At 46.7% G+C, this 72,089-nt stretch overlaps 1 protein-coding gene, 1 long non-coding RNA gene and 1 pseudogene across 2 annotated transcripts; 1 reads left to right on the top strand and 2 right to left on the bottom strand.

The window, feature by feature from the left end:
* Nucleotides 1–10,709: 10,709 nt before the first annotated feature.
* Nucleotides 10,710–11,495, bottom strand: LOC119391561 (tigger transposable element-derived protein 6). Its single transcript, XM_037659240.1, has one exon. The coding sequence runs from the start codon at nucleotides 11,493–11,495 to the stop codon at nucleotides 10,710–10,712; it is 786 nt and encodes a 261-aa protein (XP_037515168.1).
* A 12,945-nt stretch (nucleotides 11,496–24,440) lies between these two features.
* LOC119390627 (uncharacterized) lies at nucleotides 24,441–46,456 on the top strand. Its single transcript, XR_005183421.1, has 3 exons — nucleotides 24,441–25,057; nucleotides 42,088–42,302; nucleotides 46,340–46,456. It is a non-coding gene; the product is annotated as an uncharacterized LOC119390627 (long non-coding RNA).
* A 2,119-nt stretch (nucleotides 46,457–48,575) lies between these two features.
* LOC119390626 (uncharacterized) lies at nucleotides 48,576–50,553 on the bottom strand (annotated as a pseudogene).
* Nucleotides 50,554–72,089: the final 21,536 nt, after the last annotated feature.

The following is a 72,089-nucleotide window of genomic DNA, read 5'->3' as shown; positions in this document are numbered from 1 at the left end:
ATGTAATCCTACAGTCTACTTAGCAGGCCAAGCTCTAGAAGTATACCCACAAACAATGTTGTCGATGCGGTTGTGGTTTGCCTAGTCTAGGAATGGCTACAATTTATGCCTTTTGATGCCATTTCCACTGGGCAGCAAGTTTGCCAGTTTCCCAGCATTACATCATGAATGTAGTGATCACCTGGTTTTCATGAACTGCTTGAAGTGTCATGTGGGGACACCATTTCCACTGGGCAGCAAGTTTGCCGGTTTCCCAGCATTACATCATGAATGTAGTGATCACCTGGTTTCCATGAACTGCTTGAAGTGTCATGTGAAGACCAAGAAGGGCTCCAACGACAGTAAAATCATCTTTTTTAAAATAAAAACCAGGCAAGTAGCAATATTGCTCATGAATTTGAGCTAAGCACAATAATTCTTATATAGAGTCATTCCACGCCAAACGTCCCAGGCGACCATCTCAAATGTTCTCGAAAAAAATCGTGCTGATTTGTTGCATTCAAAACAGTGAATCGCTGGAATATTTCGGAGAGAAGAAATTTTTTGGTCACGTGGGAGCCTTCCGAATTTCACAGAGGGTCGTCGGAGTGTGGTTTGTCAGAAAAATTATACTGAGAGTTATCGTTGCTTGCTTCAATACCCAAATTTGGTTTACTTACTAACCAAAGATGTTTGTGTAAGGTGTTCGAAGCTCAATAATATTACTGCAATTTTTCTGCCACAAACGCCTCCGGAAAATTTGCCAAATGTCCTTTGTTTGCATTTTGTTGCTCCGTAATATTGCGCTATGTATGAATATCTGAATAATGAATACTTACTCTACAAAAAGGTATATTTTGCGTTAAAAATATATTCAGACCACTGCTGTTTTTCAATTTTGCGAGAAAAAATCGCAAACTTGAGAAAATCATCATTTTGGTCCACACTGAGAAGCAATTTACACCACGTGGTGCTCTAATTAAAAATCAACTTTATACCTCAATCGAAAGAAATAGTTCTTCTTATATGGCAAGTTTTATCATTAAAATTTTAGTTTTGAGGAGTCCCCTGCTAGACAAACCTTTCTTATGACGTAAAGTGCAACAGATCGCAGCATCATCATGCTCGCGTAGAATTACGAGGTGACAAAAGCAAAGTGTGAGGGGAACACGTTAAGATAATGCAGTCACGAATTTAACATAATATATGGGAACAAGCGCAGAGGGGATATAAGACTGATGGGAAATAAGACCGCTACTTTGCGCAGCAACCGAACACGGGAACAAAACAAAAATATTGGGCCTCCGTAACAGCGCGAGCAGGAAATGTAGGCTTATTGTCGCTTAATTACGAAACACTTTCACATACCTTTGGCACCACGCTTCGTACTGTTGGGCTGAGTCCGCGATCGATGGTTCACATTCTTCGCCGCCCCGTCTGCCACAGGCTTCTTCTTTTTTTCACGGCCACAAAGAACTTGTCTTTCACTTGATCCGGCATCCCACGTAGGCGATATGTGCGAGCGAGGCGGTGGGCCGTGCAGGCTCGCGCGCGATTACCTACATATGCAGCCACTTTGGCGTAATGTTTACACCGATATTCACACAGTGCGCACCCATCACACAACACCTGAGAAGACGACACAGCAGCACAGCCAGACAGCGTCCAGAAAATTGGCGTATGCAACAGCGGCGCGGTCGGTTGCCGCTGTCGTCCACCGCCATTCCGCCATTCTATGGCATGACATCAAAGCATCCTATGGCGAAGCAGCCAATCCGCGTGCAGGCCTGGTTTCTAGCTCTGCATTCACTAGATCCTCGATATACGCCAGCTCAGAAAATGACATGTGGGCTGGATCCGGAAAAGTCGAAGGGCGGGAATTGCAAACTGAGCGAAAATGTCCTCGCTTCCCATACATCAAGCAAGTGCGATTTCGGGCTGGACAACGAGCGAAGTTCGCTAAGAGATTGCATTCAGAAAACACAATGATGATGGCTGAAATGATTGAAAAGCTCGGTCCTGACCCTGGGAAGCCGAATTCTCTGAGACAGGTTCGCCAGCTCCACGAGGTCGCGGCGCTGGAGTGCCGAAGAAAAATGTCTGTACACTTCAAGTGCTCGTCACCAACTCTCGTCAACTTGATTTACATAGCGCCTCGAAGCGCCTGTAGTGGTGTCGAGTGAGGTGCCACCCGGCATCATAATGAAACTGAAACTTGAAAGAAGGCAAAACCACAACACAACAGGTTGCGTACCTCATTTCAAAGATGGGCTGCAGTTGGATCGATCAACTTTACAAGAGGGGTTTATCGGTTGCTCACTTGGTTTCAGAACCTCCCCTATGTATTAGCTTGTGCCTTTAAGAGACTTTGTAGGCCCTAGATGCTTAACATAGGGAATTGGGGGACAATGCTTCTCACCTGTCAGGCCATAAGCGTGATGGGTCACTGCGCTGCTGGAGTGTCCACAACATAGGTCGGCCAAAAAATTGGAGCTCACTCAGACTCGCTCAAGAAATATATTTTGCTCTGAAAGCTCACTCGGACTCAGACTCGCCAATATTTTCCTCAACGAGACTCATTTGGGCTCAGATTCACGAAACTTTTTCTGAACCGGACTCACTCGGACTCGAGCTCACCAACATATTTACTCAGCCGGACTCACTCAGACCCAGACTCACGGCTGGACCTGAGCCTGAGTGAGTTGACTCATGAGTCAGCGTAAAATGAGCTATTTCGGTCATGGTGTCAATGATTATGCGACACCAATATGTCGCATAATCGGTGCTCTACGATGTGCCTTTTGATCTTGTACATTCAAGTACGAGTTTTCAGTGGTTTATATCCAGTAATAACATTTTTATGAAATATGCAACTCACACGTAATATTTTTATCAAGAACTTCCTGTGAAAGAGTTTGCTGGGGCGGGTAATGGCACCCCCCCCCCCCCCGTAACTCACGCTTCTGATCAATAAATATCGAAGTGGTGCATGAAGGCTAGTGCGTTGAGATATATGTGAATAGACATAAGCCAATATAAGGCTGATAGTAATGCTGAAGTAGAGTAGATAGTACCATAAGTCTGCAACAAAAGGTGCAGCTCACTCGGCACTCACTCAAGAAATATGTTCTGTTCCTAGGGCTCACTCGGACTCAGACTCACCAATATTTTTCTCGACCGGACTCACTTGGACTCAAAATTATCAAAACATTACTCACCCAGACTCATTCGGGCTCACAGCCCGATCTGAGTCTGAGTAAGTCTGAGTTAGTAGACTCATGAGTGAATTTGCCGACCTATGGTGTCCCTGCACTCACTTCTCAAGGTCATAATTTTTCACTAGTGAGCTTACAGTGTTATTTAATTACACAAGTTTTTCTGTGCACTCGGTTCTCAAGGTCATCATTATCCACCAATTACCTTACCATGGTAATTAATTACAGGATTAAACCCCTGGGAACATTAAGGCAGTTAAGTGTGCAAGGTGAGACAGATTAGTAAATCAGTGCGTGCATGCAGCAGCCTGCAGGCATTGATTTTAGCGGTAAATGTGAGCAATCACGCCTCATATCAAAGCTGAATTGAGTAAAAATTAACATGTGTAAAATAAATTAAAATCTTTTCCGACACTACCTTCAAGCAGCCAATCGCGGCCTGGCAGTGGTCTATGTAAGCAGAAGGGATGCAGCGGGTTCGCATGGTCGTGGACATTAACAAGGTGACGAAGGATGAAAAGCCGCCTTGCCAGCAACAGGTTTTCGTCCCCATCGCTGTTCACAGCACACCAATACAAGTGCCGGATGATTGTCTTCCTCCATCCCAGCACGATCTCATGTTGCTTTGCATGGCCAAGAGCTGAAATCTTCTTCCTCAAGGTGATTAGAATAAGGCCCACAGTTCATTGTAAACCGATAGAAGGCTGATGGCAATGCTGAAGATGAGTAGATAATACCATAGGTCGGCAATAAAAGCTGGAGCTCACTCAGACTCACTCAAGAAATATATTTTGTGCTTAGGGATCACTCAGACTCAGGCTCACCAATAATTTCCTCAACCAAACTCACTAAAATTTTCTTCAACCCGACTCACTCGGACTCAAACTTGCCAAAATATTACTCACCCGGGCTTACTCAGATCCAGACTCATGGCCCGATCTGAGAGTGAGCGAGTCCGAGTGAGTCGACTCGTGAGCGAGTTTGCCAACCTATGGTCCACAAGCAGAAGCTGAGCACAAGAATTACTTGTTTTAACATCATGTCTTTTTACGTAGAGCCATTGAACAAAGATATTCGATGTCCTAATGATATCTTGTGTCTAATGAAACGAACACGCCGGGGCCGTGGCTGGGCCAAGACAAAACTTTATTGCGATAGCGCGGTTTAATGTAGCGTTGTGCGAGAGGGGTTAAGGGGAAGGGAAGGAGAAGAAGCAGTGGTGATAACGGCGGCTTCAGCTGGCGTGACGTCACGGATACTTCATTCCGCTTCCCCTACGGTGAGTAACGGTCTGGGGGTTTGCGTTGCCGGCCCGAGTGACGCAACACCAGAGTTGAGGGGCTCCCGGCGATCTCGCTCCTTGTTGGCGCTCGCCTCGGTGTTCCTCCTGCTAGGGCCCCGCCGGCAGTTTCGAGGCACCGAGAGTCACCGGCTTCTCCCTGGTCATGCTCCAACTCCCGTGGCTTCACCTGCTCGCTGTGGCGCCGAATGGTTTCCCCCTCCGGACCATCGGCATTCACCAGGCGGGCTCCGTCTGTCGATGTAATGCTGGCTGGAGTCCACGGCTCGCCTCGCCCAAAGTTCGTCACCCAGACTGGCTCCCTGGGCTGCCACCCATCGAGGGGGGGACGATCAACTGGTGAGGGCGGAATGGACACTGCGTTGTCCAGCCTGGAGCGAAGATCGTAGCCCATTAGGAGTTGCGCTGGTGTCCGGCCCCCGGCTGCGGCGTCCTGCGGTACCTGTGCAAAATCCTAGCCAGGCAGGTTTTCAGTGACCCTTGTACATTCTTCTTCAATGAATACTTCACAGTCCGAACCGCCCGCTCCGCGAGCCCATTGGACTGGGGGTGATACGGTGCTGTTCGGAGGTGTACTATGTTATTCAGCTTCGTGAAGGTGTTAAATTCCCAACTCGCAAACTGTGGGCCATTATCGGATACCAGCGTCCGGGGCAACCCGAATGTACTGAACAAGGTGCGCAGAGCCTCTATGGTGGCGTGTGTGGTGGAACTCTTCATGGGTATCGCTTCTATCCACTTACTATGTGAATCCACCACAATCAGTAGCATGTGACCATCGATCGGCCCCGAAAAATCGATATGCAGCCTCGACCAACGCTTGTCCGTTTCCGGCCACACAACAGGGGGTTTCTTTGGGGGCATAGGGGCAGCTTGGATGCAACTGGTGCAGGACTTAACCATGTGCTCAATGTCATTATCGATCCGGGGGTACCACATCAAGGAGCGCCCTAGCCGCTTCATTGAGCAAATCCCTTGATGAGTATCATGCAGCAGACGTAACATTACTGCTCGGGCACTCTTAGGGACGATCACTCGATAGCCCCAGTAGAGAAGCTCATAACTCCCCGTTATCTCAGCTTTCCGGTTGAAGTATGGCATCAAGTGCTGGTCCTTAGGCCCCAAATTTCTTGGCCATCCCTCCTGCACCCATTTTTGCACCTTTGCTAAATTGTTATCAAGCTCCGTGAGAGTGCCCAGTTGCTTCGCAGACATGACACCATCATTGAGGGTCTCCGTGAGCAGCACACTCACCGTCCACAGTTTCTTCCTGCGTCTCTGGCTGGGAAGTTGCTGACGTGGGGAGTCGGCTGAGGGCATCGGCTGGAATGTTGCTTTTCCCGGGCTGGTGTTTGATGACGTAATCGTATGCGCTCAGCAGCAGGGCCCATCGCTGGATTCGCGCCGCGGCCATCACGGGCACTGGCCTGTCTGGGTGAAAAAGTCCAACAAGTGGCTTATGGTCCGTCATCAATGTGAAAGTATTGCCGAGCAAGTTTTGTCGGAATTTCGACGCACCAAACACAAGTGCCAAGGCTTCACGCTCCAGCTGCGAGTAATTTTTCTCAGCTCCAGTCAATAACCGAGAGCGGAACCCTATGGGCCGAAGTACCCCGCCCCCGACATCGTGTGAAAGCACTGCGCTGATTCCGTCCGGGGAGGCATCGCATTCCAGGACTAGCAGCTTGTGTGGGTCAAAATGCTCCAGAAAGTCTGCGGATTTCAGAAGGTCTTTCACACTGCTGAATGCTGTTGAGCGGTACCCCACTTCCACTTAGCTTCCTTCCGGAGTAGTTGATATAGGGGTGCCATGGCGGTCAATGCATTGGGAAGAAACTTGCGGTAGTACGTTACCATGCCGAGGTAGGACCTTAATTCTGCGCAATTCCGTGGTGCCTGAACCTTAAGGATGGCGTCTATGTTTTCCGTCTTTGGTTGAATACCTTGAGCACTGATTCGATGCCCCAAAAAATCCACCTCTGGTTGGCGGAACTTGCACTTGTCTGCGTTCAGGCGCACGCCGTATTCCCGGAAACGCTTGAAAACTTCGTGCAGGGTGGTGCAGTCATTGCGTTTCTCTGCCACGATGACGTCGTCTAGGTAGACCTGAACACCCGGAAGTCCCTGCAAAATGGTCTCCATACGCCGTTGGAACAAGGCCGGCGCGGACGCTACTCCAAAAGGCAGGCGAGTAAAGCTGAACAGTCCCTTATGCGTGTTTATGGTCGTGAGTCGCATGGCTTCCTCATCCAACGGAAGCTGGTTGTATGCCTCCCGCAAGTCTATCGTGGTAAAAACTTCACCGCCATTTAATGTAGCCAGGATATCCTCCACCCGTGGCAACGGATATTGCTCAGTGCGACAGGCTTTGTTGACCGTTAGCTTAAAATCGCCGCAAAGGCGGATGCAGCCATTCCATTTCACTACCGGTACCACTGGCGCCGCCCACTCCGCATGAGGCACCAGTACAATAATACCCGCGCCCGAAAGGCGGTCCAGTTCCGCGTCGACCTTTGGCTGAAAAGCATACGGAACTTCGCGTGCTTTTCCAAAATTTCGGCACCACGTTTTCTCGCGTCTCGAAGTGTACCGGTGGCCCTTTTATGAGCCCTAAACCTGGTGCGAACACATCAGCGAATTCTGCTAGCAACCGGTCCACGTTAACGTCGTCAGCACCAAGTAACGGCAGTTGCTCACCTGACGTGTTCACGTTCATGACCGGTGCCTCGAGCATGTGGAACGCTTGAATCAGGTCGCGTCCGCAGAGGTTTGGGCCGGAGCAACCAAGGACTTGCAAAGATCCAGCCGTCGACCTGTTTCCGCACGAAACCTTGAGCTGAAGTTGTCCCCGCACTGGAAGCCGTCCCAGGAAGCAGGTGAGTTTCAATGGCGAACCACGCAGCTTCGGCCACACTGTTTTGTTCCGCTCATATGTGGGCCACATGATGACCGAAACTGGCGAGCCTGTGCGACCTGCATGTTCACTGGAACCCCACCACAATCCAAGGTGCGCACGATGGGTTGCGTAATGCCGACGTGGCCGATGTGACTCTCCGCTGCCTCCAGCGCGAACATGCCGTCCGTGCCAGTGTCTTCCTCCCGCGACAAGGCGTGTACTTGGCGTTCTGGTGGTACCACCCCGAACCCACTCTCACGGCGGCAACAGGCTCGAGCGATATGACCTCGTTGTTTACACTTGAAGCATGACGCCGAGCGGAAGCGGCAATCCTTGGGTCCGTGCCCTTTTTCTCCGCAGCGGTAGCACGCAACAATCTGTGGCCGGCTTCGTGGGCGATAGGACTGGCCTCCCAGCGCATGCACACTTGCCTCAGCGGTGGGGCTTACTATCTCTTGCGCGTTGGCCTTGGCCATTTTGGTAGATATCGCAATTTCTTCCGCTTCACTCCTCGTCAGCTGTGGTTTCGCGAGTAGCTGCCGACGCACTCCGACGTTGTGCAGACTACACACGATGCGATCTCTTAGCATTCTGTCCAACGAAGCACCAAAATTGCAGGTGTCTGCTATCTGTCGAATCGCCACGATAAAATCCTTGACCGGTTCGCTGGGCAGCTGATTGCGGGTGAAGAACTTGTAAGACTGTGCTATCTCGTTCGGTTGCGGCGAGAAGTGCTGCTTAAGCAAGGCTATCACTTGTGGGTACGACAGTTCATTCACCTTATCCGGAGCACAACGTCCGCTCAGTACGTCGACGGTGTGGGTGGACAGTGCAGTCACCAGCAGGGCCCGCTTCTTGTTGTCTTCCGTGATGCCATTTCCCTCAAAGAAGGCTTCCAGCCAAACCTGGTACGCGGGCCACTTGTCGCTCGTCTCGTCGAACTGCGGCGGGCTGGCGTATGCTCCCGTGGGTGCGGCGGCCATGACGGACGGAGTTGACGCCCCGCTTTCATCCCATCTTCGTCGCCATTGAAACGAACACGCCGGGGCCGTGGCTGGGCCAAGAGAAAACTTTATTGCGATAGCGCGGTTTAATGCAGCGTTGTGCGAGAGGGGTTAAGGGGAAGGGAAGGAGAAAAAGCAGTGGTGATAACGGCGGCTTCGGCTGGCGTGACGTCACGGATACATCATCTAATTTGCCCAGAAAGCTTCCAGCACATCCTTTAGTTACAGAAATTGATCCTGCAACACTGGTGCTTAGTAGAGCACATGATTTATGAGCTTATGGTGCAGATATACTTGTCTGACCATGATGTTTGTTTCACTCATGAACATTGAAATGTGACCACATATGTCCATTCTAGGATGGGTCTTCCCATGGCATTGTTTCATGCTCATGAGCATCTCATTTTTTTCTTGTGCATACTTAGTTATTGAAGTTTGAAATCTGCAAAAGAACCACACCTATGCACTGTATTGCGAAGCGTTTCATGTGAGGTAAATGGGTCGCTTAGCATCATAATGGTTGAGGACTTGAGGCTGGCCCATTGCTGTCTTGATTTGTTTGAATTCAGAGTGGCAAAACTGTAGAGTGGGTGCGCCAATGTCAAGTTTTAAGCGAATGTGCCACAGTACCATATTTTCCGGTTATAACTTGCGCCTCTGTATAAGTTGCTCATTGACACCCTCATCGAGGTTTGAGATGTCTCTCAAGAGGACCTCAATTTCGGGTCGTGAATACTTATAATGATTACATGGCAAATACTCCAGGTCTTGGCGTAAACTGGGAACTCCATATCGGCGGTGTATGGTGCAAGAAAAATTAAATTGGCACATGATACCTGACATGCCCCTAAGTTGCACTGAAAACAGTCCTTTTTAAAAGTTCCCGCATGCGGGATTGGGCGTGTATAAAGACTTATCAATGTGGATCACACTTGCAGCCACTTGCACTGTCTGTGGTGAGAATTACAGTCACATCGGCAAAAAAACTGCTATGCGCTGCAGGTACGCTTGCGCAGGGAGCATCACACATTGCCCCGTGTGCTCCGTGTGCGACATTCGCTCAACGTTGTCTCGTCTCTCTCCTTCTGTAAGAGCGTCTCGAGTCGTGTCGGTGGAAGCGCGGAACTAATGGCATGTAAGTGCCAGAAAGGGGCAGGCGCTTGCTGAGGGGACGCGGGTGTGGATGTTGGCTGCACTTCATTGGGCTCTCGTCGCTTGTGTCCTGCACTGCCGAAATGCCTCGAGGAACCAAGTCCTAGCATACGTTACGTTGTAGGCTGCACAAACAGCTATGCAAGCATGGATGAAGCTGGGGAGTGCATCCGATTCTATCGGTTCCCGTCGCGGCCTCACCAGCTCGAATGCCGGAATGCCTAGATATGCACGGTCTGCTGACAACGGTGCGTACAGCGTACATAGGTTCACTACTCAAATTTTTCCTAGCATCTCCAACATCAATGAAGGCGGCGTTTTTTTGCAAGAACTTGATGTTTCGCCTTCTTTCGTCCTCGCTTCCACAGGTGCGAAGGCTCTGAACCTTGGGCACCGAAGGCGAACACGCGGTTTTGTAGCCGTAGTTTTGTTGGAAATCGGAAGATCCAAGGAGCCCGAGCTATAACCCTTCCATTTTGTATACAAAATAGCACATTAGAAAAATATAAACAGAAAAGGTGCTACTTACATCTAGCTCCACATCGTAGCTTATCGCATTGAGCTTCGTCTGCGGGGTGCACTTGCAACACAATTTACACTCGTTGTCACCTTTGTAATCGGTAATGTCATGCACGTGACCTGCTTCGTGCAAGCGGCGACACTTCTCTAGAGCAGACGCACAAAAACATGTATGCCAGCTGGTCAAGCCTCGAAAGCCGCAGTGCAAAATAGCTGGCAGCGCCTTGGGTGCACTTGCACTGTCAGGACTCGCCATCCTGCCAAGCTTCACTTTCTTTCTCCTTAAATTACCAATTTCGTCCTCCACAAGGTGCCTTTTTGAATCATTTGCTTCTTGTTGCTTCTTCTGCCCTTCCAAATCTTCAGTTCCTTTGTTGTAGGGATGTTAAGGACGCCACCTGCCTGATCAGTGGCGTCACATATACAGTAAAAGCTCATTAATTCGAATTTCACGGGGACGCTCAACGAGTTCGAATTAAACCGAATTCGAACTAACAAAATTAATTGAAAGAAACAGCGTGAATTGAGGTCTGGTTGCTAGAAATCAACCGAAATATTTATTGGCGAAAATAATCCGTTATAACTTTCTGTTTCTTTTCTTTAAATGCGATGGCCATGGCTTTGTTTTCCAAAGCGTGAATGTGTCAGAAAGCATCCTCTTCACCCTCCTCGAAGCTAAAAAAGAGGCGCGCGACACCGATTGCCTCCAATAGTTGTGAAGCTGAGGGCCGCGTCGGCACCTCTTCCTGTTCATCGCTCTTATCTGCTTCGACGACGGGCTCTTCTCCGCCAGTCACCTGCGCGATAATGTCATCGTCGGTGATAGTGCCGCAGACCACTGCACTGTTATCTACGTCAACGTAGTCGTCGAAGCTGACATTGTCCAGCGCATCACGCAGTCCGGCAGGGATGACCTCGGCCTCGCATTCTGTGCCTGGGCTTTCGTCGGGTGCGCAAAAGCCACTGTGGCGGAAGCAGTTGGCGACTGTTGTTGCCGTCACCAGATCCCAGGCACGCACCAACATATGCATGGCCGTGAGCAGCGTCACATTGTAGTCTTTCATACTGGCGCACAACACCAAACGCTCGAGCATGTGACGCCTGTAGAAGCACTTCAGGTTATTAATGACGCCCTGGTCCATTGGTTGCAGGGCCGCTGTTGTGTTCGGCGGCAGAAACGCGAGCTTGATCGCCTTTAGTTCCACATCAACCGCGTGCGCCGAGCAATTGTCCACAATCAGAAGCACCCGTCTGTTGGCCAATTCAAACCTGCGGTCGAGCTTGATTAGCCACTGTTTGAATATCTCCCGCGTCATCCACGCCTTGCTGTTGGCTGTGTATTCCGCCGGCAGTGTACGGATATTTTTGAAGCAACGAGGCTTCAGGGCCTTCCCTATGATGAGGAGGGGAAGTTTTTCCGTCCCGGTCATATTTGCTGCAACCAAGACGGTAACGCGCTCTTTGCTTCTCGTCCCGCCAGCACAGTTGTCACCTCTGTAAGTCAGGGTTTTGCTCGGCAGCAACTTATAAAATAGTGCGGTTTCGTCCGCATTGAAAATATCACGCGGCGAATAGGCGTTAAGGTACCCTTTCAAAGCATTGCTTCGCCAATTCGCGCATGTGTCACCATCCACCTCTTTGCCTTCGCCAGACACGGTGCGGAACACGATCTCGTGCCTCTCCCGGAAACGATGGAGCCAGCCCTCTGAAGCTTTGAAATCATCGATGTTCAGGCGAAGCGCGAAGTCCGCTGCCTTCGCCATAACGATCGGGCCGCTCAGCGGGATGTTCTCGCTTCTCATTTCTTTGATCCACATAAGCACCGCGCGCTCCAATTCCAGGTGCTTCGCCAAGCGAAGTCTCTTGCGACTGCTGGTGAAGGCATCAGTCGCGTAAGCCTCCTCAATTGTTCTCTTATTCTTGATGTAAGTTGAGAGAGTGCTTTTAGGGATCCCATGTTTTCTTGCGATCTCTAGTTTGCTTGTCCTGCCAGTATCTACTTCACGAAGGATTTCCACTTCCTCCTTAAGTGTTTTGGCACTGTGTCCTCTGCCGCGAGAAGTCATGGCGAACTGCGGTGACGCTAGGCCGGCTAGTCCCAACAGCCGAAGACGACACACACCCACGCTGACCACCACTTCCAAAATCCACGACACGACACGGCACAGAACGACTTCGCAGCTCTGACGAACCCAAGGCCTAGCGACCGAGTGTGCCGGCAGCGGAACGAAGTTGAACGAACAAACGTCTGCAGCACTAACTCGACAGGGAGGCTGCAGGGTACGTCCGACACGGAGCACCACACGATGCGAAGAAAGAGCGCGAATCACGCGGGGACGCCACGCCGGCCACACCACACATCCGGGCACTACGCTGAGCGCTCGCGCCATCTATTGTTACACCAAGAAAGCTTGCAGCGCCAGTACGAAATACCACCACACGGCGACGCGCAGTTCGAATTATCATTAGAGAAGCCGATGCGCGCATGAACTAATGAGTTGGTTTACCCATAGACGCCTATGTATCGCGACCGGACCATGACTGTCAGTTCGAATTAACCCGAAAGTTCGAACTAATGAGGTGCGAATTAACGAGCTTTCACTGTAGCACGTTGCATGATGTATAACAGGCTTTTGAGGTTTTCTACAGAAACTTGCTGGTTTATGCTAAACCCTCTTTCGACGGTTGCCTGGTCGTGGCTCAACGCAAGCAAAAGTTCCACTACTTTCCACAGCTCACTGTACGACGAGTTGAATTTGAAGAGTTCTAAAAAAATGTATATAGCCTATCCGTACTCTTTTCGAACAAACATAGCTTGTGCTTCTCCATATATAGAATTTCGGTATACTCAGCAAGTACAGTGTCTCAGCGGGAGAACCCCATAAGAACGAAATTTTGGGACAGCTCAAGATCGTTTTTCTTCTTTCTATCACTAAATAATCAATGTACACATAACACAAGCATTTACAAGACTGCCGACGCTATATCGATTACTGGATCAGGCTTTTTTTCTCTGAAAACTCTACTCTTAAGCGGATTTTACTATGCTGCGGCTGCATCGCATTAACAGCGATCCTTTCTTCTCCTTGTGATAACTGAAGGCGGGGAATACGAATGCTTTCAGCTTCATAAGTAACAACAGACGCAACTCACGGGTTTTCGTGAACTGCTCTTGCACATAGAGCTTTCGACACTGATGTTTACGTACATTCAATGCCGAGGTCCATGTTGTGACAAAACGTTTGTTTCTTTGCTTCTTAGCTGTATTCAGGGTGTTCGGTCCAAAATTGTCAAGTTTTTAATCCTCGGTTTCATTGAAACGCAGGGGATCGACAATTGACTACTAAAGCTTGCCTCGGGTATCATAATTGGATGACGTATTTTGAGTCGGTCGGATAAAAATCACTAGAGACGGTTATCTAGTGACAGTTCGTGAATATTTGCTTCTAATGATACATTGTGGAGTTCTAGGAATGTTTTGAAAATGGTCGCTTTACTATTAGAAAAATATTCGATTCGTATTCGATTCGGTTCTAAAATTCACTATTCGCACACCCCTAGTTGCTTGGTAAGCAACTCGGATCAGCCAAACCCTATTTGGCTAGGTAGTGGAATAGTTTGTGACGACATGGCCAAAACGACAGTTTTTGTGTTTTTGACAGTAATCCATTCCTTGCTGCATGCTGTATTTGCAAATATAGGCCTGACACAACGGCCCTCATGATCTCCAATGCATGTTAGGTCGAAGATGGCATCAGGTATTCATCAAGCGATGGAGGGCCAACACCGAAATAGTCACACATTAGACTGCCATAGAGACAAGTGTGGCAGTTTGAAGGAAGTGTTGCCATACGGTACATCCTACCAATTCTCTGGCGTGGCATCCTTTGGTTTTTGTGGAAATGCACAAAGGCAAACTCTGACGCTACTTTCCCAAATCCCCACTCCACAGCCTGCCGAGCCCTGCTCATGCTCTTGTTAAAATACACTTCATGAGGTTGCAGCGCAGTGCCCTCGAATGGTTTAAAAAGCAGTGGCAGTAAGGGCTATGCATGGTACCCTTAAATAATAAACTTCCTGCCCGCTGTCATCATTTCAAGGTTGTGGTGCAGGTTCGTAGACTGGAGGATACCTGAAATGAAGTAGCTTTTATTTAAATGGTACATCAAAAGTGGCAGTAACATTTGAAATCAAACAGAGTCATTATTAGAGAATTATAGCTTGGTACTTATAACTGAACACATGCTACAAGTGATTTAAAAGTACAGGTTCTTGCTTTTGCAGCTACATGTGCAGTTCCTCGAGTTATCTTAATATAGATGCACTTACCAGCATGGTGACGTCGCCCCGAGAAAGGGCCATCCAGTTGGCAAATTATGTCATTTGGGCACATCACTGCCTGGTACTTTTGCACATGGTGTCTCTTGTGCCCTGAATAGTTCTCCTGTTGATCCACCGACGGCCGACAAATTTGATGTGCTGTGCCGTCGATGAAACCCCAGCAATTCTTGAGCATGGCACCCTTTGCATGGATGGCCTGAGAATATGCCAAAAAAAAAAGCTGGCAATTGAATGCTCAAGGAGATCCGTAAAGATATAAAGATCTACATTGCAATCGTAGAGCTTGCATGTGCACTAATCGCCTAAAGGAGGCAAACGGCCAGCAAGATGCATGCACTGACCCTTCATTTTAGAGCCCACACAGTGGTACATTTACAAGGCCTTTGCAGCCATGCACCTGTTGTTGCTATTTAGAGCTACTTCCTATGGAGGTAGGTGTATGTACACAAGCCTACGTCTATTCGCAAACTTTACTTCGACCACAGTGGGGACTTTTGGCAGCCTGATTCTTTATGGGCAAGCAACCGATGGGCAAACAACCGATAAAAAAACCTGGCTGTCCAGCATCTCCAAATCCAAGAACTAGCGCTCGCATAAGTTGCGTCGTAACGCGGGCGCATTCCACTGCACATAGGGTGCAGTGGAATTTGTGTCACAGCTGAATTGTTATTTTGAAACTTCTTTCTCAGTGTGTCTGTCACCCTGTCTTTGAGCTTACATTGTATTCAAATATGTCAATAAATATTGCTAAAAGTCCACTGATGAAACTATTAGCAATTTGGGAAAGGCTCCAACATTGGCACACAATTCCTTGATTTTGTGTGCAATGAAACAATGTGAGGAATGGATTCCAGTAAAGGTGACATGTGAAGCCACAAAAGGAACACTGGTATTCCACTTTGTTGCTCAAGGACGCCCATATGAAGGGACACACGGAATTCAGAACGAGAGTGAGTCAGCTAAGGAATAAATGCTTCAAATAAAGATTGGCTTGGACCTATGAACTTGGTTGCCACCTACTCAAATACACAAACTATCTCAAGCAGCCAAAATCGATACATTATTATACAGCTTATGTGCACCTCTTACAGTGTTGCAAAGGTTCCACAGACGTCCTGCGCGCAAATTGGAAGTACGGTGTAGAGCAGTGTAAAATATGTCGACTTCATAGGCTCTAGATGCATTAGTAAGCTTTCACATTTCTGATCTACTTAAGCTGTCAACCTCACAATTTCGTTTCTAGAAAGTTAGCGACTTTGAATCAATATTTTTACTTGAAATATTCACTCGCAAACCTCATCCAGTTCAGTGCAGTTGTTTGCCGAAGAAATTCTACTTACGCTTTCTCACAAATTCAGTAAGCGCGCAGCTACAGCTTTCTGGGGTGACGTAGTGCTTGCTGGTGTATTCACATCAGGGGCGGGAGCTCGAAGCCCTGGTACGTCAGCGATGGAAAACATTCGCGGATGCACCGGACTGCGCAGGATGGCACCACTCGCCTGTTCCGGCGCCCAAGGTATCCCCACACCCACCTAGTAAATTGGCGGTACGCTGTGTACCTATATTTCCTGAAACAAGACAAATAATAAGTAGTCTGGAATAAGTTCTTCACAGAAAAGACTCACTTGTGGATGCTTCCAATACCGGCATCCTCGCCATTGACGTTCACATCGATGTCGGCCACCCTTAGGACGACGGTGTCGAGACAAAGTTTACTGAAGTCGTCCTACAACGTGACGCAGAGCTTGTCACTACGTATAACGGGGACGTCCCAACAGCATACGCACTCTATTGCTGTGGGCATTGCAGTGCAGCGTTTGCAACGACACCTGCGTGACAGGTTTGCATGAATTAAAACCCAGTCGTTCAGTGCCTACTTACCAGACGACATTTTCAAGGCGCCCAACTTGCGGTGACGGAGGCCTGTCAAAATCTGGGTCATCGCTTGTGCTGGCGCTACTCGAAGAATCATCGCGTTCCGGTGTGTCGACGTAGGGGTCTAAGCTTTGTTCCCTCATGCGTTCCAAAATTCTCTTCTTTAATTCGCTTAGGTTTCCCAACGGCATGTCTCGTCTCTTAATACGGTCTGCTACAGCGCCGACAGCGCCAAAAGTGCTGTTCTGTTTTTTCAGGGTCGACTTGGCTTGGATTGCGGCAGCAGTGCTAAAATAAACGCATAAGCTACAATCATAGCAAAACGAGTGTTCTTTAATCGTATAATAAGGCTTCATTTAACCGATGGCGCGCTCAAAACGACTGTTACAATCATTGCATTAGTGTTCAGTGAAAATAAAGAAATCCTATAGAAATGACATTTGCTTTCGGTTTTAAGTTTTACCAGCACTACAATCGTCATCGTGTCCACCAACCAGTGTTGCGGGGCGTATCCACACCAGTGGAAGAGGACCGAACGCAGATAGAAAAATCCTGTTTAAAATTTTCTACTCACTTTCCAGAGAAACCGCTGCAAGGTTGGACACTTCAGACGGTATGCTTTCGATTGCGGTACAAAAACAGAAAAGCGATGAAGGACGGTAGACAGTCCCTTTAAATGATGCTTCTAAAATGCACGAGCTTGTCACTGACAAATTTACATTGTGATATTTGGTAAACATATCTTTATTTATTTTTTAGTGTGTGCAATACAAGCAGATTTGTATTGTGGCATGTATTTTTCTTTGTACAATAAATGTCAGACCTTTTGAGAGCACTATTTCAAGATCTTCGACATGGGGCAGAAAAATTACCTCTCGAAGGGAGCCTTGAAAATCCTCCTGTAGGGCCTTGAAAGTTCTTGAATATCCTTGAATTTTCTCCTTTGAAACCTGTACAAACCCTGGATGAAACACATGCTGACAAACGGTCGTGTGTTTGGAAAGGCGATCAGCATTGAACGCTTGGGCGCACAAGAAGACACGGTAACGAGTGCAAAGAGGGAGAAGATAAATTTTACGCTATGTGCGCATGTAAGCCGGCCATAGGACAAAAAGGAAACTATTATCTGGTCACTACGTGCGCTCGTGTACCAAGTGATAGCCAGACGTGAGGCTAGCCAAGGTGAAATCATTGTCAGGAATCGGCACTACTCACTGGTGTCTTGGGGAGGTAAAGCGTCGGCAGAGCTGTGTGCGTCAGCCTCGGATTGAGGTCGCATTTCATCGACGTCACCAGCCATGGGTGAAAGGTGTAATCGTCAGGAGTGAAATGCCGACCACAACCATTCAGGTCCCCGGTGTGCGTCGCTGGGTGGGCGATCCGCTTCAGCCATGCAGTGCGTAGGGCCCCATCGCGAGGCAGCCAGTGCTGACGCTTCTCGGCTGTCCGGTCACTCGATTTCCAGCCGACAAGTGAAGAACGCTTCCTCCACATGTTGAGACCTGGTTTAGACCGATCGACAAGCTCAGTGGTACGTCAAGTTGCCCGTGGGCAAATTTGCATCACTGTGCGTACGAAGGGGATTGGTCAGGCGAAGGAAAGAGGCGCGGGAATTGTTTTTCAATTCACAATTCAATTCACACAGCGCTGTAATATTTGGAAAATGTGATCGCCGCGGTCTACTGCACAAGCTTGTTTGGGGGGTGTAAAAAAAAGTCTGAGCCTGTTTGCTGGCCCTTTAAAGAAAGAAAAAAGAAGGTTCTCTTAAAAAGCTAAGCAAAACCAGAACTCTGCATCTAAAAGAATGTGGAGATCTGATATGCTGACTGTAACTTGTGTTAAGCTAATCTTTCATGGAGCAGCTATTTAATGCCACAAAACTAATAACTACTGGGGTTTTACGTACCAAAGCCATATATGATTATCAGGTACGCTGTAATGGAAGGCTCTGGGACTTTTGTCCACTTGGGGCTTTTTAACATGCACCGAAAAATGCACAGTACACGGGCCCCTACCATTTTTACCTCCAAATGCGATAAGACTACATTCAATTCATGCAGTCTTATTTATCACCACATTGACGCAAGTTTGTACAGTGTTTCTGCGTGGAACCGGTCAAAATGTTTTAGTGTTATAGTGCTTATATGCACAAAGTTAATTATATAAGCTCAGTGATTCCACTCCTGCGCCAACTGCGCCAAAGTGCGCCAAATTGTATTTACTGCGCCATCCTGATAATATCGACGAAAATTGCGCCAAACTGCGCCAAAGTCTCGGGTTTGGGGGCGTCTATCACCGGCAATCGCACGGCCGGTGCGTCAGAACATGTGCAGCTTGATCTTGGGGCTGCCAAAGTCGCAACCATGGACCAAGAATTATTCCGCTGAATAAATAGCGCTCGCGCGTGCGTCCCGAATAAGTCACGATGCACGGTGCCGACGCAGTTTCTGTTCTGCAAGTCGGCTTGAGAGCAAAACGCGCTCTCCGCAGAGGCTCGTGGCGTCTAGGCCTCTCGGTAGCGAGAAAGTGCGACGGCGATTCATCGGCGGACGTCGTCTGTTCTAGAAACGCTGCTGATAGCTCGTTTCAAGCGTCGCACGGCACGTAAGGAAAGCAATGTTCAGTAATAACTACATGTGTGCTGCTAAAATGTCTGTCACTTCTGTTTCCGGACATCGCGGAATGAAATCTGGGATCGCTAGCAGTATATATATGGAACAATATTGAATTTTTCTTGCTTCGCGTTTATGGAAGAGCACGCGAACGGTGGAAACGCGTTCACACTTTTCCTCGATATACTTTATCCACGGATCTTCATTCGGAAGAGCTTTTTCGTAATTGCTTATACCAGCACGTCCGAGTTTAATCACTCTGCGGTAAATACCCCCTAAAAGGCCCTTCCCTTTCGAGCTCACGTGCTAGGGTTCCAATTCAAATTTTTTGCTTGCTTTTTAAAAATATCATCTCATTAATAAAAGCATATATCCTGGTCGGAGCAGCCGCAAATACGCAGCTGTCAGTAGCGGGCCCGTCGCTGATGGCCCACAGTGAAGCGGCTACCCCATGTTACACGTCCGCCCCTCGCTTTCGGTGGTCAATAGCTGACGGGTAAAAAAACTCGGTTTCGCTTAAGGGCGAAGCAATGAATGCGATACCAACAAATTGTATTGTTAAACGAAGTAAGGCTAGCAGCTAACTCTTTTGGATTCGATCTCGCGTAACTCAACAAAACACTGGTTTAAGGGAACATGGCCGCTCCAGGAACCGAAGCGTTTTCTTGCTCTGAGTTCTCTAAACACGAAGTAAGCGTTGAGAGCACAGCAAGTTTACGAGCCGTCTCCTGATGCCTCGAGATGGCGTGCGCAAGCGACTGCGCCCTTCGAACGATGCGGTCGGTCCGCCCCCCCCCCCCCCCCCCCCCCCCGCTCCTCTGGCGTCCTTTCATGCTCCTTACGAAAGACGGGCGGGGCGTTTCCTCTCTGTTTGATGAGCAATCGACGGCAGGCCCGCACGCGGGAAGATGTTATCTCATGCGCTGTCCGTGCGACGGAGACAGACGGCCGGCTTGCTTAATCTCCGCTTCAGCCGCGTTCGTCGCCAGCGCTCGCGAGCTTTTACCCGCGGCTAGAATGCGCATGGTGATGTTATTAATTTCGTCTTTATACAGAAAATTACGGCAATGGCGACGGCAAAAATCCGCGGAGAGCGTCCATATAATTGTTATCACAATAAACATTTAAAAAAAGTTGAGGAGCCATTTCACTCTGTGAAGTGGATGATAAGCGAAGCTGTTTCGCGCATGGCAAGGAGATGACATGGTGGAGGACAGTTTGGTATGTAAGGCCAGGTTGTTAACGTTCAATACGCAATATTAATGCGAAAGCATGAGATGCTTTATAAACATGAAAATTGACCTTCGGTGGCGTCAGTCGATTGATGCAAAAATAATCATGTGATGGCGTCATCATCACGTCATAGATCGTCAAAACTTGTGACGTCATCATGGCGTCATATATAGTGATGTCACGTGATGACGCCATCACGACATCGTCGCTTTACACTGCTTCCGTAATCGGTGCGCCTATCATGGAGCTAGCGCAAAACCAGGTGAAGTGCAGAAAGCTTGCAGAGAAGGAGGGGGAGGATCAACCCGTCGATCGAGAAGAAAAAGAACCTGGCTTTCGCCTTGGGGTTTTCTTAGGGGAATGCATCAGGGACAGTGTGGCTCTTTGGCATTGAGGCACTGCTGTACATCACGGCGTTTGTCTACAATGTCTGCTGATTACCACATAGATGTATTTAGAGTGTTATTTCATAAAGTGCAATTTTATTGATCTGGTATTCTGTTTATTTGCTAGTGTCGAAAATAATCGCCGAAGAGGTTAATCCAGAACACTCAACTGCATGAGCGTTTATTTTTTCATTAGCGAGTGAAGTATGGAGTTCTCCCGAGATGATTTTTTCCATGAGATTTGCAATGAATCGAAATATTTCTAGCCTTCATAAGAGCCCCATAGTAATATTCCGGTTCTTGAATGTTGTTGCAATATGCTTCTGTAGTGCACTCCAGGATGTAAAATTCGCTGCTCCAGAGTGCTCCCAGATGCAAAATTCGCTGCTCCAGAGTGCTCCCAGATGCAAAATTATCTGCTCCAAAGTGCTCCAAGATGAAAATTTTGCTGCTCCAAAGTGCTCCAAAACGGAAATTTTGCTGCTCCAAAAATTGCTCCAAATCAGAAGTCCTCGGTAGCATCACTGTAAGCTGAAACACATGTAGTACTCCACTGCGAGACGTTAAGGCAGTCATAACACTAAGGTCCACATGTGTTTGCCATAGTATGCGGGTCGAAGTAAGACATTAAAGACGAGTTCATTTGTTTCTTTTTTTTTCTAACTGTTCCTACGTTCATGGCTAATGGATACTGACACACACGCACATCACACGTGACGTGAAGCGTGCACTTCACTAGACAGCACCAGAAGTTGTACAAGGAGGACGGTGTGGCACTTCATACTTGAAATTGAGGCAGGAGGTAGCGCTTACCTGTGGTGAGGAAGTGAAAAGTAATTTGGAGCTTTGCCTTTGCTGGCACGGAAGGCCTCATTATAGTTTCTTGTCGCTTGATTCTACGTTTAACGCGCTCCAAAAGTTCGAAAAACTGCATGCTGCTGATGCGTAGCAGGCGTTTGTATTCCTCCGGATCGCACTCGAGTAGCTCTTAATAAAGTAAGCTCTGAAGAAGTGTCTTTTTGGATATCCATGGCTTCATCCACCACAGTCGTTTCCTTTTTTCAAACTGCACCTCGTCATCATCACTCACTTCAAGTAGAACAGCCAACACACACTCATTTTGAACAATCATCCATTTTGGAATGCACTCTTGTACCCGACAAGCGTTGCGCAAGTGTTGGAGTAGACAGTACGCATGGGGATTCCGCGAGCTGCGCTCCGGCTGTGTGGATGCGACGTCTCCATGGCTGCGTCGGATCCAACTGATCACGTGACTGTTCGGTCCGTGGAGAAGCGGGATTTTGCCCTCCCGTGTGGATCCACCTTAAAGGGTAGTAGCAGGATCCTCCACCTTTGCGTCAGAATTCCAAAGGCATTTTCGATGATGCGCCACGCCCTGGTCAATCTGTAGTTGAAGACCTGGCACTCGTGGGCCTTGCTGACGTCTTCATATGATGTTGAAAGGATGACACTGAGCGCTGTAACAAAACGAAACTGCAGAAGTTTGATTTCAAGTAGCGCTATCACTACTCACAACAATTGAAACATGTACTGTGGCATGCCATGCCCTGTGCCAAGGAATGATGTTACTCTAGGGCGCTTTGAAAGACACCGGTAAAGCTTTACAACTCTTATTGGCAACTATCCGCGGATTTCTAGTGCTGGTACAGAAGGCCATCTGTGATGTCAGTGTAAGCACCTACCACATATCTTAACTGCATTTTAATTATGCCAAACGAAGCAGTACAAGCAAGCAATACATCATATTTCGTTGCTGCAATACTGCTGGCAAAAGAAGCATGCGATACCCTGATCCACTCATCCGCCGTTTTAGTATGCTGAAGGTACAGCCGCTTCAATGAGTTGAAAGGTACAACTGCTTCAAGGGCTTCAATGAGTTCTGACACTATGGAGGACACTGTTGATCTTCCTGCCAAGAAATCGAAAGCCACATCCTTCTTTGACGCATCTGTGGCCAGGAACCCTCCTTGCTCCAAGTACCACCTGCATCCCAAATTGCTGTTGAATTGTTTCCTGTTGAGGACAACTGCTCTTGCTGGAAAGTACACACAGCACAAAATGGCATGCAATGCCGAATGAATAAGGCTCCCCAAATCGGGCCACACCAGCTTCCTGTCATTTTGTTCAACAAACCTCATCATTAAGATGTGCACGAGGCGTATGAACACTTGAATACACGAAACCCGAAATCATAACATGCAAACGAGTGCAAGCTGGAAGTTTGTTAATCATCACTTGAACTGGCCATATATTGACCTTGCTTGAATGAAACCAGGTGCTCTGTCAATGTTGTACTTGAAGGTGATGTCGCTTCTCGTAATCTTTTGCAGCTTTCTAGCACCTACCACATGCGGAACTGACGGTATCTTCCCCAGGTTAGAAACCATGGCACCTCTGACCTGTTTCAGTAGCCACAGCGGCTGCTCCTTGACATGAAACATTCTAAATAAACTTCTAATGCTCATCATTTGTGGCAGCTTTCGCATTTCCATATTTAATAGAAATGTTATCTTTGCCTCTGGTATCTTTGTGTTTCCCAAGATAATCGTGATAAGACGGCCAGTACAGGTGCACCCTGCCTCTTTTTTGTTCGTCCATTGCTTCCTTAGAGAATGTGTAGACATGACATTTTCGCTGAGCAGGGCATTTATCAAAGTCAATGGGTGTTGTACTCGTGTCAGTGTCAGCCCTGATGTCATTGCAAACGTAAGCAGAAGCGGCACAGCCTGCACTTTTGTTGTTGCCTGATGTGGTAGGTACTCCTCTGTTAGATTCACAAAATATTCTTGGAAGTTGTAATCTTCTAGAGGGCCATCAGGAATTAGTTCAGCACCGTTATCTGCTTCAATACTTTAATCAGTGCTACAATCTTCTATCCAAACTATCGCTACGCAACTCAAGGGCAGCGGTAGTTTCATCACAGGTTGAGTTCAGCGCTTTATATTCATATTGGTCTTGTTCTTCACCATTTTCATAAACATTTGTGCTTGCGCCAGCATTCATTTCTGAAGTAAGGCTGGTGTTTCCACACTGACCGGAATTTTGCGCTTCGCCATCTGAGGATGAGCTGTTGGCGTTCATAGGGCTTATCTGAGGGATTAAGCGTAATAACAACTTTCACCCTCTACACATGCCACCATAAACACAGGTATCACATTCACTAGAAACCGACATAAGAAATAAATGAACAGTGACATTCCCACTGTTGTGCAAACACTGCCGTGCGACAAAGGAAACCTGGTATGCGTTCTTATATACGGTATATCAGGGCCACAGCAACGTCATACACAGCTGTGAATGATTGCCAGTAAAGTTTTTTGGCGTCAGCTATCATACTGGCATTAGTAATTATATGGCGCATGCACGCGTATATATTATTCCCACTCTTCACTTTTTCGCATGACATCAGCTCAGTGAAAGTGCTTATTTAAAAGTGCAGCGAGAAGAAAACAGGACCATAAGATCAAACACACAACGAAATCACAAGTGCTGTGTCATCTGTGTTTTATTATTCTCCTGTTTTATTCACACTGTGCAGAAGAACTACGAACCAACTCGCGCAAATGAGTCTCACCGAAAGTGACTTAAGTGGACACTAAAGACAAATATTAGGTCTGCTTGTATTTTGGAAATAGCATTCCAGAAACCTCGTAGTGTGTGTTTCGTGCTAAGTTAATTCACAGTTCGAAAGAAGACTACATTTTTGTGGTTTTCATACCGTTAGCGCTACTCCAACCATCCGCTTGCGAGAACGGCCTTCTGATGTGGCATTGGCCATGGCCGCCCTTTGAGAGATGCGATGCGGACTTGCTGGTAACATATCTTCAGTTTGCGCTATAAGGAAAGTGTCCTTCTTGTATAACAGAAGCGCAAAAAGGACATAACACAAGCGTTGTACCAGAATGATTCAGTACCAACTAGCTCGCCTTTCTGTTTTCCTTCGAAGCGTTCTTGACTGCGCGACAGTTGGTGAAGTGGAGCATAGCCCAGCGGAAACGAAAGTTGCGTCGTTCTCAAGGATTACCGTCAAGAAGTTTATTTGCATGAATCGGAGTGAAATGCACACGTTGCATTTTATTCTGTCTTGTAATGCCCTGCAATGTACTTTTTTGTCATGGGTAGTTTGAGTACTTACGATTAATTGTACTGAGGCCTTAACACGCCATCGGGCTTGCGTTCCAAAGTGCACCACTGGTAAACTGTGTCCTACGTTCACCTTAATTTTTCCATTGCCAAGGCACTGCTCTGTATAATATTGACGTTTTAGACTTTCTCAGTGTTTCACTCGGATATAAAGTATTTGCCCGTAGTGTCCCTTTAAGTGCTCCACAGGCAATAGTACATCGCTAGAATATTTACGAATTAGTCCTTTGTCATTACTGTTTTTTTTTCTCAGTGTGTTTAGGGCTGTTTTTCAGATTTGCGGCTGTGACCGTGCAATCTGTAGGATTGCTCAACATTTTTGGGAGTTTCCAGCATAAATCGAGAGAGTTGGTATGTCACTACATCATGTAATTTTTCAAGGTAAGAAATCCATTATACAAATCATTTAGCACATGAGGCATCAAACCTTGCATTTCTTTTTTCACGAGCATTGCAATAGTCCTTCTTCATTTAACAACGAAGACATGGATGGGAATACTACCAACCTTGAATGCGTAACTCTACTAACTTATAGAGTGGTAATGTAAAATTCTGTTAGTTTTAAATGCCCAAGTGCAATTCATCACCGCTGTGGATGTTGTTGTGCGGAGGAAAGCACTTCTGGGTACTGAGAGGGGAGAAGGTAGTCTGCTCCTTCGGGATGAAAAAATCGGCAGCCGATCCACGAAGTGAATGCCGATGATGGAGCGAAGCTCCTTGGACGTTTACGAAATGCTTATTAAATTATTACAAGACTGTTTATGCGTTTGAAACTTTATTTATAGACATGTAATTGTGGTTTTCATTTTGCTTTAAAGGGGAACTCCGGGGATTCTTTCTATATTCACCGATTTCGATTAAACTTTCAGCATATGTTCTCTTCGGTACCCTGATGATCTGTGCCAAATTATACAACCGTAAGACATTTAGTTTTTTAGAAAATGAATTTTAAAATTGCTAGCCGATTCTGGAATCACGCCTTTAAGTGCGGGCCACCCTGTGTACGCTGACGCATCGTTTCTACGCTCTTTGTACCCTGCCTAGCCCAGCAGATGGACGCTGCACGTGCTTTCTTCTTCGAGACGACGACGACGCTAGCACAGTTGTTGCTTTTTGCTAGCTGCATATAGCATGTGATAAAAGCAACTATGGGTGGAGGCAGGTGTTGTGCTGAAGTTTGCAAGAACAAAGCGAAGAACACCACGGGCGTGTTATCACTCGTCTCCCTCCGACGGCGCTCTTCGGGAGAAGTGGCTTGGTGCGGTTCGGCACGTCAACTGGTCCCCCGGTAAAAACTTGTGTGTGCTCCGATCACTTCACTCAGGAGAGTTATAAATGCTGCGTGCTCTTGATGGAAGAATTCGGGCTCGCCAAACCGAACTATCGCAAAAGATTGAAGATGCTGTGCCGACGGTGTTCGTGTACACAGAGCAAGGCCAGCCACAGTGCCTACCAGGGGAGGCAGGCAAGTGGCAAGAAAGTGAGGCAAGTTATACTGCTACATGTCCAAGCTGCCTATTGTCTTGAGTGAACAGCGATCTCGTCACTTTGCATGTAGAGTAAGGCGAGTAACATGATTCGGGGCCCTATAATCGTTTCGGTGGCCAATGTGGAAGATAGCGAACATTTTCGAGACTTTCTTTTCTTTTTTCTTTTTATAGACGTTTTGGCATTCAAATGTTACATTGCCACTTTCGATCTAGAGCGAGCCCAATTTGGCTCGAATTTTATATCGCAATTGACTTGCACAATTTGTGAAAGGGAGCCAACTTTGGTAGGATGATTCGACCTCGGTCGTGCGCTTGACAGAGATCATACAGCAGCTTTGTGTCTTGGTCGCATTGAATCTGCAACGCCACACGAGACTGTTCGTAATTTGTCCCCCGCAACACGTTTCTTGCTCGAGTGCATAACAAGCAAACACGTGCTGCACCAACCTGTTGCGATCAATGCCTTCCAAATAAGTAGGTTTGTAAAAAATGTAGCTGCCTCCTGCTGACCTCCAGTAGTTCATCATCTAAACAGGGAAACGGGAACATTAGGTGCTCGCAAATACAATGTGCCCCCAGCATTGCCGCGATAATGGGGATGCTCCGGCAGCACAGCATCTCGTCTCTGCAGCCTGGCTGACATTCGCCGCACGAACATCTGTGTGAGTTGTGGCGACAGCAATCAGTTGCGTAACTGAGGTGTAAAATAAAAACGTGATGACCCTTGCTCACACTTCGTTTTGCTGCTCACACTTCGTTTTGCTGCAGCTCCATGCCCTCGATGTGGGGCACTTCAGCTGCTTCACGCGCCGGTGGGTTGAAAGCAAACGGCAATGCTTCCGCACTCAGGTAGCAGCACTCTTCGCTGAAGTCATCACTGGTAAGTTTGGACGAGCTGGCACAGCGTGCCTCCGCGTCGGAAGACATTGCCAGCTTGCTTTCCGTGCGGTAGAAGAATCACGTGTGCTACGTCAGCGTGAATGCACCTGATGACGTCATCGTCTACTCAGCTGAAGCAGCTCCCTATTTCGGTTTCGGTTTTGACACATCGTTTATTGCTTATTTAAAATGATTGACGGGTCTCAGCAAAATGAACCACCCTAGCCGTTACAAGACTGTTAATACTATTTGAAAACAGCATTATCTGAATATGGTCGAAAATGCACACGGCTTTGTAGTCGTGGAACGGTAGTGTGAGTGGCATCTCAATCATATCCATCTGGAAGTTGGCGAATACCAGATCTGTGCACTTGCCTTCAGTAGGGTGCAGCTTCAATCGAGTCCTCTTCTTTGGGGACATGGTCTTCGTTGTCGTGCTTGTCCAGAAGACTCCAGTCGATTGTTATACCAAGTGTTTGTACAGGGATGATGACTCGACATATTTCAGCCACGTGAAGACATTGCTCTTCTTTACGAGATCCTGCCAGTGGACCGTTTTGTAGATCATGCGCCGCTTAAGTTTTACGTAGACTGAAACGTCATCAATGTCACGAGGCAAGCATTCGTACGCCTTTTGCACACAAGCGGGCACGTTCACTACTGCCCCTGGATCCCAAACTGCGAATTCTCTTTGTGCATTAGGCACTTGATTGTCATGAACGGGATGCGAGGTGCAGTGAGTCCTTCTTCGACCAGTTTGAGTCGGGGCACGGGGTAGATGTTCTGAGTTGGGCGGGTAGTAGAACCCATACGCGACACTGAACGGGGGTATGCTCCCTGCAGTCAACGACGTTTTGCACGTATTGCACACTGCAAAGTCGCCGTGGTTTGTAGCTGCAGGGAATGTTTCTTCCAGCACGCCAATGGCTCTGGCTCTCGAGGCTTCGTTACGAATGTTGTCTATCTTACTGAGGTTGTTGTCAAACCACAGTCGGTCGCACACTCTGCAACTGTGGCCAAACAACCTGTCTAGGAAGTCGCGCTTGAAGTGCGTATCGGCGCCGCCCGTAGGCGGGGGGTCCCGCTGCTCCCGCTTGGCAGCGGCTTCGCGCGCCTTCCTTTCAGCGTCGGCTCATTCACGGCTTCACTGTTGAGGTTCGCTCTCTCCGACTCGAATTTCTGGGTTTGCCTGGCGTTGCTGTTGTCGTGCTGCTGCTTCTTGTGCTCGTGCTTGTGGGTCTCATCGCGTCACTCTCAACGTGCTGCTTTTTCTCGATCTCCTACAGTAGCATCAGTCGCGCCGCTCACGATGTGCTGCTGGTCCACGGGCTCGCCGTTCTGGTTCTGCACCGTGTTGCTCTCGTTGTGCTGCTGGACGGGCTCGCAGTTCTGGGTCGCCTTGACGTCGTTGTCGTCGTGCTTCTGCTTTGCGAGCTCGAACCTCTGGGTTTTGCCGGCCTAGCCGTTGTGCTGCAGCGTGTCTTGCCTTGACTTCGGGGTCTTGCTGCCGTTTCCGGCGTGCTGCTGCTTCTCGAGCTCCAGGGCGTAAGTCACCAGTACTTCCTGCAGTAATTCACACTAAGCGGGTGCCGTGAAGGACCCATCGATTCGGACAAGTGGATCGAGTCCATCCTTGCTGATGGCTTCGCATGCGCTGACGGCGCAGTGGCCGCTGTACAAGATGTTGTGGCAGTATTCTGGAAGGTATCTGAGGAAATTTAATTAGAAAAACTCAGTGCTTCGTTGGAGTAGGGTGTGCATAAATTACTCATAATAATCTATCTGGGGTTTCACGTGCCAAAACAACAATATGATTATAAGGCATGCCGTAGTGGAGGGCTCCGGAAATTTCGACGATCAGGTCTTTTTTGACGTGCACTGACACCGCACAATACACAGGCATTTAGCATTTCGACTCCACCAAAATGCGATCGCAACTGCCGGGATTGAACCCACGACTTTCAAGTAAGCTGCCGTGCGCCCTGTATATAGTTTAGGTGTAACAGAATAATCGTGACAGATAACCTAGCGAAGCTTCAAGGCCATGCGTGATACTATGTAGAAATAATTTTTTCAATGGGAGGAAAGGATAACTGTGGCCTCGGAAGGAGACAAGCAATGACATTTGTTATAGAAGTAGTGTTAGGGTTTGATACAAAGTGTGATGAGCTCACAAATGGCATTACTGAAGTAAGGGTCAATTTGTTAACTGCTACTAATTCAAAACTGCAGGTAATTCTCACCTGCAATTCATAGGGCGCCAAGCATGATGCTGCTGGGCCCATCGCGAAGAAAAGGTGGATTCATCGGTGAAAATTACTTCGTGCCATTCTTCCACCATCCACTCCTCCACAGAAGGCGCGAACTCGAGCCTTAGCTGCCTCTGACGCTCCATCAACTGAGGTTTCTAAACAGCCCCGCAGCCCTGCCTCTCACATTCGCCGCCGAATTGTGCTGTGGGAGACGTCCAGCTGAAGGTCACGGCGGATTTCATTGGCACCAACGAATGGGTCGACCACTACACAGGCCACGATGAGCGAATCAGTTAGATTATCCGTTGCGCTTGGACGTCCACTGCGCTCTCCGTCAGCAAGAGTACCACCACTGTCGTGGTAGGTCCTGATAATTCTGCTAACTGCGGCCCTCGACCTGTTCATCAAGCGGCAGATCGCGCGTTGCGACCATCCCTGAAGCGACAGCTCCGCAATACGTCTTCGCTCCTCCAGTGAGTGGTAAGTATGGCAACGTTGCAAAGACAAAATGAAGCTTTGCTACGTCAAGGAAATTGTTTTCATGCCTCCACATATGCTTTAACGTGTTTCAAAGCTCTAAAGCAGCTAAACTAATGCCCAAAAATTAACAGCTAAAATCAGACTACAGGTAGAAATTACACGTAGCTTGACCTGTTGCAGATTCAGCGAAAGTTTTGGCACAACACTAGGCACATGGGAGATCAGTAGAACAAAGTTTGCATTGTACAACACATGTGGGTAAATTCCCACAGACAGCTAACTTCGAAATAACACAATTTAGCTTGAGCACAACTCCGAAATGACCACAAGCCGGTTCTTTCATGGAAGCCCAACTATTTTTCGGACATTATGTAGAAGCCACACTTTCAGTTCTAAAAGATCAGAAACGGTGCATATGCCCAATCTTGAAGGCTGAACAGGCACAGTGTAAAGGTCTTCCTTTCAAAGCAACTCTTGGCCAACGATACATCGTTCCTGAGTGGACTTCAAGTAGACAGTGATTCTCATAACGTGCCCATCCAGCATACATCATTTGTCTTGCCTGTCCAAGCTCAGCATGAAGTCTAAGCATTTCAGATGCATGGCATGCAGCGCATGGACCGAAGTGGACCATTTTAATGAGGGGAACTGGGTGTGACAGCACTACCTTACTCACGGGGCTCTTCAACCGTGCTCAACCACTCTTCAGATGGTCACCACTCTTCAGTGCTTGCAAAGTGGTTCTTTTAGTTTCATGTTGTTTTCAAAACCGAGCGCACTGAAGCTGTATAATACACCATGGTATTTTACATCATCAGGCCAGTGCAACTGGCAGTGCACATTGAAAGACGCATGACTTTTTCCACAGCAATAAGTAAAAGTGTTTATAATATGCTTGAGAAGAGCTCTTGTATAGTCCACATAACAACATGAGTGGTTGTTCGCTGAAAGTGAAAGTGCTGCATGAAGGAACAAAAAAATTTCATAGAGGTTATCAGAAGAATGAATTTGAGTAGAAATGGCCCTGTGCAAAACAAAAGAAACCTGAATTCTGCTGCCTTCCAATGGTCTACCTCATCAAGTCTTCAAGGTTTCCGTGAAAACTCGCGTGGAATATGTGGACACAAGGTGCTGCTTTGTTCAGTGAACTTGAGAGGAGAAAGTGGACCTCGTATAACATTCAAAGAAGTGCAATAAATCCTTGAACTTGTCGAAATGGCACTTCATACATATAGTGGAATGGTTACTCAACTGCAACAGTGGTACAATAAATACAAAAGAATGAGCATCACAGCTTACCACGTAAGAGAGCTTTGTGCGGGAAAAAGAATGTTTTTATGAACGCTCAATGAATAAATGTCCCATAAGACCGACGCTTGGACGCAACTCGTTTCAGCAGTTGCAATTTGTTTGTGTAGGAGCTTTTTGTTTTCCTCACGGGCAGCTTTTTTCTGTAAGTATTTGAAGGTGCATTTCTTCGAATAAAAGCTTGATTTTCTGTGCCCGTACACTTGATTATCGTGAAGCCTTCATAGTTGGCGCCTTCTCGGCAGTTTCCGCAGAGCCTCCTAACGTGCTTGCTTGCGAGTCTTCCGGTGCTGGAGGTGCTGCGATTGGTGCTCTGGGCAACCACACCGCTTGCGTTGCTTGCTTCGGCAGCTGTGCCAGTTGCAGCAGGAATTCAGGCCTCCGCAGTGCTGCTGGAAGCCAACAGGGTGTTTCGACCCCCTCCCGTGTCTTCTTCTCAGTTACACTTCCAATATCCCTGGCAGCACGGGTTAACCTTGGGTAGTTATATTTGGTTATAGCGGCGATGTATGGCTGGCGACTTCAAGTGTTCTACCTTGCAGCGTCCCCTCATTGGGCTCGGTGGTGAGCGGCCACCGTCGCTGCCAAACTTTACATGCTTCATATGGCAAGCTCTTGCCATGTTGCCAAATATGTTGTGAATTTGCGGCACAAGGTCAAGATCAAAACGGTTTTTCAAAATGCACTACAGTTTCATCCTTTCAATGGCCCTTTCAACATGTACTCGGGTACTTGCTATGGATTGAGTTCTTACAGCTTCCTCTACAGTGAGCTGTTTCTCCATTAGCATAGGAGACCTGATCATTTTGATGTTGTTTTCTTTGCAAAGTTTCCTTATAAGAAAACCTTTGTCCGCCGTCACGCTCTCAACATGTGGAATAAACTTTCCAAGCAGTTTGGACTGCTTCGTGATCTGTGTGTCCGAGGCTTTCCCGCCGTATGCAGGGCTTATGCAGCTTATTAAGCCACCTGGTATTTGACTCACCAGGACTTTGGCAGAGTCTGTACACTTATAACCACTGTACGTGAGGACCTTGGGCACAATGTCTTTTGGTTGCTTAATTTCTATTTTGTTGTAGTCAAACACCATCCTTCTGCCCTGTATTGCTTGAACTACAGTGTGAGACAGTTGACAATCGCATTCTTGTTTGGTCAAAAAAACTGCATGCTCAGGAATTGCTAGTGTTACAATCGAGTCCTTGAAAATGTTGGAAACTGCTGTTCCACGAGCCCCAAACAGCACTGCCAACGTTGAACTGAAAGGTTAAACCATGATACACCTTCATGTCTGTGAGAAGCACAGCATCGTCATCGCTTAAGCAACAGCTTCGTGTTCCTTGACACAGCCGTGCTTCCGTATAAAGTCCTGCTAAGTTGTAAAACAACTCAGAAGGTCAAATGCTTGTGAGGACAAGCAGACTGTGCTCATCAGTAACTTTTGCGATAGTGACAAGCTGCCCTCTGGCAAATGGGGTGCTTGCGATGTCCACCTGAATGCCGATTTGTTTAGATAGCTTCTCAGCTTCTGCAGCAATCTTCGAAGAAAAAACAAGATACTGAGCTTATGTTGAGCGTAAATTAGAACACTTAGCATAATAAAAAACACACAGGGTTCCTTGTGCAATCGCATAAGACGACTCGAAGGCGAAAGCCATGTTCTTCATTTTCGTATTGATCCTCCCCTGCCCCCTTCGAAAGCTTTCTGAACCTAACGTGGTTTTGCACAGCCTCCAGGATTGGAGGCAATGCGAGCTTTCTGCAATGCCTCCGATCTGCACAATATGTCGTCAAGGTATGAACCAGCTTAGAACATTTCGTGTTCAAGGAGAAGGAAGAAAAAGGCAGGGGAGCAACAAGGAACAAACCAGTTTTTCCAGGACAGATTTTATTGAATCGCATGTTATTGAATCGTATTTGCCGATGATGTTGTAGTTTGTCCTCTTAATTTTTCTATTGCATTTTGCTTGGTTACTTCCAATGCAATGCTCATGCCTTTATTTTTTCCCAGCTTTTATTGTTACTGTAATCCCCCTTGTTTACCCGCTGTTGCTTTCATCTTTGGTGGGATGTTAACCCTTGGTATCCCAGCTTCCACATTTGTGGACAAAAGATATAAGTGAAGTGTAATCAGGCAACCAACGCATTGCCTTAAAAATCGATTTTAATTGTTGGCATTACTTCGGAATTTCATAAAAACGTGTCCACTTCTGTGAACAAACAGCGGTAATTGCGCACAAAACAATGGCCGTCTTCTCAAGACCCTATAGAGGTGTCTGCCTGCATTTTTTTATAGGTTCACTCTAAATTCATAAGCGTTTTTAAATTATTTGGCTTTATTAGAGAAAAGGAAGTGTTTATCTTGTTTTTGTGCGAGTTTTGTAGCACTTTGAGCGACCAAAGTTTCGTAAGTTGAGTTGCGCTGCGGTGTCCACGTTTGTCGACGCCAGGCATACCGAGTTCATGTATAGAACGCCGTATGGTAATAAGACCCGCTTCGTTGCCGTGTGGATCTACGCAAAACATCTGAAATATCGCTAAGCACGCCTTTTAGGAGTTACGTTTAGAATTTATTTGCTTTATTCGGGACGCGGATTATGTGATGAACATATAGATGCCATAATGTTCGAGCTGTCTAGCGGAAGCGAATGTTCCGATTTGGTGAGCATCAATAATTAACACGTTGAAGCAGAACCATCAACAAGCAAAGGCATCTTGAACAGTGCTTATGATGATGAAAACATTCAGTTTGCCTTTCCTTTCGCCTTAAGACATTCACCCCATCCTTAGAGGATATGTTCAACGGCGGGAAGGATCATCTCCTTTCCGAGCTATTGCACGGGAGTACAGAAGCTGAGGTCACAGTCTTGGCCGTGCATTTTTGGGGGTCACGCATATTAAAAACAGCCCAGGTGAGATTATCGTGGTGCGCAGGAGCCTCCATTGACAACGTGCACGCTCCTACTCCCCACGCTATCCCGCAAAGCATAGCGAAGCCGTCGAAGTGACGCAGAGGGGGGGGCAAAAAGGAAAGACTTGCAGATGGTGGTGCGTGGTTTGAAGTTATAAAAAACACTTTCCCCTGAGGATGGATGGATGGATGGATGCATGCTATGAGCGTCTCCTTTATAACGGGGCGGTGACAAGTGGGCCACCAGGCTCGAATAAAAAGAAAGTGTTTCCCTTTTCTCTTCTTTTTCTTAATGTTGGCCTAATGTCTCTACTTCCATTAAATCTGTCTTACTACAGGAAAAGAAAAACGTAAATTCTCAGCCCACGTCTCTGCCCTTTACGGCAGCATGGCCTTATTTTTTCCAATATTTATTTTTGTCCTTTCTCTGTAATTATCTGCCACCAATACTCTAACCGTCTCTTACTTGTTTCAATCGCGGGTCTGTTCAGCTTTCCATTGTCCCGAAAACCCAAGGCTTCATGCAGGCTCGTGCCCAAACGTACACCTCGGTGGATATCTCCACATTCAATCAGAACATGCTCCGCCGTTTCCTTATCTTCCCCGCAGCATGATGTGCATTGTTCTTTACTGAATCTTGCTTTATAACTACGCGTTCTAAGGCAACCCGATCTGCCTTCAAACAGTAAAGCGCTTCCCTTTGAATTATCCTAAAATGCCTCCCTCCTTATTTCATTTTTGCCCTTGCGGTAATTACTCAAAGCCGGTTTTTTCGCCATGGCTGCCATCCAGTAAATCCTCTCCGCCTCTCTGACTTTTCGCTTAACGCTCTTTGTTGACATTGTTTACACTACCAGCCGCATATTTACTAGTGAGCCTCCTAGTTCTCCTCCACTGTGTGTCCACGCTCTTCCTATACAAATAACGGAACACCTTCTCTGCCCATCTACTCTCCTTCATATTCCTTAGCCTTTCTTCGAACCTTATTTTGCTCTCAGCATCCCTCGCCTCAAAACCTGCCCATCCCACATTGCCCTTTACAGCCTCATTTGTCGTCTTCCCGTGAGCACCCAGCGCGATGCGTCCCACAGTCATTTGATTTATATCCATTCCCGATTGCACCTCTGCCCTCATGCACACCACTGAGTTCCCAAAAGTAAGCCCCGGAACCATTACACCTTTCCACATACCTCGAAGCACCTCGTACCTATTTTATGCCCACAACGCTCTGTGCTTCATTATTGCAGCATTCCTCTTTCCTTTTGCTGCCGAGGCTTTTTCCTGTACCTCCATGTACAGTACGGTCCACTCTTAGAGGGAACACGCGAGCGTGTGGCCGGCTGTCCGCGGAGCGCGAGCTGCTGGCGAGATTTGTAAATGCAGCGCATGCGTATAGATTCATTAAGGCGGTGTGTGCCCCGCGTCGTCTGCTGCTTCCGTGCGCCAGCGCTCGGCGTGCGCTCATCATTACAGCTTTTGTTTTCGAAGTTAGAAGCAAGTGATAGCAAATCGCCTTCCGCTTGTTGAATAGACAGTTATTTTATTGTCGGAAAGGCAAACTTAGTATACATGTTCGCTGCATCATGCTTCAATTGCCTAGTCTGTTATCGAAAGTGGCCAGTTGCTGTAGCAGTCTGTGAAAAATGTATAACTGGCTTGAGCAAGCTCTTGGTGCTGTTTTTCTTGCACAGGTTCAATTTGTTTTTCATTTACGTGCACCAACACACCAGCTTTGCATCCTTCAAAAGTGTTGTGGCTAGTTCTTGCCCCATATATCCTCTGTCGCAAAAGTATAATCAACGAGATGTCTCCTTCAAGTTTACCTTCAGGTATCGTTCCGTGCATGCCTTATTTCATTGTGTGCATGTGTTGTTGTAACAGAATAATCTTGTAAAAAATAGTCGACCTTAGGAGCTTCTGCGCATGGTGCTTCAGCGAGCATAGAAACCAGTCCCGGTAAACCTTGCGAAAGTGTGCAGCTATAGACCATTTTACGGACGGGTTTCGGTGCCGCCATGCGGGGCTGTTGACCTTGCCGTGTTTTATCTTGAACAACTAAGCGAACAGCGCTACGCTGGGCGTATACACTTGAAAACTGTTGGGTTAGCGCATTCGGCGTTTCCTGACTTTATCGGTTCGCGTGAGATATGCAAAAATAAGAAAACATTCGTTTAATAGCCCGTGATGGCGGCGCCCATATGCCTTACGTAACATATTGTATAAACAAGTGCGGATATTTGTTTTTCTTACTGTTGAATGCAGGGTGAAGGCTAGATAAATCGCACTGAGAAAAAACAGAACCGCTTTCTAGCGCTTTCCAGGGATTGCTTGGCGCGTGGGCGGAGAAGTAGCAGACGACGCCGGGCGCGCGCCGCCCTTACAAGTGTACGCGCATGCGCCACATTTACAAATCTCGCCGCTAGTCAGCGCCGCGCGGGCTGTCAGCCACGCGCTCGCGTGTTCCCTCTAAGGGTGGACCGTACTGTACCTGTCACCCTCATTTATCCATACTCCGAGGTACTTGTATTCGCTCACCCTCGGTATATCTTGGCCCTCTATTGACACCGCCTGATCACAGGGATCGTTGAATACCATCAATCCACATTTTGTTACACTAAATCCTGGTGCTAGAGCTTCACCTCCCCTTCCGCATATATCCGCCAGCTGCTGTATATCATCTCGACTGTCAGCAAATAAGACAATATCGGCAGCATAAAATAACCCTGGAAGCTTCTGCTCAATCATCACGCCGCCCTGTTTGTGTGACTGATTAAAGCCAATGTTGCTACCTTCTAGCGCTTTTTCCATATTCACCATGTACAGCATGAATAACAGCGGGGACAAAGGACATCCCTGTCTCAGCCCCTTGCCGATATCAACGTTCTCTTTGCTGCAAACTCCTTCCCTTCCTCCTGAGGTAAAATGTTTTCGCACGCCACACTCGGAGAGATGGGAAGCTTTAAGTTCAGCGCTTTCGTTTTGTCCGTGTAGGTGGCGCTAGAGGAAGATTTTGGTTAGAGTTACTGTATGTGCTACCTTTAAGTTAGCATATACAGTAACTCTAATTTCGGTTGTAGTTATAGGAATAATGTAGATTTCGCGGCATTACTGCAGTATTTTTGTGTGATTCGTGTGTATACTTATATAAGGAGACCGTAACTGCTGTATTTTGAGCTACGGATGCTCTGACTTCAGCGCTGTTTGAAGATTACACTGTTGACGTTTGCGGCATGATAAATTAAGACTATTTACGAGCTTCGTGTCGCATTTCTGCTTGCTTCAATGAAAAACGCTAAGTTTTGGAAATAGATTGGGGGCTCTAGTTTCTTTATGTGCAAATTCGGCCATAGACCTTTGGTAGCTTTCCACGAAAATGGGCCAAGGTAGGTCCCTATATGGAGAATATTGCCCAATTTAGATGAATATAATTTAAAAAAGTGTCACGTGTACATTGATGAAATTTAGCATTGAGACGGACAGTCTTATCCTCTACGTACGCCCCGAAGATGAACGTTCTCTTGCGAATAGTTACTGGACAGTCTGCTGCGAAAATTACTAAATTTGGCTGTTTGCAAAAGCTAAGCGACGAGGATGTAGAAGTCCAACATCAATTTGCTACGTTGAGAAAATAGGTAAATATGTCTTGAAAGTGGTGCGCAAAGGACAGTGCTGTAACTGTGGCATATATTTCAAAGAATGGTCACTGCCGAGGCACCATCAGCCAAAACCGCGTAACTTGCGCTTATTCTTGGCTATTCATCCCCAAATGCTAAATGTTGACTTTTTTTAATAAATATACCTAAAATGTACAAAAATCAAGCCTTTCAATGATATATAAGTCAACTATGTAAGACAAGGATAACAGCCACCGCGTCAGCTGGAAAAGCGGCAAAAACGACGCATTCGTGCCGTCGGAGTGAGACCGCCACCTTACTGCGTTGAAACAGAGCCGTCGGCAAGCAAAGTTCCCATCTCCGATGGAGAAGGATGATGGACGTAGTGTAACTGATGTTCCCGGCGTCTACATATGTGGACACTTGTTTTCTGCTAGAACTAAACCAAAATTTTCCAGGTTTTCGGTTTATTCCCACTTTCCGACTTTCGGATATATTGTTATTGCATATACGCAAAACAAAAAAAAAATATTTACTTGCGCAACTAGATTGGCAGTGGGAGACAAAGGGTTAAGCTTAATGTGCACTTTTTCATTGTCGAGGGCACGCTTTTACCACTCCTTGAGATTCATGTCCGCGTTATTGTGTATATATATTGTCACGTGGTCGTGACGTCGATGAAGGCAGCAGTCAGCACGTGGGAGTAAACTCTTTATTGGCCGAACTTGTGGCCGGGAAACTGAAAGTCAAACTACAGCAATACACTGATAGCGGCGAGCAGAGCGTCGACCATTGATCAACTGACAAGCGGTCAAGCGCGTCGGCTTTTATACAGGCGCTATCGAACTTTCCAGCGATATCGCTGGTGGCGGCGTTATCTCTCGACAAAGCTGGAACATTCGCGTGCGGCGCGCAATCTTAACAAAACGATCTACTGCAATCGCGAAGCTTCTCGAACACTGCTTCGCGGACAGCGTCGAGCGTTGATAACAGTCCTTGCTGGTCACACTGGAATACATCAAAATAAAACAAGAAGTGGACGTGGCAGTATTAATAACTGAGACAGCGCGTTGAATTGCCTAAAAACGCTCAAAAAACAAAGATGAGCACAATCAAGCGAAACTATGCAAAAATGGGGGAGGAGGTCAATAGAGGTCGGAGCTTATGCATCTAGACATAAACGACGCAGTGCATGCCTATGAAACAGTGTGAAAAGCCAAACCATGCAAGCAGGAATGAATCAATGCAAACAAGGTTTTAATAATAATGATGACAAGAACTCTAGAGTTTGAAACGAGGAGGAATTTCCACGAAGACAGCTCACAACAAAGCAAAACATTCCATAAAGAAGGGGCAAACAAAAATTGTAAAATGTCATGTATGGGGTCTGAATTTTTCCCCCTTTTTAGCGAATTATTCATATGCCATTACGTCATGACACATGAAGGAAGTTGTTTGTTTTCGTGACTATTTATTCACACTGAATAAATAGCGAAGGCGTAGTATACGTAAAACAAATAACAATTTGTCCGTGCATGCGGTATCACGGACTACGCTTAGCACAAGGCCAGCTAATCAAAAACAACACATTTAGCCAGCTGCGTGACTGTTTATTTGCACAGTAAGAGACATGGCAACACAGTATGCTTACAGCAATTTCTTCCTTTCATAAGCAGTAATTACTAAAAGTGATTGGAGCCCTTGACAAAACTTACTCGAGGTTCGCCGCAGCACACGCGTTACTCGATTGATCATTTACCCTTTGTGCCTGTTTTTGCCGAAGATGAATCCTCAGCCTTGTCCTAACATACCTTTCCAGCAGTGCCTTTTCTACCTGTGCACGATGCATGTTGCAGCTCTCCAGTTGTACAGTTACTGACCTGCGCAATGCATTCAAAATGCTTGCGAATGTAGTTTTTAGTGCCAAAAGACGGAGGCGCGCACTTGTAGGTTCCCATCCAAGTTTCTGAGGAGCCAGTGAGTGATGCTGTCCGCACCAGGGGCGCTCCGTGTTCGCTTCCTTTAGGGCGCCTACCTGTGCGCGCCTCCGTGGTTCAGACGGTGCATATGTAGGCTCCCTAGCTTCCTTAGGATTACCCTTTCCAGCTCGGGTAGGGTGTAATCCTCGCACAAGGAGCGAATGTCAGCCGTGAGAGCCGGTTCCGGTGGTGGGAGGGGCGGGGCAGCGTGATTCGAGGCGTGCGCAGCAGAATGAGCAACAACAGGAGGAAGCTCGAAGGACTTGGCGAGGAGCTCGGCGAGCTGTAACTCCGTGATTCCGCAGGAAAGCGCGAGGCCTTTAGGATGATCATAAGCCTCATGGTGTGCCGGCCGCGGCGGCGGCGGCGTGGGTCGCCAAGAGAGGAACCCAAGGCCTTTAAACTGTGGTCGCGCAGTCTTCGTCCATGGCGTCAACACACGGCGTCCAGCCGGTTATATTGAGTACACGCACCGGGGTCACAGGAGTGGAGTTCCCGCCTTTGAGCGCGCTGGCGCACTGCACGAAGGTTCAAGAGTTTCATGTCCGGGAAGGGCGTTCCGACGGGAACTACACAGCGGGTGAATGCGCGCGAACTCTTCGCTGGTCTGGACACTCGCGCACAGCTCGCGAAAGAGCGCTCACCGCACGGCACTGCATTCGCGGATGGCACCACGGCTGGGATGGCACGGTAGGAGTGCGATCGGAAAGTGATCGGTCGTCGTAATTCTTGCGTTAACGTGTTTTTTCTTCGCTCTCTGGAAGTGGTTCTCAATGTCTACTTTTTGGTCACATGTGCTAAACAGCCACTATGTGGTCAAAAGAGCGATTCATGTGATACCCCGCAACACAGTGCAGTATTTTTACCAGTAGACTAACAAATCGTGTCGTACACTAAAAAATCATGTTCACTGCAAGCTGGAACAGCATTTAATTGCTACGAATGTTCCGCGAAAAAAAGCCTCTTGGAATGTTTAACCTTTGTAATAGCAGAATGAATGCAGCAGGATAAAATAAATGAACTAGTACTTACACATGGAGAGCATTAACAACCGTCATCTGTGCTGCTTTGCAACACCGTGGTACATTTAAAAAGCATTTGTCTTCAACACAGGTTCTGACAAGTTTACAAGAAAACAAAAAAACGTATTATTTACTACATAACACTTTCAAAACATCACAAAGAAAATAAAAGGAATGAAACAGTCCATAAATGCACTACAGGCCATGAAAATTGTGCTAATCTAACTGTTCGCACGTGAAGCTTGCAGCAGTGATGCCACTGTAGTCGTTTCACCATTGTCATGTCATCGTAGCCATGTGCCAAGCGAGCATATGTTCAAGCAAAATGAGCAGTCTTAGATGCATGGTATGTTACATAGAGATGAAGCAAAGGAATTTCATGATCAGCACAGATTATGAAGAAGTGTCCTCAGGAATACAGTGTGTTAGCTGTGACATCGCTTCCATGCTTACCGCATTACTGTAAACAGTCACTGTAAGCTGCGTTCTGGTTTTGCTTTATTTATTGAAGCTATGGCTGCTGATCTGAAGGTTGTGGGATTGAACTGCAGCCGCCGTGGCTGCATTTCGATGGAGGCGAAATGTTGGGGCCCGTCCTCTGTGCAATGTCAGTGTGCGTTAAATAACCCCAAGTGGGTGAAATCTTCGGAGCCCTCCACTACGGCATCTCTCAATCATATCATGGTTTGGTATGTAGAGCCCCAGAAATCAATTATTTACTGAACCTATGATGGAAGCATTATTTTGCACAGCATTGCTTGTGACCTGCACGAGGGATGCTAATGACATGCTATTCTGTTGCTTTACTGTTGAGCATATTGCACTATCATTCAAACATGTTCAGAATTCGAATTATCGTTGCCATTAATAATCGGAGTCTGCAGATTTACAAGGCCACTGCATACAACAACCATCTTGTCAATTGTGGCATAGGCGTCATTGCCTATTAACAAAGCTAACAGGTAGCACAGTCTGAAACACCCTAAAAGCTGAAGTCTTTGAATGACTCTTTCTACATGTATGCAAACACTAGACAGCTTCGTTGATGCTGTGACTTCAGCACCAGGGAGCTGGCTTCGCTTCTTTGTAAGTGACGGCATCAGGAGCGATGCACCCTTTGCGGCAAACATTTCCTCGCACCGAAATCCCCTGTCGACCAGAAAGACATCACCTTCAACTAAATAAAGCAGTCCACTGTGCAGTGTTCTTTGTCGGAGACCCTACCTCCCCACGCCTTCGAAACAAATGTTATTGCGCCCATAGGGAGATATCGCAACAAGCAGTTTAATTGTGTTGTGATGCTTGTAGGTTGAAAATGTTTGGCTCCTTGCCGTCGTTGACGTAGGCCTTTGAATGAACACCTCAGTGCAACCTATGATGCCCTTACATTGTTGAAAAGCTGGTCGTTAAAGCAAGATGGGCGATTGGCATTAATTGCATGTCGGGATGGCCAAATAACTAATTTACTCATGTTTGCAGCTAGGACGTCAAGCCAGGAATGGAAAATGGAGCTCACGGTAGCTGACGATATGCCGAATCTCCCAGCCAAGTACTGTGGCAGCAAGCCAAGCCGCAGCCTCATTAATACCAGAATAAACTGCTGGGTATGATTGAGGCGAGTCATGGATGGAGGATGCCAAATGGACAGCGACATCTGCAGCAACGAGTTAAACATGGCAATGGATACTAGCCCTGTGTGAAATTTTAGTCTTGCTTGTTTTTGTAACGATGCCCTCAGTAACTTTTGCACGGTCCAGTGGCAGTTTAAGCTTTTCTAGCGTGGCAATTTGGTTTTTGGCGGCTTCCAACTCTAGCTGTAAACATCTGACATGCTTTTTGTTTTTTTTTTTTGTTCTCCAGAATTTGCACTGAAATATCTTGTATTGAAAGAATAATCTCTGTTGAAGTTTCGCATGCTGCTTCAACGTCCACTGCCCCATTGCTGCTATCAGAACCTGCATTGTCGCTTGTCTGCATTCTCTTGCATCTTGCATCTGCATTCTCTTGGAGTGTCAGGAAACATGCTGAATACTATTGAAAGTTACCTCTGTGAGCGTACTTCCGTGGTTCGCTTTGGAAATGCCTTAGCGGTTTATGCAGGAGAATGGTGTCCCCCCAAGGTGGTGGGGAAACTGTCTGCTTACTTTTTTCTAAACTACGTGGCATTAGGCCAGCCCCCAACATTTCAATGAATGGGCAAACCATAGCCACTAAGAGAGATCGCAAATTTCTAGGTGTTGTGGTTGATCAGAAGCTGACCTTTGTTACACGTATCAAGCAGCTGCGATTGAAATGCTTGCAAGCTTTAAACTTACTCAAGATTCTTTCGCATCAGCCATGCGTGTTTTGAAACATCACTTTCATTTTTTTTTTACTTTGCAACAAAGTGAATAGCTTAGTTAGTGATCTTCGTAGTGTCACATATTTTGTGCTTTCGTTATCCTGCTCCAACCAAAGTGTTTGTCTACAGTACATAAAAATATGTACAAGCAAAATGTTTTTTTTTTTCAGTGGTAACATTTCTTTAGATGCTTATCTTAAACTTCGAGGTACTGTTGATACTTTCCTTATGCGAAAAAATACATGTGAAATCCTTATTTTAGTGCGCCATATTTGATTTGAAACTTACAAAGCTTATGTTCCTGTTTTCCAATTCATCCAGAGGCATTACAGATGACCGGCACGGCACACTGTCGATGCTAGAACGCGTTGGTTTGGCAGTAGAAAGTTCTGAAAGCATGCACACACAAAAAAGAGTGGGGTTGCGCTGATGAATTATCTCCCTGCGTGTACAGTACTCACGGATAAAAGGCGACACATTTTTTTTTAGTATAGCGACTCGTATGCGCAATTGCTCGATGGAATCACGTCATGTCGCGACGAATCTGGTCCATAAAGATAGTGTTGGTTCTGATCTACGCGTTCGAATCGAAATTTCGCCGATATTGCCCGAAATGAAGGCGGCGAAAACGAAAGTATGTGCGTTACTAAGCCCTAAATTGTCCTGTTTCACTCCCTTAGTACTCTACAAAGTGATTCTGCCCAGGATTAGTTTCTTGGTAAGGCCACAAAATTACTGCCACATAAGCAAAAAGGAACATGCAATTACAGAAAAGCGTGTAATGAAACGTCCCAAGAATATACATAGCAAAACCTGCATAGAACAACTCATACTAGAATCAAAATGTTGCTTCACTGAGCCTTAAAGGGGCCCTGCAACACTTTTCGAGCATGCTCAAAAAGCGCTGCCGATCGGTAGTCGAGGCTCCCGAGAACACGCGAGCCAAATATTACAGCGATGCGCACGGCCTGGAATTTACAATAAATTCTCAGTCAGCTGAAAATTGCTCCCTCTTCTCTCGACAAATGATGTATTAGTCCGCAAAATATGACGAGATTGTCGGCAGTTCCACCATTGGCTGATGTTATAATCACGATAACACCTTCATTATTACTTTCGTTGTTAATTTTGAGTTCAATAAGTAGATAATATGTATGTTTATATTCTGTTATCGCGTTAAAAACACCGAACAAACATTAATATTAGCACTTCCGATCTCACCGACAGCTCGTAGTTGCGTGGTTCCGTTTTCTTCGCCATGCGCAGTGCCGAAAACGTGAATATTTCTGTGCTTTTGACCATCACCGGTTGCCGTTGAGAGTGGCAGCCGTTCGAGTGTTGCCTCGTCAGCTGAGAACTGCATCGTCGGCACGTTCTCACGACCGACCGAGGCACGGGCGCAGCGTGTCTCCGATAACAATGCTGGCGTCCGGTAATGGCGGCGCTTCGGGGTCGTCTGCCAGTGCCGTCTTACGAGGCGGTGTATCGGAGTATGGGCCGAAACCGATCTCAGCTGCCATTCGTTCCAAACGAGCGCGCAGGTTTGCTTCCATGGTTGGCAGAGCGATGAAAACACTACGGCGTTCGAGGTGCACACCCAACATTACCAAATCGACGCGCAGTTTTCAAGCACGCGCGATACACAGTGCGATCATAGTCCCTCCGCTCGACGAGAACGACGCAAGCCGACCGGAAGTGGCGGCACAGACCACGTGGTTGCGCCCAGACGTCAGAGAGAAAAAAATGAAGAAAAAAACTCCGCCGGCGCTCTTGGGCGGAGCCTCGCTCCTCTGCGCTGCCTCCCTCGACTCGCTTTCCGCGCGCTCGCGGCGTTGAGTTGAGGGAGAAAGCTGCGGAACGTGATCTCTGTAATTTGGTAACACCACTTAGACTTGACGGATTCGAAAAATTTTTGCGGCATATGACTCGTGAAGAGTCACACGTCAATAATGAGACTATTCCAATATAACTAAGAAAGGTGTTGCAGGGCCCCTTTAAAGGGACCAGCAACTGCCCAGAACATGAAATGAGATGACTTCACCGATGGAAAGATTGTCCGTCGCATTGAATCAAACCAACCTTTTTTTTTTGTGTGAGAAGGGCTTATATTTTGATTTCTTAATTGAAAGTCGCGAAAAATGATCTGTGGCGCCTCTGGCGGCAAAAACATGAACGATCCGATGAACCCGGCCACGTGACCGTTGATTGCCGTACGCGGCCGACGATTTTTTTGTTAGTATTGAAATATTGTTTGCTTCTTTATAATAAAAGGTGTTACTCCATAAAAATGTACATGTAGGCCTGCGTTAGTAGTATGCAATAAAGTGGCGCTGCCTTCGCGTGATGCAATGATCTCATGCTCGTCAACGCGTCTTGAGCAACTTTTCAGCGTGCTCATGCAACCGTGCACGCAGTTTCCAGGTCGCTGAGATTTTGGAGCGACATAGTTTTGATTCCTACACTTCGTCCCAGACATGACGCGCGCTGCTACTCGGCGCGACCGTGCATATGCGTAGTGAAGTTTTCGATGACTTGGCTTGGCTCGTGCATCGAAAGAGTAACGACGCCGGGAAAAGCCACCAATGACACAGGCGCAGGCAACCTTGGATCCATGCGCACAACGCGGTACAAATACAGGGAAGGTGTACAATACCACATCATTTCATTGCAACAGCTTGTTATTTTCAAAAATGGTGCTAAAAGCTATAAATAAAGGTGGTTAAGCATAGCTACAGGAACTCCTGCAAAAGCAGAACAGCGATAGCTTTCACAAATCGCGAGAAAGTCTGGCGGCATTGCTATGAATTCTCAGCGTTGCTGGAGAAAAAGTTGTCCGTGTCTATGGCCTTTCAGATCGAAAAATACTGCTTGTAAAATAACTGCGTGCTTTCGGGATTAACTACTGCAGCTACCAACACTGCGAAGGGTGCTCTTTCTGTCACGCTGTAAAAAATTGGGTCGAGAAAACTCAGTCGTCTGTCCCTTTCACACAGAAACCTACTTGCTGCCTCTCGTGCCAATGTTTGCGAAGCTCTCTCAAGTGATGACTGCTTCGGCATCAAATCTTGCAGGCATTGAGAGGCATCAAAACAGGCAGGCATACAGAGGGCACTGCATTCTTCTTCAACATTCTCCTTGATAAAGTCCAGGTTTCTGGTGCTAGAATATGATGGAAAAGTAGTGTAGTTACACTTGAAAATGCGCCAAGCTACACGCCGTTCTTGCAATTAGAAGAGGTGTCTATACAGACGTTAACGAAAGCATATTACTAGAAAACAAACCCAGTGTTAGTTTGCCATTGCGAATGCACTCATGTTTTTCTTTTATTACTTGCTCGTTTGCAAAATCAATGCTATGAACAGCAGTGCATAATTGTCTCTTTGATTGCAGGAAGGAGCCCACCAATGCGGCAAGAAAATGCATGTGCGTACGAGCATGTGATCATGAGCAGCCGAGAAAAGCACGGGAGCCAGGGCCACTTATAATCTGTGCGAAAATCGCGGGCTCTCCCGATGACTCACATTATGCTTTTCCATGCGATGAACAACATCACTACACTCATCTCCGTGTAATGTAATCTGATGAATGCTTCTTTACAGTCAAAGTAGTGTTTCGCGGCGCGATGATACCGAGCAGAGAAACAAAAGTGCGATATATGAACTGTTCACTTACCTGTGGTACCCAGAAGAAGTCTTCGGGCTTGAAATGAGCGCTGCACATCTTCATGGTCTTCATCACGGGCTTGCTTATGCGGAGTTTAATCAACCACACCTTTTTGAGGCGCTCGTCTGAGGGGAACGAGTGCAGGCTCACTTCACCTCTCACTGCATGGTGTGAGCATTGAGGTACACGGCAAATACGGTTACTCTTGTACTTCTTCATTTTCGACATATCAAAGTGTCACGCAAGCGCCGGAACAGTGCTCTACAGTCGCCTAAACGACCGCAAACGAAATCGAACGAGCAACATGTGCATTCCCAAGGGCGTCCGACATTTTGATAATCTCAAGAGCACTTCCAGCTGCTGCCGCACAAAGGCGCCACTGTCTGTGGAAGTTGCGAATAGCAAGCAAAGAGCTGATAAAACCAACACGCTTAACTTGGGGTGCAGGTCCCCTTACTTTGCCACAAAGTGTCACAGTCTGACAATGGCCAGGTCCATTTGCCAGTATCTGCTAAAAAAAAAGCTGGAAGCACATGCTTCAGCCGTAATTGAAGAGCTTTTTGCAAAAGGGGCTTGAGGAATGTGGGGCTGTAACACACTTATTTCAGTGCGAATTGGTGAGGTAGCCAAGCAATCAAATGGCAAGTCTGCTTTCTGCACACATGCAGTTGTGTTTGAATTTGTGTATAGTATGTGTGCTGCTCCGAAAGGTGGCCAGCAGCAGTCAGGTAAGGAGCTTCCAGGGCCTTGTGATGAGGCTCTTTGAGGGACCAAGGGCACTTGACTTCGAGAAGGCCAACACCATGACAGCTGCAATGCCACAGGCCATCAGGGGTCGCGCCGAGGAAGGGTGCCTGAAGGGAAGGGTAAATGAGTTCCACGTACAATGGAAAAAATCATTTGTGCAAATTGGTTTGTACGATTAGTAGCAAACGTGTAGATACAGTAAAATGTATCGGTAAAAGCTTGGTTTCTTCTACAGCCTCGTTAAGATGTAATAACCACAGTTAGTTTACCAGCATTTTGTTATGGCTGTGCTAATTGTGGATTGTGACATCAGACATGTATTTAGTGCTCCTAGAAATGGCTAACAGCTTTTGGAAACGATGAATACGTTTGTCCCCATTAAAGGGGCCATGACACTCAATGTGCAATTACCATCTGTGGTATATGGGTTAATACAAGCTCGCAAGATAGTGGCAAATTTGGTCGAGAACATTACAACAGACTATATTAAAAAAAAAAAGACATGAGCGGCGCGAGAGTCTAACGGTACTAGCGCACTTGTGAGCCGTGACGCATCAAGCTGTTTGCTGTGCCCATCTCTCTGAAGTTGTACGTGTCAAACCATACCTGCCTCATACCCATACTTCCTGATTGCAAAAAAGTAACATCGCACACTCTATTATACTATTTTTACAAATACCGAGACCTAATTTATCTGATTTGTGCTCGAGTTGCGTGTTTGACACAATGTTGAAGATTTTAGGTAAAATCATCAGCAAATTTCTGATAAGCAAATGCTCATTTTAGAGATTAAATCAAATAGGACAAAACTCCGTTCATTATTTGACGACTTAATATTCGCAGAAGCCTGCAAATTTTCGGTGAAAATTATGATCATACACGACGGTCAATCACAAAGACAATGTCATGCAGCCCAAAGTCTTAGTGCTGCGACTTCGTAAACCCTAGGTAGTGCTCTTTGGCTGTCCGTTCATGGTCCTGAGCCCGCTTGATGGATTCAACATTTAGGGGGGGTCGGCACTGTAGAACATTGTCCAGGAAACCTTGAAATTTGTGGTGCCCTTAAAAGTTCTCGCCTGGATAAAAATAAACCTCGCCACGTGAATAGGTAAAACTACACAAAAGCAGTAGGAGCTTTACATTGGCTAGTTGTAGCATATTGAATGAAAAAATGCCGCGCATAAACACAAAGACAAAGAGGGAACTTTTCCGTCCTGTCCTCATGTTTTTAGTGCAGTGTTTTTCCATACAGTACACAGAAGCGTTGAGACATATGTCCCGAATACAAGTACTTACTCTTGCGTTGTGGTTCCAGTGAGCCTTCCATATCTGGCCTCATACCATAAGGGAGATTTCGATGACACCCTTGTGCACTTCTCGATTCTTTCAATTTATGTTAAGGGTAGAAACACGTCTTCGAGAAATCTCTCCGTGCTTCTGGATTGCTTAGCATTCCTGGATGAGTTGACGAAAGAGGCTAGAGTACACCATGTACAGCTGCATGTGAAACATTGCATAGTTGTTCTTACAAGACGCGTTGTCTGTCAGCCTTAACCTTTTTGTACTTGAAATATTTCTCTTAGCACCCAGCTACTAAATGGCAAACATGCTTCTTTGATGTGGCTTTGCTCGCACAGTGAACAGACTTGTAAAAAACACCTCAATGTGAGGACTAATTGAATTTGGAGTTTGTATGTGCATTTAAAAAAAAAACGTAGACAGAACAGAGTAATAATGAATGTACAAGATATGAATATAAGTGGAGTGAGGTTGATAACTGAGGCTTCACTTGCACTACACAACAACAAAATAATTTCCTCCACCCACGTAAAAATAGGTTCCTGCAGTCTTGTTTGTGTTTACAAGGTTGGGTTGTTGGGGGTGCTTGTAGTTTTGTAGTGTAGTTCAGCACACTGATTAACTGCAAAAAGAAAAAAAAAATGTTGTTTTGTGAACATGGCCTATGCACAAACACCCATTTTGTTACCTTAAGAAAGTATACATCTTCTCATCCTCAGAAGCCCAATCCGTGTCCTCTAGGTCCACTTTTAGGATGCTTCCCAAAACCATTGCACCTGCGTGCCTTAGTTTCTCAAATATTTCCCGGTCACTCGGGTTGAAAGGCTGTGATGTGTTCGGTTCCGGCGCCAGCCTACGTGCCTTTTTTCCTGGCCTGCTCAGATTTAGCTCATCCAAAGCAGCCATGGTTGCCTGAAAATGTAACAAAAACTGCTGACAAGGGAGCGTTGCATGAAGGTGCAAGATAAAGATTATCTATCAGTACAAACATGCATAAAAAGGAACAAAGTAATTACTTTTTTGGAGCTGGCCTTTCGCCAAGCACATGGCCGTGACGAGTAGGACAAGTCTATCTGTGAACGTGCAGCTGATTCTAGGACAAAAAGTGTGGCAGCAACATGGCTGCACACCTCACCCAGCCTGAAAGGGAGCGGCATATTGATTGAATTTGTTTTCTGTGCAAGCACTACTTACTGCAGCGAGTTCACATACCCTGCTTTGCACTGGCAGTGACCAGCCAGCACCTGTCCAGGTGAGTTGTCGATACACAGCCACGCGTCGTGGCCATTGGCTGATGCAGTTTCTGACAGCATAGCTTCAGCACGTACAATGCAAATTTTGTTTGCATTTGACTATTGCGTCCAAAACAGTTGTGCAAGTTAAAACTTCAAAACGAGGCAGTGTTTCAGATGTACATCAAGCCTTAGAGTGATGAAAAGCAACTGGAAAGTGTCAAGTTTCATTTCCCTGACCAGAGTTGACCACTGAGAATGTTGGTTTTGTTGGTAAAGTATTTTGAACAGTGAAAGCTTGGACAACAACGGCAGCCCACAGCGATGTGTGCATTCTGAAATCTTTGATCTGGCCTGGTGCTTGTCATTCATTATCGCTTGCGATCTCGGCCATCGTAAAATTCATCCGTAGGAATTGGTTCGTTTACCTAAATTGAAATAAATAGCAACCAATATAAACCCAAAAAACCCAAACAAGACAGAAAATCAGGGGAAGTTCTGGCTTAAAGCGATGAAAAAAAAAAAACGTTGAGCAGGGAATTTTGCTTGAGGACTTAAAGGAATTTAAATCATGGTTAACCTCCATCGCGATAGAAATCGCCTCGTGTTAGTGGCGCATTAGCTATGGTTACAAAACTAGACACATGTTCATTTTAATGAATACCGAACATTAGGAAAAATTTATCGCGCACCACAAATCAATACAGCGCCGATGTAGCACGTTAGTACGACGGTTCAAAATACGTGGAGTTTTTCACTTGATAGCCGACGTGATGAAAAGGTAAATGACGCGCCCTTCGTAGCACCCATCGCGCAAACACGTTCAGTGCAGCTCCGTCATGGATGCTAACATAATTGGGCTTGGCAAAGATGTGTAGACGCTTTAAATTTCATGGCGTTCGTCTGTGTCACAAACACCAGATGCGCCTCAAACTTCACGTATCCTGCAGAGCAAGGATATCGAATTCTTGCAACGCTTTGTGCTCCGCATCTCGGCGTGTCGGCGGCGCAGCGAGCGACAATTTCATTGCAAGATGCGCGTCCTGGGGTGGTTACTGAAGTACCTAACCATGGTGGTTCAGGGCTTGTTGCGTGGCGAGAGCCACGGCGCACAGCGAGTAGCCAGGGAGTTGGGCGAGAGAAATTCCAGCGCTGTCCTAACTGCTGCTGCGAGCACGGCGCTCGACGAATCGCACCGAGCGCTCGCAGAGGGATCGACGGGAATTGAGGTGGGTGCTGGTGGCTCGTTCGTTGAACTGCCGCCAGCGATTGCGGAGTAGAGCAGCCCCTGCCTATCCGGCTGGGAGACACGGGCCTATTTTGAGGAGTTCATGGCTGAGGTCCTCGCGGCGCTGTGTTTCTGGATCTACTGGCCAGCGGGCTCTCTCCTGGTTTGGGCGCGGGCCTCCGCGAGCTGCCGCTCCTTTTGCCAGCGAGAGCAGCGCGGTTCTGTGGCGACGTATTTACCACCACAGAAGAGGCATTTGGCTGCCGGTGCCGTGCACTCTGACCGTTCATGTACTCCCCCGCAACGAAGGCAGCGCCGGTCGAAAGTGCAGGAGGCATGTGCGTGGCCGTACCGACCGCAGCGGTCGCACTGGGTAGGCCGCGGGAAAGCGCGGGCGTCGCGCTTTTACGCTGCGGCGCTGTTTGTAGAAATAAACCTCAGCAGGCGGTTTGTTCCCCTCGAAGCGGACGATGACGTTCTTTCCGGAGCGCCAACACACTGTTACGGAGAGGTCAGGCGCGATGTTTTGGCGGATGTCGTCCTTCCCGAGCGCTGTGTCAATTCCGAAAATAATTCCTCTGCATGTGTTGTTGGCGGCTTTCCTGGCGCGCACGCTGACGCCACAGATGTCTGCGATGGCGAGGAGAGGCTCGAAGGGGCTCCCATTGGGTACGTCGGCGGCCACAGCGTTGCGTCGAAAATTGACGCGGACGCGCACCACACCGTCGACCGAGCCAAGGAAGGAAGAGATGGCCTCCTGTGTGGAGGGCCGAAAGTTTGTCTTCCCACTCCCATGTTGTCGCGCATGTGCCGGGAGAGGAGGCGAAGAAGGCGGCCGGTGTGCTGTGGTCCCAGGAGGAGGAAGAAGAAGCAGGAGAGGACTCCGGTCTGGGTTCCAGACTCTCCTCCTGGAAGGGTGACGTCAGGTCGCCGCTGGAATGCGGGGAATTCTTGTGGCCCTGCTCTTGTGAAATAGTACGGTTTCAGCTGTCAGTGTCATAATATATGGTGCGCGTGGGTTTAAGATGGGCAAAAACAAACCAGTGCGCCGTGCGGTGGCGACTTGTGTGGACTTTTGGATGTGTGCGCCGTGCGGGGGCGAATTGCGTATGTGCCGTGCGGTGGGGAAGAGGATGGCGATCGTGTGCGCGGCGTGGCTCGAGACAGCGTGACCAGTGCGTGGGCCGTGCGCGAGAGTCGAATTCCAAGGCTGGGATCTCCTTCGCTGGGCGTCCGGTCCATGGGGGAAACCACAGCCCTACCTCCTGGTGCCTTGACTTACCAGAGCGCTCCCGCTTGTTCCGTTACGGGAAGATCGAGCCAGGGACCATGTACGAGGCCGGGACAAGCCTCGACACCGTGTGCAGGCGGGCACCCTCAGGGTTCGGCCCACGAGCACGCATGAGCCGAGGGCGTCAACAGTGGAGCGGGTCCCTCGGGCGCAGAGTTCCGGCATCAACGGCCGCGGAGTAGACCCCGTGACTTTACGCGGCCAGACCAGCACCGAGCTACGGCATCGACACGATCTACGCACGACGCCGTTAACTCGGCAACCTCATCGGCTCCGACGGCAGACTGTACGCCACTGCTTGACTATTTCGCGTAGCAGCCATCACGTCGCATGTGTAACTGTTTTCTATATTCGTTGAGTCATTTCATGTGTGTAAAGATGTCTTACGTGTGCTTGTCCACCTGCGTGCTGCGTCATTCTTTCTGGAGCGAATCCTGAACCCGAACACAATATCACAGTCAGGTCGCCGTGCGTCAGCCCGCTGCGAGAGACATCCCCAAAGGAAGGATGGCCGCCCGGGAAAGGTGGAAGCGTCAAGGTGGTGCTTGCGGCCTCCAGAGTCGACAGTAGCGAGGTACCAGCAGGAGCAAGCACCTGGCGCTGGGGCGCGGCTTTGGTTTGCCCTCTTGGTTCCTACCGGGAGCGGGCGCTTGAGCGCTTTAGCAGGGCTTTTCTTGTGTGCCTGCGAGTGTGTCCGTCTTACAGGCGGACTTCCAGAAGGACGGGGTAGGCTTTTGGGTGGTCTGAGGAGCTTCGTGGCCTCTTTGAGGAGTATCTCGTAAGCACGCGAGCGGTTTGTATGGCTCAAGGCGTATCCCAGAGGGAAATCCACCGGGAGTTCGTCGCCCATCACAGTGGTGAGCGGAGCGAGAGAGGAATGATTAAATAAAGACAAAGGGAAGGAGAGAGGTGGGACCTACATATTGCGCCTGTAGGTGGGCCCTAAGAAGGGCTGAGCTCAGAGGAGCGAGTTACCTAAGTGAAAATTATGGCGCTTAAAAGCTAAAAAAATACTAACTGGAGATAGGAAGAAAGAAATTGGCGAAGCAAGCCTGCACTAAGCTGCGAAAGGCTTGAAACAGCGAAAAAGGACGATTCTAAAGACTTATCTGATCGCTTCTAGGTTGTTTCTAGGCCTTAGCTAAGTGATACAGGTTGTTTCTAGGTTGAGCGAAACTGATATTTAAGTTCACTGTATGAGGACAAACCTAAAATAAACTTACTCCCTATTACACAAACAGTGATGACAGACCGCCGAGTTCCTTGACATTAAAAGACAGATTCCGAAGGGCTGCAACTGTCGGGATGTCTACAAAGCAATAAAATTGATAGTGAACACTCGAATGCACATTTTTTTGTCATTTCCTAAAGTTCCCTAAATGTGAGAAGGGGTAATGTTACGAAGCATTCACTGATCTTTATAGACCTTTCTTTATCTATGTATGTAACTATGCAACACCACATCAGCTCGATTTCATTCAACACATCAAACATGCCATCAGAGAATCTCGGAAATTCTGTGTTCGAATGGGCAATGTCTTGTCCCGAACATTTGTCCAAGAAACAGGAGTGCTGCAAGGTGGCGTGCTGAGTTGTGCACTTTTTATTATCAAAATGAATTCTTTGAGTTTGTGCATCACGCGTAACATGTTTTATTGCATATATGTCGATGACGTTCAAATCGGTTTTAAATCTTGCAATCTTACAATGTCCGAGCGGCGGTTCAACTTGGTTTGAAAAAGTTAACCAAATGGGCAGACGGAGAACGGGTTCAGCCTTAACCCGCAAAAAAGCACTTGCGTCTTATTTTCAAGAAGGAGAGGCCTCCATCCCGATCCGGACATTCGCCTACACGGCCAGCGGCTACCTCTAAAAACTGAACACAAATTTTTAGGCATAATTTTACACATGAAATTGACCTTTGTACCTCACATAAAAAATCTCAAGTACAAGTGTCTGAAAGCTATAATATCCTCAAGGCTTTGTCGCGAACATCATGGCGCAGTGATACAAAATGTCTGATGAATCTGTATAGAAGTTTAATACGCACGCACCCAGATTATGGGGCAATAATCTGTCAGTCTGCGACACCAAGCGCCTCGAAAATGCTCGACCCGGTCCACCACTTGGGCATTCGTCTTTCTACGGGTGCTTTTCGCACCAGCCCCGTAGAAAGCCTCTACATCGTGTCGAACGAGTGGTCGATCCACCTGCAGAGACCTTACATGATCTTCTCTATATTACCTCAAAGTGAACGCAGACAAAGCACACCCGTCACACTCCACAATTAATGACTTGTCCAGTTCTGCCCTGTTTTACAACCGTCCTTCGGTGAGACAGCCCTACTCACTTCTCGTGAGGAGCAAGGTGTGAGTACGGGCTAGTTGGTATTCCATTTCAAATTGCGGTTACAGCGCAGGGGAAGACAAGAGACAGGGGCCGACGAAGACGAGCGCTGACCTCCAACTAAAATTTTATTGTGTAGAACAAGCACATTTATGAAAAACAACACATCCGATAAATGCCCTCCGAAACACGAAGCCAACATGAGCAAGTACTCTAATACAACAAAGCAGGAACAGCCCTGTCGAGAAGAACAAGAGCGCATGTGTGGGTGCAAGAAAGCAAGTTCCTTGTCAGTTGAAGCTATCGAAGGCTTACTAACAGAGTCACCTTCAGCGATCGCTGCAGCTTCTATGATTAGTCTTGTGTTCTCGTTAGGATGTTTTGCTAGTATGGCCGTCTTTTCAAAGAACGGAACACAGCCGCATTGTGCGCAATGCACACAAAGAAAGCACTCCCTCCCTGTCCTCACTTTGTTCAGGAGCCTAGCTGAGGAAACGTGTGCCGCTTCTTCAACACTGTTTGATGGCTCCTGCCGCACATCTCCCGCGGTGGCAGTGGCAGCTCATAGAATGTGATGTACTATCCTTCGTGGAAGTTACGAAACACGCGCCTATAGCACATATCCGTGCACACTTCCTCGAACTACAGCACAAATACAGTTGCCCAGAATTCTTTACCGATGCCTCAAAGTCCAATACTTCTGTGTCTTACGCAGCTGTTGGTCCATCTTTTTCCGATGCCGGCGTTCTGCACCTGAATGCGATCATCTTCACAGCAGAAGCATACGCCATACTTGCGGCCGTCAAACACATAAAACAATTAAAACTCCAAAGCGCAGTAATATACACCGATTCCCTAAGCGTGGTAACAGCCCTCAAAACTCTGAAAAAACACAAAATCCCTGTCCTCGTCTCCCTATACTCCCTCCTATGCACAGTCTGCGCACTCAAATAGCGCGTCGTAGTGTGCTGGGTGCCAGGGCACCGCGATATCCAAGGCAACGTGTTGGCGGACCAGCTAGCAGCCTCCGCCCATGAAAATACTGCCGCCAATACACTCATTTCCGTTCCTCCACTGGACTTAAAACCTTTCCTTAAAAGCAAGCTCAGGGCTTATTGGCAGAACACATGGGACGCACACACACAAAACAAACTACATGTTATCAAGCCGCATCTGGGTAATTGGCCGCCAGTATCAAAATCACGCCACACAGAAGTAATACTTACAAGGCTAAGAACAGGGCACACACACAGTACACACTCACACCACACTCACACCTTCTATCCAGTGGTGAACCACCCATGTGCGAGAAATGTGAACCACTCACCGTGATTCACATTTTAATTCAATGTACAGAATTAGACACACTACCAAGAAATCATTTTACATTACCCGACCGACAACAATTGCCATTACACCAAGCTATGTTCATCGGTAGGGAACCTGTTTTTAAGCATCAGTCACTCTTCGCGTTTTTAAAAGAAGTCCACAGCTTTCACGTCACATACCCAGGCAGTCCATAGCACGACCTCTGAAAAGAGGTTGGTGCTACGGGAGCTACATTAGAGAAAGCACCTGCCTCCCATTCTTTGCCCGCAGGGGCGTCTGCGCAATCAGGCGTTTGGTGTGTAGCGACACCACGGACCCGAGCTAACGGGGGGGTTTCGACTCCCTCCCACGCCTAGCCGTGCGTGGCTTTGCCGTGTCCGGGGAAAAGGGGATCCTGGGGGTTGAGCCGACGCCGGGTGTCTGGACCTTTAAGGCCCCCCGGCAGAGGCAACACACCCCTTTGGCCCCGGCTTCACGTAGACGGCACCCCTGGGCTGACCCACCCAGGGGAAATCGGCGGTCGCCTTTTCCTATCCCCCTCTCTGATCTTTCGCTTTCCTATCCTCTTTCCTCGCTGTCCTGTCTCCTAATCTCTTCTGTTACTTCCCCATTTTCGTAGGCGGCCCGGGTTAACCGTGTATATGTGTCCTCTCTTGGACATAATATATTAGGTTATAGCGGCATTGTACGGCTGGCGTCTGCAGCCTTAGATCATAAGTGCTGCAGCGTCCCCAAGTTGGACTCCATGGTGGGTGGCCGCCACTGCTGCCGAAACACGCACAACTATAATGGAAACAGCTCCATTCTCCCGTCTCCTTGATCGTTACCCTCACAAGAGGGTACGCACCGATGAAATGCTCAATTCTCTGACCCGAACAGCAGAAACGTTTCCAAAGTATCATGTCCTTCACAGCCAGAACCCTGACAAACTCGCAAGAACTATTTCACCATTCACAGACGCAAAATCCTTGACCGAAGCTTTAGGGCCGGGCTACAAGGTAACGAAAATGGCGAGCGGTGACCTTCTTCTCGAAGTCACAGCGAAACAACAGTATGAAAAACTCAGCACTCTCGTATCACTTGGAAGCATAGCCATTACAGCGTCACCCCATAGGTCCATGAACACCTCACGCGGTGTCGTTTCCGAAGTAGACCTCCTTGACTTGTCTGAAGCTGAACTGCTAGAGGGATGGAAAAGCCAGAACGTAACTGATGTGAAACGAATCGTTATTAGAAGAGAAGGAAAAGAAATCCCAACGAAACACCTGATTCTCACATTTGCAACCAGTGTTGTTCCCCAAACCATTGAAACAGGCTACATAAAATTAAATGTCAGACAATACATTCCTAACCCCAGACGTTGCTTCCAATGCCAGAGATTCGGCCACGGATCACTCAGCTGCCGTGGTCATCAAACTTGTCCTAAATGCGGTGTACAAGGCCACCCCTCTGACAACTGTGCTGAGCCACCACACTGCATCAACTGTAACGGCAACCATCCTGCATACTCACGTTCATGTCCAAGCTGGAAAAAAGAAAAGGACATCATCACATTGAAGTACAAAGAAAACATTTCTTTCCGCGAAGCCCGTAAAAGGTGCTCACCCTTTCACAGCACACCCTACGCTGATGCGGCGCGCCGGGGGGCCGCGTCGCATCGGCCCCCGCCACTCCCTCGGTCTGCGCAGAGCGAACCGTCGGCTGTGGCGCCTGCCCCCACGGCGGCAGTAGTCAAGTCTACTCCGCCAACTAGCGAACAGGGACCGGCGACTCCAGGGCCGTCGGGTCTCAAAGCCTCGTCACGCCAGACGAGGCCCGAAACTCGAGCCACGAGCCCGACCGTGCGGGCATCCAGTGCCTCCGAGGAGGCAATGGACACGGCATCGGCACCCCTGGTGCCGAAACACCGGCGCTGTTCTCTGGACCGCGCCAAGAAAACAAAAAAGCTAATAACGGGGCCGGACGACCGTCCTGCCTCCTGAAACAAAGTATTTCAATTGAACACTCCACACTTCCTTACTGTACACACAGCACCTTTTTATCATTAATATGCACACACAAATACTACAGTGGAACATCCGAGGCCTTCTGCGAAACCTCGATGACATTCAAGAACTCCTTCACGAACTCAATCCAAAAGTGCTGTGTGTACAAGAGACACATTTAAAACCGCAACACAAAAACTTTCTACGCAACTACCTCATTTTTCGAAAGGACCAAGATGATGCCATGGTATCATCCGGTGGTGTAGCCATAATAGTCAACCAATCAGTAGCATGCACACATTTACCACTACAAACGTCCCTGGAGGCAGTGGCTGTTCGAGTGGTTCTTTTGAACAAACTCGTCACCATTTGCTCTCTTTACATTCCTCCACACTACCACCTGCAAAAACACGAATTTCAGTCCTTAATAGATGAGCTACCAGAGCCTTATCTGATTCTAGGGGACCTCAACGCACATAGCAGTCTAAGGGGTGACTCTCGCTGCGATGCGCGAGGTCGGCTAATTGAACAATTCCTTTTCTCTTCGGGTGCTTGTCTGTTGAATCAGAAAGAGGCAACATACTATAACCTCGCTAACGGTACCTACTCGTCTATAGACCTCAGCATTATATCTCCATCACTTCTACCGTTCCTTCAATGGAAGGTCATTAATAACCCTTACGGAAGTGATCACTTTCCTATAGTTCTGAGCACACAAATAGTAAATGAATGTCCCCCACAGGTTCCCAAATGGCACATTGACAAAGCCGATTGGGAACAGTTTCGTAAGAAGGCTCTCTTAACTTGGACAGACATGTGTGATTTAAGCATAGGTGCAGCTGTAGATTACTTTACAGCTTTTCTGATTAATGCTGCCACCAAATGTATCCCACAAACAAGTGGACTGTCTGGCAAACGACGGGTCCCATGGTGGAACAATGAATGCCGGAAGGCACGCAAAAAACAACAAAGCATGGAGGTTGCTTCGGGACTCTCCGACAGCCGAGAACCTTGACAGTTTTAAAAACATAAAATCTCAAGGCAGGAGAACGCGCCGACAGGCAAGAAGAAAAAGTTGGGAGAAGTTTTTAACGGGGATCAATTCGTATACACAGGAAGCTAAAGTCTGGAATATGGTTAGTAGGGTAGCAGGGCGGCAAGTACATTCACTTCCTCTAGTAAACACACAAGGCGACACCTTGGAAGACCAGGCAAACTTCCTCGGCGCACACTTCGAACAAGTGTCTAGTTCCGCGCATTACTCTGAAGTCTTCCAACGGTACAAAACAAGAATAGAAAAACAAAAACTAGAGCGGAAATGCACAAAACACGAGGCATACAACCAACCCTTCAGCTTAGCTGAGCTCCAGGTATCGCTTAACAGCTGCAGTAATTCCGCCCCAGGTTCTGACAGTGTGGTATATGACATGTTGAAAAACCTACCTGCCGAAACGCAAAAAACCTTACTTTTCCTGTACAATGCTGTCTGGTCTTCCGGCGAAATCCCCTCGTCTTGGAAAGAGGCCATTGTCATTCCTATTCTAAAACAGGGCAAGGATCCATCCTCTGTTACGAGCTACAGGCCAATCGCACTAACAAGCTGCCTGTGTAAACTTTTCGAAAAGATGATAAACCGCCGACTTATACATTTCCTGGAAACGAACAATCTACTTGACCCGTACCAGTGCGGATTTCGAGAGGGTAGATCCGCCACTGACCACCTTTTACGTATCGAGGCACAAATCCGTGACGCATTCGTCCACAAGCAGTTCTTTCTTTCTGTGTTCCTCGATATGGAAAAGGCTTACGACACGACATGGCGCTTTGGAATATTAAGAGACCTGTCCCACCTTGGTGTACGTGGTAGAATGCTAGATATAATAGAGAGCTACCTGTCGGATCGTACGTTCCGTGTCCGAGTAGGAAATGTTCTGTCAAGACCATTCCTTCAAGAAACTGGAGTGCCACAGGGTGGTGTACTGAGCTGTACACTCCTTATTATCAAAATGAATTCCTTGCGTCTTTGCATACCACGAAATATGTTTTATTGCACATATGTCGACGATGTACAGGTCGGTTTTAAGTCTTGCAACCTTTCCATGTGTGAGCGGCAGGTCCAGCTAGGTCTGAACAAGATCTCTAAATGGGCAAACGAGAATGGTTTCAGTCTTAATCCCCAAAAAAGCACCTGTGTCCTGTTCTCTCGAAAGAGAGGCCTTCATCCTGACCCAGACATTGAGCTGCATGGCCAGCATCTCTCCGTGAAGACGGAGCACAAATTCTTAGGCCTTATCCTGGATAATAAGCTGACGTTCGTATCACACATTAAACAGTTAAAAAACAAATGCATAAAAGCAATGAATGTTCTAAAAGTGTTGTCACGCACAGCGTGGGGTAGTGACAAGAAGTGCCTGATGAATTTGCATAAAAGCCTCATACGCACTCGCCTGGACTACGGGGCAATAGTCTATCAGTCTGCGACGCCAAGCGCACTAAAGATGCTTGACCCTGTCCACCATCTAGGCATTCGACTATCTACGGGCGCCTTTCGCACCAGCCCCGTGGAAAGCCTTTACGTCGAATCGAATGAGTGGTCGCTACACCTCCAGAGATCTTACCTATCATTTGTATATTTCCTCAAAGTGAACGCAAACAATGAACACCCCTCACACACTACAATCAATGAGTTGTCTGCTTCTGAACTCTTTCACAACCGTCCTTCTATGAGACAGCCGTACTCACTTCGTGTGAGGGGCCTAGCTGAAGAAATGGGTGTGCCACTTCTCGAACACTGTCTAATGGCTCCCGCTGCCCATCTCCCGCCGTGGCAGTGGCAGCTTATAGATTGCGATCTTTCTTTCGTCGAAGTTACCAAGCACGCGCCACTTGCGCATATCCGTACACACTTCCTCGAATTACAAGTACCCACACCCTGAATTTTTTACAGACGCCTCAAAGTCTAACACTTCTGTGTCGTACGCAGCCGTTGGTCCATCCTTTTCCGATTCCGGTATTCTGCACCCTGATTCAAGTATCTTCACGGCAGAAGCTTACGCGATACTTGCGGCAGTTAAACACATAAAGCAACTGAAACTACAAAAGGCAGTGATATACACGGATTCTTTAAGTGTAGTGAAGGCTTTAAAAACTATGACAAAGCACACAAATCCTGTCCTTGTCTCGCTATACTCTATTTTATGTACGATCTACTCCCTCAAACAACATGTCGTAGTGTGCTGGGTGCCTGGGCACCGCGAGATACAAGGCAACGTGTTGGCGGATCAGCTAGCAGCATCCGCCCACGAAAACAGTCCCAATACATCTGTAGCTCTCCCTCCAATAGACTTAAAACCATTCCTCAAAAGAAAGCTCAGGGCCTTTTGGCAGAGCACATGGGATAGGCACACACAAAATAAACTACACGTTATCAAGCCGCAACTAGGAAACTGGCCGCCAGTATCAAAATCACGCCACACAGAAGTTACACTCTGCAGACTTAGGATTGGCCACACATACAGTACACATTCATACATTTTGTCCGGAGGCGATCCACCTTTGTGTGACCATTGTGGCGACCCCCTCACTGTACTCCACACCTTACTGCAATGCAGGGAACTAGACGCTCTCAGAAAAAAGCATTTTTCATCTGTATACCTGCAGTACCCTCTTCATCCTGCTATGTTCATTGGCAGAGAACCCCTTTTTAAATATCAGTCCCTCTTTGAATTTTTAAAAAGTGTACATAATTTCAACGTTATTTTTCCAGGCGCTCCGTAGCGCGGCCTCATGATTGAGGCTGCTGCTACGGTTTCCATCAAAGGAAGCACCTGCCTCCCGGCCATTGGGATCAAAGGCCTTGAGGAGGCACTCGTTCTCTTATCCCGTTTTTCACTTGTAAATACCATGATCACTCGTCATTTATCCCACAACCATAGATCACACCACTTGTCACTGCCATAATTTTAGACTGTATACACATTTTTTACGCTTCTTTATAGCGCGTGATTTTAGGCCTCTATACAGCCACAATACACCCTATCATCGTATCACTGGCCATCGCTAACACCACATAAAAGACATGGCGCTCTTTGGCCACCCATGGCCCTTGCGCCAAAAAACCCCACTAATCAATCAATCATGCCTCCCATTCTTTGGCCTCAAAGGCCCTGAGAAGGTATTCGTGCTCACAACATACGCTCATTGTTTTATCGTCACAACCACTTGTCATTCATTCTATATGCACGTCTCACGTCATCTAATAATTTTACTACGTATATGTTTTACCCGCCTTTAGCGCAAGGAATTTTAGGCCCCTTTACAGCCACTTAACATAACCATTGTCCACTTTAGCTATCATGTCATGGCGCTCTTTGGCCATCACATGGCCCTTGCACCAAGAAACATCATACATCATCATCCTATGATGGAGGGATCAACCATGTTTTTTTTTATTAGCTCAGATGAATATTAAGCTTTGTTTGCTGGACGTAGGACTATCACTGTAAAGCAAAGCACATTTCTGAGCAGTGTTTTGAGCGAAACTGGTATTTAAGTTCACTGTATGAGGACAAACCTAAAATAAACTTACTCCCTATTACACAAACAATGATGACAGACCGCCGAGTTCCTTGACATTGAAAGACAGATTCGGAAGGGCTGCAACTGTCGGTATGTCTGCAAAGCAATCAAATTGACAGTGAACACTCGAATGCACATTTTTAGTCATTTCCTAAAGTTCCCTAAATGTGAGAAAGGGTAATGTTACGAAGTATTCACTGATCTTACGCACCATTCTTATCTATGTATGTGACTATGCAACACCACATCAGCTCGATTTCATTCAACACATCAAACAACATGCCATCAGAGAATTTCAGTTCAGCACCAGACATAACTTGAAAATCTCAGGAGCAATTGTTAAAGAACCAAGCTTTTATGCACAGATGTACTCTAGAAGCTGTCATTAAGGAATTAAACCTTTAAGTGCAGATGTGCCCTAATGGTATGATCATAAGACGAAACCCAGCATAAATCATGTCACGAAGTGCGGGTCTAAAAGGTGCCATGAAGGCTTTGTAACGCTACTCACGGCGTGTTTGCAGCCTCTCTGGGGACATTTGTTGCGCCTTTTCAAGCAACGCTATTACAGCTGTTTGGCAAGGAATCTGTTGCTTTTCTGCCATTTTCACAATTGTATCCCTTGTGCGATACAAGGCAGTGGGTCAGTCTTAGTGAGTATTGAAAAGTCACTGCAAAACTGAAGAAAAAAAGCGTACGAAGTGCTATGCAAAAAGAACCCAGCATGCACATAGCAATGATCTTACTTGACCATGGCATCTGCAAATACAGCATTTAGGTTGACAAATGGGCAAGGAATGTAAAGAATTCAGTTCAAGCCTGTGACCTAAAAAAATGCTGAGTGCAACGCTTTGCTCGAAGTGTTCATGAAAGTGAAGATTACAAGTCGCACACAAAAAGGTAACCGTGCTGAGAGTTTAATTTAAATCACACAAGCACAGCCTTAATGGCATGGCTAACGAGTCTTCTGCCCAAATACATTTGAGCCCCAACTTTTTCATCATAGTGATATTAGGAAAGCAGTATATAGTTGGGCCTTCATATGTTTCGTAAGGGAAAAGGGAGTTTGCGCATTAAAAATGGGCTTCTGTACAAGTTACGACAGCTATATTTTTTTTAATTGAGCTGCGTCCTCAGCCAAGCAAGCTAACATGCTGTGTCTCGTTCATAGTAGCTAAACTGGCTTACCCTCTCAAAATCCATCATGTAAGGGTACTTGCCTCAGAAACACTAGCTGTTGCGACGTCAGAAAGTCTTATGGCGACACGTCAAAGCCATGCTTTCATCGATTTGATCTGCATCGGGAGAACTCTTACGGGACTCACAGATGAGCCACTCTGTATGCATTGCGAAGCTTGTTTCATCCTCGCCAACTGTTGTAGAGATAGCACCGGCCTTGGGGGAAGCAACACCAAGATAAGTGATTGCAGCATAAAAGCATCTGTCCTATGCAGACCAAGACTGCAGCAATATTTAGGATTCCTAAAAACGTAATCGCCTCATTTACAATCATTTTAATGAGATACATTTACATGAACACATCACTACAAATTCCAAATGATTTCTCAGCCATGGACATAGTGCTAACGAGGCAGCAAACTCAAATGGGACTGTTTTTGAGCGTTAAATTGTATTTTTGAGTACCCCCAAACGCTTCGTTTAAAGTGTATCCTTGATTTTTGCTGCTATTGTTCTTTCTATTTTATGGTTTTAGTTTCGTCTAGCCAAATTTATTGGTTACATATTTGACCAACATACTCGAATCACGCGTCCAAAAGATTTCAATACCACTTCAAAACACTGGTGAGTTTCCGGGTGCTTGTAATCAGTGAAAACAAATTTTCCAAAACAAATCAAGACAATATATTTTACTGAGGAATGCCCCTCACAATTTTTTGCACATTGTGCCGCTGGAGCTCCGCTGCACCTGTTTCTGCACATCCCTTCCTGCGTGATGCAAACCTCATACGGTTGTCGCCCACGTGACCCTCATTAGAGACTACTCGTCGCAGATTCTTGAATCTGTAGCACAAGGCTACCTTCCACGAGTCCTGAGGGTTGTACGAACAATAAAGTAATACCTATTGTACTCATATTCACAGGTAGCTCATCACAAAGGAAAGGCTCATACCACAATTTCAGTAGGCATTACATAAACAAGTAAGGAAAAGGCAAATCAGTTCAAACAACACAGATGACAAAAGAAACGTAAGCTCAGCAACAGTGTTGTACATGTTACCAAAAACAAGTGACTAAATACGTTACTCGTTAGTGAAACAAACAAGGACCATGTTATTACTTTAAGTTCCCTGCAACAAAGATGACGCGTTACCCTTACTGATGCCTAAGAAAGTACCGCATGTCACTTTTGCATTTACTCCATCGTCATGAGTCTTCATGAGTGCATCTTCGCTGCAGGAAGCCTTAGTATCTAGTGCGAAACGCTCGGAAACCCTGAGTAACATTTTCAAGGGGCTCACATTTATATTTAACAAAAAAAATTCAATTAAAATACTGATTTAACCATACAAATGTCTGTCCTTAGCATTATTATAGCAGCCTAAATTTGCACGTAGGGTTACATGTGATGGTTTATGACTGTGGCATTTTCTCAATGTGACAATAAACACGATATGAGATTTCATCAACACTCTCTGCAAAAAAAAAAAAAACATCCCTGAACTCAACAAAAATACAATGACTCTCACAGCGTGCTTCTACTAACGAAACAGATATGCAAATTTTGTAGCAATAAAAACATGCTTAATTGGTTGAGTTCAAGAAAAAATACGCACATGAACAATTTTTTTTTGTCTTTAACCCGTGCAATTCCGCAAAAGGTATGAGCATCGAAGTGAAAGTGTTTAAGGTCACCCTTGCTCGCTCAGAAATTCAATAACCAGACGCCTATACGCACACTTGCAAACAAAAGAAACGAATGTTTTGGAAACAATGGATAGCTTTGTAATAACTACAACTTGTAGTTATTGTAATCAGCGAGCTTCCCTTACTTCTTAGCGAAGACGACAAATAGGCGCTCGACGGACGCATTCCCTTACAAAAATGTTTATAGAGTTGCAATTAAAGTGTCATTGACCTTCCTCCATAGAACTTACTGAGAATTAAGTCTATCCAGGTTTTCTATCGAGTATCGCAAGAAAACTGGCTACCGAATTTTGATTAAAAGGCTCCTTTTGTGTGCCAATTGACAGTCTAAGAGGTTCTATTGGGTTTCAATAGCGGATTGTGTAATTTCAGTTGGATATTTTCAATTGACTGCAAATTAAACTTGTATTGAGTCCAGTCAAAGTGAGTGCATCCAGGCTAGCATAAATGCGATGTCTGTATCGCATTTGACTTATATCAAGCACAGATTTGGTAGAGTCAGTGTATTGTTCCTGTGTGTTTTGATGTCATGCAAATGAAAATTAAAGAGCATCATTTGATCGCAGCATACTTTTTTAAAGACAAAGACATAGCATGCAATTGTACTTACACAGATATGTTGTCTGTAGATGTTATGCAATTAGCCACATGAAGAGAATATGCATTCAGTTGCAAATTTATTGCGGTCCCAGCTCTCACGACAGCATTGTGGGCAGGGATGTTTTCACCCTGACAGGGTCAGCTTTCAGGTTAGTCACGGTGTAACCTGCATTGCAATAAAATTGTCATTGCTATATTCAGTTGTACGAACTTTTTCTAATCCCCCGCCGAAGTTCCATTGGACCCAATGCTAACACATTTCAGTTCAACAAAATTAGTGGAGAGATGCCCTCTGCACTAATTTTGTTAAACTGAAATGCGTTAGCATTGGGTCCAATAGAACTTCGGCAGGGGATTTAAAAAAGTTCGTTATATGAACATCTTTCGCGACACCATCCAACGCCTCTCATGTCAGATCAGAAATTACCTGAAAGAATGCGTGCAGGCAGTTTTGCGTTTTGAGGAATACGTCACCTGCGACTATCGTGTGGAGACGTGCCACTCTGTCTACAGAAGATATTGTAGCGAGCGTCCTACATCGAGAAGGAGGAAGAGCTAACCTCTGTAAAGGAAGCACCAACAACTTCAGCTAAAAAAGCACTGATGTACTTTGGAAAAATTAAGTCCTTTGCTGCCCAGCAGATTGTTGTGCCGGAGAAGATTTACAAGCTTGAACACAGTGACTCAATACACGGCCACTGCAGTCGCAAATGCAGAAGTGCAGGAAAAAATTACTACATTCTTCAGGACAGGCTAAATAGGCAGGAATTCACATTCAAATACACGGCACAGCAAATAAGAGCGTTCAAATTTCATTTCTCTTCAGGTTCTGATAACAAGTTGCAACATAGCGATTTCAGTTCTGTGAACTTACACTTTATCGAACTTTTTTCTGGGGTCCCTTGAAGTTCGTTGAAGCCTGTATGTGTATACATAATATAAAATTTGAAATTGAAACTTGCAAGCTAATTTCGGGCATCGCTGAACAGCCAATGCAACACAAGCAAAAAAAAAAACAGTCCTGCACGGAATACGCAGCACAATCACAAGAGATGGAGAGCAGCCTTCCTAAAGCCTGTTGTAAACTCTTTTGAGATGACTACTAGAGACACAGTTGCAAGGTACTCACGACACGATAAATGATAATTTTCAGGAAGCAGGGGAGCAGCTAATATAGCATTATGTATCATTTTGTGGAGAATGGAGGTACCTGCTACACATCTGTAAGCATTATGTGCACTTCCTTGATGCTATGGCTGATGACCATAAATGATTGATGTCTGAGCCCTTTGTAATGGGAGAGCTGCTTGAAACGGCCCACTAATTATGCACATCGCATTGAGTGGCACCTAGCTTTTACTTTACTCTCGTACCATGCTATGTATAATATGTTAACGTGATTCCTTCCCTGACATGATGCCTGTAAGGGTTTTTTGGGCACCTGTGTGGCTCCGTGGTGGAATACTCGACTGCAACGCAGAGGGCATGCGTTGAAATCCTTTTATATATATATATATATATATATATATATATATATATATATATATATATATATATATATATATATATATATACAGGCAGGCATGGTGGTGGAGTGGCCTTAGCGTTGCAAGTAGTCAAGTAGATCATGCGTGAGAAGTCACAACGTTGTTTATTTCGACGTTTCAGCCAGAGTCTGGCCTTCATCAGGAATGAGGGTGCAGTTTTTTGGTGCTCAGCTTTATACAATCTTAAAGAAGAGAGGATACGCGGAAAAAAAAAAACCCAGTGAGAACATGAGGTAGCCCCTCCCCCCCCCTTCTCTGGCCCCTCCACCCCTCCTTCCACCCCTCCTACGATCACCTTTAAGATGTCCGCGGCCTGCATATCCTTCCCTCCATTAACGTATTGTTCCCGACCAGGCGGCGCCGCGTGGCTCCGGCGGTGCGGTGTGGGGAGAAAAGGAGCTTTTTAAAGAGGTTAAACCTTTAACTACTCAGTGCCACGTGGACGTCTCGTCCCCGAAAGGGGGCCACCGCGTATTGCCGCAAAGACTAGCAAGCGGGCGCAATGTCAATTTTGGCCTGCTCCTGGATTCCGCAGTCGGGGGCTCCTGATTGTGCACAAGGGTGCTGTCGGACATGTCATGCTTGGCACAATTGATTGGTTAGTAAGATAGGAAAAGAAACAGATGATCGACAGCTGCACTTAGAAAGAGTAGTTACACTTGGAAGTATTTTCAGTTGTCCAGTGACCGTCGCAGCTGCAGTGCCGTGAACTCTTCTGTTATTATTGTCATTATTGCCGTTATTGTTTTCTAATGCTTTAATTGCTGCAAGTGTACCCGGATTCTCATTTATTCCTATTTCGAGGGTGTTAAATCGGTGGATGAGGTATGACTCGTTGTTCACGTTCTCGGTTTGATTTAAATCCCGTTTCTAAGAGTGTTACTCATAGTTTGTCGAATGCATGGTCGGGAATGTTGAGATTTTTTGATAAAGGTAGACTTGGGGCTGATTTCGCATGGGTTCTGTGATTATTGAAACGAATCCTAAATGGTGTTCCTGTTTGTCCGATGTACTGCATACTGCACACGTTGCATTCGAGTAGGTATACCACATTAGAGGAATCGCATGTTAGGTTTCCTCGTATGTTAATCGAAAACTTGGAGTGTGTGCTGGTTGCCCTGTCTGTTTCTCGCATCGCTTTACATACAAGACATCGTAACTTTAAACAAGGTCGGCATGAATTATTAGGGGGTGAAGTATTGATCTGACAGTGCACAAGTGTGTCTTTGAGGTTGCGTGGTCGTCGGTAAACGACGCCAGGGGCGGATGGAAATGCGCGTTTCAGACGTTCACTTTGTTCCAGAATGTTGTAATGTCGTTTAAGGATTTTGTTTACATTGGGGAAGTTCGTGCTGTAAGTTAAGCAGAGGTTTGTCCGTTGCGGGTCTTGTTGCGGTGGCCGCTTCATAAGTTAGTCATCACGCTTCAGTGTTCTAGCTTTTTGAACGGCGTCATTACATGTGGGGGTATTTTTGTTTATCGAGCATAAGTTTTAGCCTCTGTGAGCTCGTGTCAAAATCAGCGTCTTTTGAGCAGATTCGCTTAAACCGGTGAGCCTGGCTGTACGGAATACTGTTTTTACAGTGGCGCGGGTGATCGCTTTGGTAATGGAGGTATTGTTGTCGATCCGTTGGTTTGCGGTATAGGGTTGTAGAAAGTTTGTCTTCTTCTATCATTACGGTAACGTCAAGAAAATTTACGGTTGCTTGCGAGTAGGTGTGTGTGAAGTGTATGCTTGGATGTACAGCGTTGTAAGTGTCGATAAAGTTGAGAAGTTCATCCTCGCTGTGGGTCCAAATAAGAAAGATGTCGTCTATGTATCTTCTGTGTAAGAGTGGTTTCAAGGAACTTTGTGCAAGAAATTCGGATTCTAGCTTTCCCATAAATATGTTGGCATAATTGGGTGCCATTTTGGTGCCCATAGCGGTCCCGCTAATTTGTCGAAAATACTCTTGGTTAAATTCAAATAAATTTAATTCTAGGACCATCCTCGTCAAAGTTGCGATGGCAGAGAAATCTGGGGTGTCAGGTTGTCTATGGTCTGTGTACATGTTTTGTAATGCAGCTATGCCGTCATCGTGAGGAATATTTGTATACAATGAGGACACATCAAGAGTAACCAAGTACGAGTTTTTCGGCACACACAGACCTGCAATGTCTCGAAGAAAACGTATGGTGTCCTTTACGTACGACGCGAGAGTGCATGGAATGTGGCTTATTAATTTGTCCAGGTACCCTGATATGGGTTCAGTTATTGTACCCTATGCCTGATATGATTGGTCGACCTGGGTTACCGGGCTTATGAATTTTTGGGAGGATGTAGAAGCGACCTCGACGAGGGTACGACGATTGCATTAGTTTGTGGTCACTGTTGGTTATCCTTTCTGCGTCCAACAGTTCCTTTAGTTCTGTTGATACTATACGTTTGTATCCGTCTGTCGGATCCCCTGGGAGGCGTATATATATATATATATATATATATATATATATATATATATATATATATATATATATATATATAATATGTGTGTGTGTGTCCATCCACAAATACATCTGTGCCGCATAGGCAACTAACGCCAAACCCTGTGCAAAGCTAGAGAAAAAGCTTTGCTTTAACAACAGTGCACACTTACCTATCACCGCCTTGACCATGACAGGGTCAAGAGCATCTTTCGCTTCCAGATCCTTTTTCGCGTTGCACTTTCTCCCAAAGAGGGATTTTCGCTTGAGCTCGTCGGGGGAAAACAGAATACATAGTAGCCCTCGGGCAAATTTGCTTGGATTGCCAGGGCAACCCCGTTTTATGTTTGCCAGCTGTAGTTCCTCGACCATGACACCACTTCCGATGTCGACCTGCACCAAGAAATAAATGCGTCATTTACAACAGGAAAGCTTGCACAGGTGCAATTGTACATACAAAGCAAGAATAAAAAAAATGGAAGAGAAGCATGAATTTAATGGGACATTGAAGCTGGAACATTGAAGCCTAGTAATACAATTTAAATATTTCCACAGCCCAAGAAGTTTCTACGAAAACCAGCATGCTGATATGCAACTGATCCTCTGAGGTTATCGTTAATCAGCAACGATAACGCCACAAAGAACACGGGAAAAGGAAGTGACCAGTACAAGCGCTCACTATCAACAAAGGTTTTATTTCAGAAACAGAGCATATATAAGCACCCTTTGAAGGTGCAATAATTAAATGAAAGAAGGTGATAGACACGCGTCTATGCCAAGAATTCATGCTCTTTCACAGATAAAAGGACAGACGGAATACTGACACATCTGTTACCTGCCCTGGCTATCTCTGACGCCTCTACGATTTCTCTGGTCGTTTTGTCACGGTGCCGATACACAACAACTGTCTGATTGAACAGTGGAGAGCGCACTGTGGCTTCGCGTCACACGTCTTACAATGGGCGGCAAGGTGTCCGTCAATGGCAGTGTTCCTGATTTTGTTGTGCTCGAGCAAGCGAACGTTGAGGCATCTGCCAGTCTGGCCTATGTAATGCCTTCCACATGAAAGAGGAATGTTGTAAACGACGCCTCTTGCGCACGACACGTAAGCGTTTTTGTGTCTCATGGAGCAAACAGGTTTCCGCTTACTTGTCAGACAACTCACCTTACACAAGCTCAAAAGCTTGTTAGGTGCCGAAAACACAACCTTTACCCCAGAACGCTGCCCGACCTTCTTTAAATTGTGAGACAATTTGTGAAGGTACGGGATTACAGCCACCTTTCCTTTGGCTCGATTTTCTTTTGCGGTTCTCTCAAGTTCCGCTGTCCGCTCTTCACTCAGACGTGAGACGGACTTCCTTTTTTGATGCAGGCCCTCAGCGACTGAGACAACGACATGCCTCGGATAGCCTGCTGCCTCCAAACGTGCCACTTGTTTTTGAAGGCTTTCATCCACCAAGTGAAAGCACGACTTGCGGAGAGCGTTTGACAAAAAAGAAAGCACGATGTTTCTTTTTATAAGCTTTGAGTTCGCAGATGAGTACTTTAAGGGCGGCTTGTTTGCTCTTGGTTCATAGACCCAAAACACGTGCTCATCTTTAAAATGCAGCCTCAAATCTAAAAACCTAATGCTGAGCTGTTGGGGAAATTCCGTGGTAAAACTGAGCGGCCTAAAACACTGATTAAAAGATGCAAGAATTCGCGTGACGACAGGGTTGGTACAGTCCAAACATTGTACACAAGTGGGCCTATCACTTCTTGAACACCGTCTAGTGACTCCCGCCTCATATCCCCCGCCGCGGCAATGGAAACTCATAGATTGCGATGTATCCTTCGTGGAAGTTACTAAGCACGCGCCTACTGGACATATCCGTACACACATCCTCGAACTCCAACACAAGTACACCTTTCCAGAATTCTTTACCGATGCCTCAAAGTCTCACACTTCT

This window comes from Rhipicephalus sanguineus, chromosome 4, assembly GCF_013339695.2.
Source record: "Rhipicephalus sanguineus isolate Rsan-2018 chromosome 4, BIME_Rsan_1.4, whole genome shotgun sequence".
Taxonomy (NCBI): domain Eukaryota; kingdom Metazoa; phylum Arthropoda; class Arachnida; order Ixodida; family Ixodidae; genus Rhipicephalus; species Rhipicephalus sanguineus.
The sequence above is the reverse complement of the archived record's forward strand: the minus strand, read 5'-3'. Positions and strand labels throughout refer to the sequence as shown.

What these genes read in the sequence shown, in the direction of transcription:
- LOC119391561 (XM_037659240.1), bottom strand. Translation starts at nt 11,495, where the DNA reads ATGACCGGGACGGAAAAACTTCCCCTCCTCATCATAGGGAAGGCCCTG.